Below are 72,089 nucleotides of genomic sequence, written 5' to 3' on the forward strand. Positions count from 1 at the left end.
TATGGTTAGATGTAATAATAAATTTCGATGAGCGTCTACATTAAACAAAAAGTTCCAGATTTGCTGTCAAAGCGTTTGACAATTGGAGATTGAGTGAAGTTGAGCATTTAGCAAGCTCTGGATGCACCAATAAGTCATGAGCTGCCTGCTGTGTGCTAGTGAGATCGAAATACAAAATATTAGGCTGCTGGTAGTTATCAAGAGTAATCCCAGCCCGCAGTGCAACAAACCCAGCCCTAATAGTGTGTTGAAGGAGAGACATTTATGATCGTGTATACTTATTGATATAATTGCTATTGGCAAACCGTTCCGTCTCAAAGTAATCCGTTCCAATCCAAACTTCTGATAACGAAAAAGACTCTTTCGGTTTGTTTCTAGAAATGCTTTATTTGTGTTCATTGCTAGTATAACTTGTCACAAGCAAAAATATCTTCCTGCTGCCAGCATGCGCTGACCAGCTGTTGCAGATTTTTTTCGGTAATTTCTTCTTCATATGAGTAGTTGGCAGGGTTTTCGAGTAAAGTTGATTCATTGGCAGAGAGCCAATGATCGGTCACAATCCTTTTTCTAACATATAGGTTCGCTTCGGGTATTTGCAGCTTGCAATGCTTGGCAGCAGATATGATGAGAAAATCTTCATGAGATTGTCTGTAGAAAAGTCTGAGTGTAACACCGATCAACAAATGCTTGTCACAGGTGAAAAAGTAATTTCCAGAGGGTCCAGAGAACCAAAATTCCCTCGATTCGAGGACAAGTTCTCGTTGCGATGTCAAACCAGCTGCACCTATTGCAGCGGGATTGTTTTCAAAACTAGATCCATGACACTTGAGCCATGAGTCCTTGGCTTCTTTGTTGTTAGAAAATGCTATTCAAATAAAGCTCTTATGCGCAAAGTTACTATTGGCATTTGAGATTTTGGATCCATGAGCGAAGAGGGTACAGTCAGAGAAAATGGAATTTAGGAAGTTGTTTACGAGTAACGGTGAGTCAAACACAGTAGGGTCAGCCTTGTCGTATCTCAGATCAGCTCCATTTGCTTGCGTTACATTGCATCGTGTCAACTTTGCATCGTGTCCATATAGAATTTTTGCAGGTCAACAAAATTATTACGGTCACCGGTGATTTCAAGTTCAAGCATTGTTCCACTATGTGAATAGACAGGTCCAATTGTTTGTTCGAAAGTATTTTCCAAAAAATATCAAAAGGTTTGATTTTTACACAATTTCAGAGAGCTATGGATAGCTTCATTGAGTAACAAAGTAGCGACCATTTTTTATGTTTGAGAAAAAATCTGCTCGACCTCTCGCTGATCCCGTTTTTCTTTGAATAGTTGTTTTTTTCCGAGTACTTACTGACATTCTTTTTCCTAATACACTCATTGACGTCCTTCGATGACGTCTATCATCACCGAGTTGTTTTCTTGCAATTTTTGAGGCAGTGTTTTTCAATGATTGCTTAGAAGACTTCTTTTTCGTAGCGACATAAATCAGTTCTGGCGCTGCACTCATCAGAATTCATCTGCCCAGTTTTTTCGCAGCTGGTAGAACAACCCATCGTGCTTTTTCATAGCGACATAAATCAGTTCTGGCGCTACACTCATCAGAAGTCATCTGCCCAGTTTTTTCGCAGCTGGTAGAACAACCCATCGTGCTTTTTCATAGCGACATAAATCAGTTCTGGCGCTGCACTCATCAAAAGTCATCTGCCCAGTTTTTTCGCAGCTGGTAGAACAACCCATCGTGCTTTTTCGTAGCGACATAAATCAGTTCTGGCGCTGCACTCATCAGAAGTCATCTGCCCAGTTTTTTCGCAGCTGGTAGAACAACCCATCGTGCTTTTTCATAAAGACAGAAATCAGTTCTGGCGCTGCACTCATCAGAAGTTATCTGCCCAGTATTTTCGCAGTTGGTAGAACAACCCATCGTGCAAAGAAATGGAACACATTGAGTCACCACCATAAGTTACCCCGAAATATGATCCTTCTCCTACAGTGTCACCATTGCTTGATGAACCAGATTTTTCAACTTCAACGCACCCCCAAAGCGACACACCTAATCCAATGGAAAACTTGACTCCTTCTTTATACCATGCACCAAAGAAAAAGCGAATGCTAACAAAATAAGAAAAGTCCCAGGAGATCTTAGATCTTACTTAAGTTTTAAACTGAGATTGCCTTTGTTTGATTTTCATTTGGCTTTTCTGTATATAAAGAATTAAACATGGAACGCGCCTTGATATTTATTATCTTACCTTCGGTGTTTTAGTATATAAGCATTTTGTAAATTAAAATTATCTGCCTCCTAATGCTTAATTTATCAAGTTGCTAGGGAAAGGAGAGCATAATAAATCGATTTGTAACCGAATGTTGACCAAGTCTTCAGTCAAAAAACAAAAAAGAACTTGAGGTCCTTTTACTTTCAGACTTCTGTACAAAATCATTTGACTGGTCAGGAGCAGTAATTTGATTTGATGCACGACTATGTTCAGAGCATCCATTGAGGAGATAAAAACATTCCTTTTTAGAAAGCCTCATCCATTACCAATTTTCATACTTTTTAATACGCGGTCTGAATATCGTTTTCCGACCACTCAGATTGCTGCCCTCAGCGAGCTAAGGATTTTTTGAAATGAAAACTTGAAACTGTGAAGCTTGAAAACTTGAAAACTTGAAGCCCGCAGTGCAACAAACCCAGCCCTAATAGTGTATTGAAGAATAGACATTTATGCTCGTGTATACTTATTGATATAATTGCTATTGGCAAACCGTTCCGTCTCAAAGTAATCCGTTCCAATCCAAACTTCTGATAATGAAAAAGACTCTTTCGGTTTGTTTCTAGAAATGCTTTAATTGTGTTCATGGCTAGTATAACTTGTCACAAGCAAAAATATCTTCCTGTTGCCAGCATGCGCTGACCAGCTGTTGCAGATTCTTTTGGTAATTTCTTCTTCATATGAGTAGTTGGCAGGAGTTTCGAGTAAAGTTGATTCATTGGCAGAGAGCCAATGATCGGTCACAATCCTTTTTCTAACATATAGGTTCGCTTCGGGTATTTGCAGCTTGCAATGCTTGGCAGTAGATAAGATGAGAAAATCTTCATGAGATTGTCTGTAGAAAAATCTGAGTGTAACACCGATCAACAAATGCTTGTCACAGATGAAAAAGTAATTTCCAGAGGGTCCATAGAACCAAAATTCCCTCGATTCGAGGACAAGTTCTCGTTGCGATGTCATACCAGCTGCACCTATTGCAGCGGGATTGTTTTCAAAACTAGATCCATGATACTTGAGCCATGAGTCATTGGCTTCTTTGTTGTTAGAAAATGCTATTCAAATAAAGCTCTTATGCGCAAAGTTACTGTGGGATTTGAGATTTTGGATCCATGAGCGAAGAGGGTACAGTCAGAGAAAAGGGAATTTAGGAAGTTGTTTACGAGTAACGGTGAGTCAGACACAGTAAGGTCAGCCTTGTCGTATCTCAGATCAGCTCCATTTGCTTGCGTTACATTGCATCGTGTCAACTTTGCATCGTGTCCATATAGAATTTTTGCAGGTCAACAAAATTGTTACGGTCACCGGTGATTTCAAGTTCAAGCATTGTTCCACTATGTGAATAGACAGGTCCAACTGTTTGTTCGAAAGCATTTTCCAAAAAATATCAAAAGGTTTGATTTTTACACAATTTCAGAGAGCTATGGATAGCTTCATTGAGTAACAAAGTAGCGATCATTTTTTATGTTTGAGAAAAAATCTGCTCGACCTCTCGCTGATCCCGTTTTTCTTTGAATAGTTGTTTTTTTCCGAGTACTTACTGACATTCTTTTTCCTAATACACTCATTGACGTCCTTCGATGACGTCTATCATCACCGAGTTGTTTTCTTGCAATTTTTGAGGCAGTGTTTTTCAATGATTGCTTAGAAGACTTCTTTTTCGTAGCGACATAAATCAGTTCTGGCGCTGCACTCATCAGAAGTCATCTGTCCAGTTTTTTCGCAGCTGGTAGAACAACCCATCGTGCTTTTTCATAGCGACATAAATCAGTTCTGGCGCTGCACTCATCAGAAGTTATCTGCCCAGTTTTTTCGCAGCTGGTAGAACAACCCATCGTGCAAAGAAATGGAACACATTGAGTCACCACCATTAGTTACCCCGAAATATGATCCTTCTCCTACAGTGTCCCCATGGCTTGATGAACCAGATTTTTCAACTTCAACGCACCCCCGAAGCGACACACCTAATCACATGGAAAACTTGACTCCTTCTTTATACCATGCACCAAAGAAAAAGCGAATGCTAACAAAATAAGAAAAATCCCAGGAGTTCTTAGATCTTACTTAAGTTTTAAACTGAGATTGCGTTTGTTTGATATTCATTTGGCTTTTCTGTATATAAAGATTTAAACATGGAACGCGCATTGATATTTATTATCTTACCTTCGGTGTTTTAGTATATAAGCATTTTGTAAATTAAAATTTTCTGCCTCCTAATGCTTAATTTATCAAGTTGCTAGGGAAAGGAGAGCATAATAAATCGATTTGTAACCGAATGTTGACCAAGTCTTCAGTCAAAAAACAAAAAAGAACTTGAGGTCTTTTTACTTTCAGACTTCTGTACAAAATCATTTGACTGGTCAGGAGCAGTAATTTGATTTGATACACGACTATGTTCAGAGCATCCATTGAGGAGATAAAAACATTCCTTTTTTAGAAAGCCTCATCCATTACCAATTTTCATACTTTTTAATACGCGGTCTGAATATCGTTTTCCGACCACTCAGATTGCTGCCCTCAGCGAGCTAAGGATTTTTTGAAATGAAAACTTGAAACTGTATAGCAATGTTATAAAAAAATCAACATTTCAAAACCAAAAAAAAATCTTTTTTATTTGTTAGTTTTTGCGTTTATTATAGAAACGGGTTAGTTTTAGCTAATAACTATTATTTGGATAAACTATTTTACGATGAACTTCACATAAATTTTAATTGTATGAGAAAAAAAAAACAGTTCTTGATTTCACAATATTCATTATATGTCTTATGAAAAGATAGACATTTTTTTGCTAAAATCGGTTTTCCAAGTTCGATTTTTTGTGTTTTAGGCTGGAAAACAACTACAATACAAATTTGGAGCAAAAAACTATTTAAACTTGTTCAAAAAATGTTGACTTAATCGAAATGTTAAGTTTTTAAAGCTTTGGTTACCAAAGGTAATCAATTTATTTTCAAAAATTTTCCTCCCAACAATTTCCTTTTTTTCAACATTTTTAATTGTAAATATTAAGGCCATATTTGAAAAGAACAGATGCTCAAAGTCTGATATTAGAAAGAACTTGTAATCGAACCTCCAACATAAAAATTTCGGCTAAATTTACTTTAATCAAGCATGCTACTGTTCTTTCAGACCAACCTAACGTCGTTGAAATTTTTGCTAATTCCATGAAGGCGCCCCTAAATGCAAACGGTTTATCTGATGACTATTTCTCTAAATGCTCGGTAACATGGAAGCTGTGCTCCAGATTTTTACAGCCCTTGGTAGCGGCTGGGTTCCGCAGCGTTTAAATGAGTTTCACAATAAAAAAAAGTGTTACCAATCAGAGGCTCTCGTGTATAGCTGTACCTGCAAAAAAGCAAATTGACAACCATTGATTAAAATTTTTAATCACAGCGACCACATGTGCTTTTTTGTTATGCTACACTGCCGCCTATCATCTTAGATACAAGACTGATCTAATTGTCGGGAGGTTAGTTGACCCTTCTTTTGGAAAGACTGATCCGCACATCTCTACAAAGCCAGGAACGCATCAGGCATATAATGATTTTTTATGCCTATGATCTTAAAAATGATTCCTCAGTTCGAGCGACCTAATCAACTTCATGTAAACGTTTCCACTATCAAAAAGGAGATTTCATTCCAATGATTGTCTCAAAGATTGAAAATTTATGAAATTTTATCGTGCATCTGCATTCGTCATTTGATCGCGAAATACACTGTTTGAGAAGTTCGAAAGCAAAAATTCCGAATTTTGCAGCAGTTGTGCCGTAACTGTTTTCAAGTTCGTTACATTGAAAGTTATCATAAAACGCACCAAGCGATAATTTAAAGATCAATAACCAGCTCTAGTGATGATGCTGATAGCGGAAAATGGTTGCCTAAAGTACAAACTTAAAAGTTTTCAGGCTCTCTGGTATTTACATATTGTAACTTATTTCACCTCGAATTGTTTCTGAATCCCATTACAACACGTATGATTAACCCACTAATTTTCTCATCATGTGTTCTAGAAAAACATGATCCCTCCGGGGATTCAATGGTTGCTTTTGGTCATGAATCCTTACAACAATTTTTCTTTTGTCTTGATAGCTCTGAAAATTGTTTAGAAAGCTGTATCAAAGAGTTACATCTGTATGTGTGAGATGTTTGCATCTCTAGACGGAAAACGCCACATTATTCGAGAGATCCTTGCCACTCTTTGGGAAAATTTCACAGATGGGCCCACGACAAATGTAATTTAGCGCCAAGAAACAAAAGTTAATTTCCAGTCGTTGGACACGATTTGCAGAATTTTGACATCGGATTTAAAACTCTGAAAAACCACCTTGAAAACGTAAGACAAATTTTTAGGGAACTCATACGCAGAAATGTTTTGTATTCTTATAATTACATGACCGACTGTGGAAAGTTTGACCAAAAAGAGTTACCGCCTTTCGAAAATTGGGTGATTAGTTCAGACGATAAAGTTGCTGATAATGCTGATAATTTGATTAAAGCAAAGGAAATTTTCAAACACTTCTGTCAGAGCTTGCGCGACTATCTTGACTTATATTTGTAATGTGACAAATTGCTCCTGGTCTGTGTCTTGGAGGTTTTCGCTCTATCAGCTATGAAACAAATGAACTTGATTGTGCTCATCATTTCACCGCTTCCAAAATAGCTGGTGACGTAAAGCTGATGTTGAGTTGCTAACGGATCGAAACCATTAAGCTTGAAATAGTGTTGCAAGGTGGAACTGCCTCAATCTTTGACAAAACAGGTAATCGAACGAAACATTTAATAAGAGCAAAGATACTACATATGAGTCAATATTTGATGCCATTAACTCGTGCGGTAGAGTAATGTAAACTAACAAACTGCCTGTACGCCGTTTCAAGACAACCGAGGTTACAGTTGAAAGAAAAAATCATGAAAACGAAGATTTGTAACCGAATGTTGACCAAGTCTTCAGTCAAAAAACAAAAAAGAACTTGAGGTCATTTTACTTTCAGACTTCTGTACAAAATCATTTGACTGGTCAGGAGCAGTAATTTGATTTGATACACGACTATGTTCAGAGCATCCATTGAGGAGATAAAAACATTCCTTTTTTAGAAAGCCTCATCCATTACCAATTTTCATACTTTTTAATACGCGGTCTGAATATCGTTTTCCGACCACTCAGATTGCTGCCCTCAGCGAGCTAAGGATTTTTTGAAATGAAAACTTGAAACTGTATAGCAATGTTATAAAAAAATCAACATTTCAAAACCAAAAAAAAATCTTTTTTATTTGTTAGTTTTTGCGTTAATTATAGAAACGGGTTAGTTTTAGCTAATAACTATTATTTGGATAAACTATTTTACGATGAACTTCACATAAATTTTAATTGTATGAGAAAAAAAACAGTTCTTGATTTCACAATATTCATAATATGTCTTATGAAAAGATAGACATTTTTTTGCTAAAATCGGTTTTCCAAGTTCGATTTTTTGTGTTTTAGGCTGGAAAACAACTACAATACAAATTTGGAGCAAAAAACTATTTAAACCTGTTCAAAAAATGTTGACTTAATCGAAATGTTAAGTTTTTAAAGCTTTGGTTACCAAAGGTAATCAATTTATTTTCAAAAATTTTCCTCCCAACAATTTCTTTTTTTTTTTCAACATTTTTAATTGTAAATATTAAGGCCATATTTGAAAAGAACAGATGCTCAAAGTCTGATATTAGAAAGAACTTGTAATCGAACCTCCAACATAAAAATTTCGGCTAAATTTACTTTAATCAAGCATGCTACTGTTGTTTCAGACCAACCTAACGTCGTTGAAATTTTTGCTAATTCCATGAAGGCGCCCCTAAATGCAAACGGTTTATCTGATGACTATTTCTCTAAATGCTCGGTAACATGGAAGCTGTGCTCCAGATTTTTACAGCCCTTGGTAGCGGCTGGGTTCCGCAGCGTTTAAATGAGTTTCACAATAAAAAAAAAGTGTTACCAATCAGAGGCTCTCGTGTATAGCTCTACCTGCAAAAAAAGCAAATTGGCAATCATTGATTAAAATTTGTAATCACAGCGACCAAGTGTGCTTTTTTGTTATGCTACACTGCCGCCTATCATCTTAGATACAAGACTGATCTAATTGTCGGGAGGTTAGTTGACCCTTCTTTTGGAAAGACTGATCCGCACATCTCTACAAAGCCCGGAACGCATCAGGCATATAATGATTTTTTATGCCTATGATCTTAAAAATGATTCCTCAGTTCGAGCGACCTAATCAACTTCATGTAAACGTTTCCACTATCAAAAAGGAGATTTCATTCCAATGATTGTCTCAAAGATTGAAAATTTATGAAATTTTATCGTGCATCTGCATTCGTCATTTGATCGCGAAATACACTGTTTGAGAAGTTCGAAAGCAAAAATTCCGAAGTTTGCAGCAGTTGTGCCGTAACTGTTTTCAAGTTCGTTACATTGAAAGTTATCATAAAACGCACCAAGCGATAATTTAAAGATCAATAACCAGCTCTAGTGATGATGCTGATAGCGGAAAATGGTTGCCTAAAGTACAAACTTAAAAGTTTTCAGGCTCTCTGGTATTTACATATTGTAACTTATTTCACCTCGAATTGTTTCTGAATCCCATTACAACACGTATGATTAACCCACTAATTTTCTCATCATGTGTTCTAGAAAAACATGATCCCTCCGGGGATTCAATGGTTGCTTTTGGTCATGAATCCTTACAACAATTTTTCTTTTGTCTTGATAGCTCTGAAAATTGTTTAGAAAGCTGTATCAAAGAGTTACATCTGTATGTGTGAGATGTTTGCATCTCTAGACGGAAAACGCCACATTATTCGAGAGATCCTTGCCACTCTTTGGGAAAATTTCACAGATGGGCCCACGACAAATGTAATTTAGCGCCAAGAAACAAAAGTTAATTTCCAGTCGTTGGACACGATTTGCAGAATTTTGACATCGGATTTAAAACTCTGAAAAACCACCTTGAAAACGTAAGACAAATTTTTAGGGAACTCATACGCAGAAATGTTTTGTATTCTTATAATTACATGACCGACTGTGGAAAGTTTGACCAAAAAGAGTTACCGCCTTTCGAAAATTGGGTGATTAGTTCAGACGATAAAGTTGCTGATAATGCTGATAATTTGATTAAAGCAAAGGAAATTTTCAAACACTTCTGTCAGAGCTTGCGCGACTATCTTGACTTATATTTGTAATGTGACAAATTGCTCCTGGACTGTGTCTTGGAGGTTTTCGCTCTATCAGCTATGAAACAAATGAACTTGATTGTGCTCATCATTTCACCGCTTCCAAAATAGCTGGTGACGTTATCAAGCGGATATGTAAAGCTGATGTTGAGTTGCTAACGGATCGAAACCATTAAGCTTGAAATAGTGTTGCAAGGTGGAACTGCCTCAATCTTTGACAAAACAGGTAATCGAACGAAACATTTAATAAGAGCAAAGATACTACATATGAGTCAATATTTGATGCCATTAACTCGTGCGGTAGAGTAATGTAAACTAACAAATTGCCTGTAAGCCATTTCAAGACAACCGAGGTTACAGTTGAAAGAAAAAATCATGAAAACGAAGATGAGGTTTCCATGTCATAGAAGAAATTTTAGCAACCCTTGACGACTCAGACTGGGTTATATAATTGAAATTGATTTAAACTACTCCCAATTATTGCAAGAAAATCACCGAGACTAACAAATGGCAATTACTAAGGAAGTTGTTCAAAAATATAGGTTGAGTAGATTTTTAAAAAAAAATCTCTCAGAGCAAATGAAAAACTTTGAAAACTGTGGACCCGCAAAAGTTAAAATGAAAACATCGTTTTCATATTTTTTTGATAAGACTCACTATTTAATTTTTTATAAACTCCAGAACTTCTACGTGAAGCTTGGCCTTATCGTTACAAACTTGTATCGCATCGTAATGTTCAAACAAGAAATGTGGCTCGAACTGTACTCTAAAAACAAAACAAATAGTGAGCGGCAAAAAATGTTTGAAGAAGCCCTAAAAAAATCAATGATCAATTTAAATTATGGGAAGTTGTGTGAAACAAAACGAAAGAGAATGATTTTACGAGATGCTGGACTGAGATGCTGAAGAAACAACGGAGAATACAAGTCAGCTTTAAATTGAAACCTACAAGCCTTTTAGTGAAGACATTGCTGCATTGACATTGGCGCCAACGAAATCAGGAATTTTAGGAACGTGTATACTAAAGCCAACAAGATTTGAGATGTACAAATTTCACTAGGAGGTTATGAAGCCCAACTTCATCTGACACATCTTGTACTCCGACCCTGGCAGCCTAATGTACGAAAAAAAAATCTCAAAATAAAAACAAAAAAAGTCTAATAAAAAACTGTACGGAAACTTGAAATTTTTGACAACTTCGAAACTACAATCCACTTCCTCTACATTGCAGTTAAAAGAACTCTTCGCATTGAAACCAAAACCATATTCAATACTATCGCAAAGTAAGTACAATTCCTTCAAAATTACCAGCTCAAATGTCCATAAGAATGAGTGAATTAGAAAAGGGCAGTCCACGTCGAGAGAGAAAGTCTGCGGGAAGAAATCAACCGCAACAGACAAGAAATTGGTAGAAGAGGAAAACTTGAAGGAGAGAACGGATGAGTACTTGGCGAAGAACTTGTCGCGAATGACGAGGGAAGCTGAGCATAGAGAGTTACGATTGAGAAACGAAATGGAGAAGTTGAGACTTCAACAAGAGCAGACTCTTGGAAATCTTGACACGAAGATAGATGCGATGATGGAGAGACGAACTCAGGCTATCATGAATAGCTTGGATGGGCTACTAGGTGGCAGGAGTGGATCAAAAAATGGGGAATCGAATTCGATCAGGGAGCCAAGGTTGAACATCAATGAACAACAGAATAGGAGAAGAGACAGTTCATCAGGCTATGACACAGGGAACATGGGGCCCGAACATCAGAGGAAGTTCAACTGGCAATAGACAGACCTCAAATGAACGACCGACGCAAGATACACATGCAAATGGGAGATGTGATTCCAGGAACGGGAGGTACATCCCAAAATCGTCTTGGCTCAGGGGTGCAAGGACACCAAGCAAGGATGCGCTTCGAGAAACGGAGGCAACAAGAAGATGAGACGATATACAAGTTTCCAGACAATTTGGAGATGCTGAGAAGGCGTAGCCAGCCAGATGAGTCGAACAGAAGGATGAACCTGGCAGTATTCATCGATGGCAAAATGAACCTGGCAAAATTCATCGATGGTTTGAAGATCGATGAGCTCCGAACAGTGTTAGCGACACATTATACACCATTCTCAACCAATTCACCAACACCAGAGGAGTTAAGATTCAAGTCAAAAGAATATCTTTTGCTGAAGCCTCCATCGTAATCTGGATTTTACAAGACCAATGATGGCAATTTTAACAACGACCAGCAAACAAAGGAAACAACTGGTACAAATCAAGGGACGATATGGACAAGAGACGCTCTTGTGCAAATTGCAGTTCGACTGACCATCATGTGTCAGCATGACCAACTTACAAACAGGGCGTGAAAGCAAAAGGTTTCAGCCTCGATGATGAAGATGCTTTCGGCCCGAGGTGTTTATTTTGTAACTTGGAGGGTCACTCTAAAGGGATTGTCCACAATTCTGGGATGCTGTAGCAGACATCAAGAATCAAAGGCATGAGGAAGCCTTATCGGCTGTGAAAGCCAGCAAGGCTCGCCTATTGAGTAAAGCGGAGGCGCGCAGAAAAGAAAAACAACAAGAGCTGGTAACGAAGAAGATGCACGCGGTAAGGGAAGAGATATGTGAACCAGAACCGGTGACTGCGGCGGTGACTTCAAGATGCAGCCGCGAAGGATGCTCTACACAGAGTCCAGCAGGAATTGGTAACGGAGGAGATCGAACAAAAAGTGAAACTCGAATTGGAAAATGAGAAACTACAGGAAAAGTTGAACTCCTTCAAGGCATCAGAAGTCAAAAAAACGAAAGCACCAAACAGTTTGAGCATGAAACTAAAAGTGATCGCCGGGCAGACGTTCGGTATGGTGCCACAGGGAAGTAAAATACAATCGATAATCTCGGTTGCGGGACACCAGGCAATCAGAAATCTGAGTTAATTATCAGAATTCACTTTGATTCATTTGAATACATATGCAGATTATTTGAGACAGGTGGAGCCACGCACTGAATCAAGACCTGTGCGAGCGCTACTAACAATGGGTGGCCCTCGAATAAAGAAACTTCACGGGCGCTACGTGAAACCCGAAAAAAAACGCCTTTTGGACAAACTTTTTAGTCATTTTAAGACCTACCGAATCACTACTTGAAAAAATTTTTTTGTGAAATAATTTCATTTTGTACTCAAGGAACGCACATAGCGATAACTGCAGATCTATGTTTTAAATCAACACTAGCGCCAAAATCATGAAATAATAAAAAAAATAAGTAGTATAGATATACGACCTTGAGATCGGGGTGAGGGATGTGGGGGCTGATCCCTACAGGGATCATTGGGTATAGAATATAAATTATTATCCCTATGAAAAAATTTATTCCTGATGATCTCCATATAAAATTTTCATACCTAATGATCCGTTTGTATAACCTAATAGCTAATTTTCTCTATGTAAAACTTTTGATCCCTTTTGATCCCATTGTCTAATTGTATGCTGATTGATCCTTATGTGAAAATTGTGTCGGGCAAAACAAAATAGTTGTAGCGATATTTTCTTTTCGCCACCTATAGCTTGGCAAGCTATGTTGTTTTCCAATCAACTAAAATTATTCAATGCGTTTTGCTGTCCTTTCAATGTTTCTACAAACTCTTTAGTCTGTTGAAAAAAGATATGAAATGAATTGGTTGAATTGTACGCACAATCTTCTAAAACAAGTGTCGTTGAAAGCTAATTAAAAATAAATGTGAGTTAGAAAATGTTTCAAAAGAGAATCAGTAATGTAAATGAAATCGGAAGCCTAATTTCATTGATAAATTGGTTGAAAATTATGTCAAAACATTCATATAGATTTAAATAAAAGTTTAATGAAAAAGCATATTGGTTAGGAAACAATCGATTGTTGTGTATTTTTGAACTGTTTTTGTGTAGAAACATTGTCAAAACTTGTATGGAACCTGTTTCTATAGAACTGAAGACATAATAAAATTTCTTGGGGTACTAGCAAGGAAAAACGCACAGTGCTCGACTCTAAGCCGATTTGTGGCGTTTCGAAACCCGTCCGGAAATTGTACTCAAAGGAGGCATCAATTGCTATTATGGTGATATATCCCCTCATAAATCCTTTTTGGTTTTTTTATCAATTTGATAGGAACCTATTTTCTCGCATTAATGCAATTTGCTGAAGACTTGTTTTAAAATGTCAACTACTAAGAGAATGTAATGTTCAAAATGATATTGAAAAGTGTGCAAAGAAGCCCTTGTTAGTTAATGAGAAAGCATGTGAGTTAGAAAACTTTTCAAAACATGATCAAATATGTAAACAAAATCAGAAGCATTGCCATTGAAGTTTTCATCATAAATCAAATTTGCAATCTAAATACAAAAAGAACCGCACATGGCGTAATTTGAGTCTTGCCTGGGAAAATTTGTCATCAATTCAGTGGCCTGATGAAACTTCTCGTTCATTCGTTTGATTATATTGGTGTACTGTCAAAGTCAAAGAGAAACACCGAGAGGATCAGCAAAGTATAAAACTTTTCTTCTGTTGCAAATCACAATGCAAAATGTCCCCGGAGAAGCTGATTTTGAAGTGTTCACAATCATAGAGATATTTTTTGCTATGTGATGTGCAGAATTGACGGCTGCAAACATTTCAAGAAACTTATATTTCAGATGTTTACACATCTCAATGAGATCCTGCATCTGGATTTCATCCATTTCCTGGCGGTTGAAACTGGAAGGACGTTCGTTGTAGCTTTATGGTTAGATGTAATAATAACGTTCGATGAGGGTCTATCCTGAACAAAAAGTTCCAGGTTTGCTGTCAAAGCGTTTGCCAATTGGAGATCGAGTGAAGTTGAGCATTTAGCAAGTTCTGGATGCAGTAAGAAGTCATGAGCTGCCTGATGTGTGCTAGTCAGATCGAAACACAAAATTTTAGGCTGGTAGTTATCCAGAGTAATCCCAGCCCGCAGTTCAACAGACCCAGCCCTAATAGTGTGTTGAAGAAGAGACCTTTATGATCGTGTATACTAATTGATATAATTGCTAATGGCAAACTGTTCCGTCTCAAAGTAATCTGTTCCAATCCAAACTTCTGATTATGAAAAAGAATCTTTTTTGGTAAGAGAATTTTTTGGTAATTTCTTCTTTATATGAGTAGTTAAGTTGATTCATTGGCAGAGAGCCAATGATCGGTCACAATCCTTTTTCCAACATTTAGGTTCGCTTCGGGTATTTGCAGCTTGCAAAGCTTGGCAGCAGATATAATTAGAAAGTCTTCATGAGAACGTCTGTAGAAAAGTCTGAGTGTAATACCGATCAACAAATGCTTGTCCCAGGTGGAAAAATAACCTCCAGAGGGTCCATAGAACCAAAATTCCCTCGATTCGAGGACAAGTTCTCGTTGCGATGTCAAACCAGCTGCACCTATTGCAGCGGGATTGTTTTCAAAACTAGATCCATGACACTTGAGCCATGAGTCCTTGGCTTCTTTGTTGTTAGAAAATGCTGTTACAATAAAGCTCTTATGCGCAAAATTACTATTGGCGTTTGAGATTTTGGATCAATGAGCGGAGTGGGTACAGTCAGATAAAATGGAATTTAGGAAGTTGTTTACGAGTAACGGTGAGTCAGACATAGTAGGGTCAGTCTTGTCGTATCTCAGATCAGCTCCATTTGATTGCGTTACTTTGCATCGTGTCAACTTTGCATCGTGTCCATATAGAATTTTGTCAACAAAATTGTTATGGTCACCGGTGATTTCAAATTCAAGCAGTGTTCCAATATGTGAATAGACAGGTCCAAATTTTTGTTCGAAAGTATTTTCAAAAATATCAAAAGGTTTGATTTTCACACAATTCCAGAGAGCTATGGATCGCTTCGTTGAGTAACAAAGTAGCGATCATTTTTTATGTTTGAAAAAAAATCTGCTCGACCTCTCGCTGATCCCGTTTTTCTTTGAATAGTTGTTTTTTCCGAGTACTTACTGACTTTCTTTTTCTTAATACACTCATTGACGTCCATCGATGACGTCTATCATCACCGAGTTATTTCTTGCAATTTTTGTGGCAGTGTTTTTTCAATGATTGCTTAGAAGACTTCTTTTTCATAGCGACACAAATCGGTTCAGGCGCTGCACTCATCAGAAGCCATCTGCCCAGTTTTTTTGCAACTGGTAGAACAACCTATCGTGCATTTTCATAGCGACATAAATCAGTTCTGGCGCTGCACTCATCAGAAGTTATCTGCCCAGTTTTTTCGCAGCTGGTAGAACAACCCATCGTGCAAAAGAAATGGAACTCATTGAGTCACCACCATTAGTTACCCCGCAATATGATCCTTCTCCTACAGTGTCACCATGGCTTGATGAACCAGATTGTTCAACTTCAACGCAGCCCCGAAGCCTCACACTTAATCACATGGACAACTTGACTCCTTCTTTATACCATGCACCAAAGAAAAAGCGAATGCTAACAAAATAAGAAAAATCCCAGGAGTTCTTAGATATTACATAAGTTTTAAACTGAGATTGCGTTTGTTTGATTTTCAGTTAGCTTTTTTGTATAAAAAGATTTAAACATGAAACTCGCATTGATATTTATTAGCTTACCTTCGGTGTTTTAGTATAAAAGCATTTTGTAAATTAAAATTATCTGCCTCCTAATGCTTAACTTATCAAGTTGCTAGGGAAAGGAGAGGGAAGGGAAAGTTGCTAAATCGATTTGTAACCGAATGTTGATCAAATCTTCAGTCAAAAAACAAAAAAGAACGCAAACTTTCAATTCTCAGAAACATGAGGTCCTTTTACTTTCAGACTTCTGTACAAAATCATTTGACTGGTCAGAAGCAGTATTTTGATTTGTCGCACGGCTCTGTTCAGACCATCCATTGAAGAGATATATACATTCCTTTTTGAGAAAGCCTCATCCATCACCATTTTTCATACTTTTTAATACGCGGTCTGATTATCATTTTCCGACCACTCAGATTGCTGCTCTCAGTGAGCTAAGCATTTTTTGAAATAAGACCTTGAACCTGTATAGCAATGTAATAAGAAAATCAACAATTCAAGCCCAAAAAAAAATCTTTTTCGTTTGTTAGTTTTTGCGTTAATTATAGAAACGGGTTAGTTTTAGTTAATAATTATTATTTGGATAAAATATTTAACCATGAACTTCACATACATTTTAATTGTATGAGAGAAAAACAGTTCTTTATTTCACAATATTCATATTATGTCTTATGAAAAGATTGACATTTTTTTGCTAAAATCGGTTTTCTAATTACGACGCATTTAAAACTTTTTGAAAAATTTAAGGTAAACCAAGTTCGACTTTTTGTGTTTTAGGCTGGAAAACAACTACAATACGAGTTGGGAGCAAAGAAACTATTTAAACATCTTCGAAAAATGTTGACTTAATCGAAATTTTTAGTTTTTAAAGCTTTGGTTACCAAAGGTAATCAACTTATTTTCAAAAACTTTCCTCCCAATATTTTCCTTTTTTCAACATTTTAATTGTAAATATTAAGGCCATATTTGAAAAGAACAGATACTCAAAGTCTGATATTAGAAAGAACTTGTAATCGAACCTCCAACTTACAAAATTTCGGCTAAATTTACTTTAATCAAGCATGCTACTGTTGTTTCAGACCAACCTAACGTCGATCGCGTTGAAATTTTTGCTAATTCCATGAAGACGCCCCTATATGCAAACGATTTATCTGATGACTATTTCTCGAAGTGCTCGGTATCATGGAAGCTGTGCTCCAGATTTTTACAGCCCATGGTTCCGCAGCGTGTAAATGAGCTTCACAATAAAATCGGAAAAGTGTTACCAATCAGAGGCTCTCGTGTATAGCTGTACCTGCAAAAAAGCAAATTGACAACCATTGATTAAAATTTTTAATCACAGCGACCACATGTGCTTTTTTGTTATGCTACACTGCCGCCTATCATCTTAGATACAAGACTGATCTAATTGTCGGGAGGTTAGTTGACCCTTATTTTGAAAAGACTGATCCGCACACCTCTACAAAGCCCGGAATGCATCAGGCATGTAATGATTTATTGATGCCTATGAGCTTAAACATGATTCCTCAGTTCGAGCGAACTAATCAAGTTCATTTAAACGTTTCCACTATCAAAAAGGAGATATCATTCCAATGATTGTCTCAAAGATTGAAAATTTATTAAATTTTATCGTGCATCTGCATTTGTCATTTGATCCCGAAATACACTGTTTGAGAAGTTCAAAAGCAAAAATTTTGAAGTTTCCAGCAGTTGTGCCGTAACTGTTTTCAAGTTCGTTACATTGAAAATTATCATAAAACGCACCAAGCGATAATTTAAAGATCAATAACCATCTCAAGTGATAATGCTGACAGCCGAAAAGGGTTGCCTAAAGGACAAACTTAAAAGTTTTCAGGCCCTCTGGTATTTACATATTGTAACTTATTTCACCTCGAATCGTTTCTGAATCCCATTACAACACATATAATTAACCCACTAACTTTCTCATCATGTGTTCTAGAAAAACATGATCCCTCCGGGTATTCAATGGTTGCTTTTGATCATGAATCCTTAAAACAATTTTTCTTTTGTCTTGATAGCTCTGAAAAATGTTTAGAAATTTGTATCAAAGAGTTACATCTTTATGTGCAAGATATTTGCATCTATAGACGGAAAACGCCACTTTATTCGAGAGACCATTGTCACTCTTTGGGAAAATTTCACGGATGGGCCCACGACAGATGTAACTTAGCGCCAAGAAATAAAAGTTAAATTCCAGTCGTTGGACGAGATTTGCAGAATTTTGACATCGGATTTAAAACTCTGAAAAACCACCTTGAAAACGTAAGACAACTTTTTAGGGAACTCATACGCAGAAATGTTTTGTATTCTTATAATTACATGACCGACTGTGGAAAGTTTGACCGAAAAGAGTTACCGCCTTTCGAAAATTGGGTGATTAGTTCAGACGATAAAATTGCTGAAAATGCTGATATTTTGATTGAAGCAAAGGAAAATTTCAAACACTTCAATTGTCAGAGCTTGCGCGACTATCTTGCCTTTTATTTGTAATGCGACAAATTGCTCCTGGACTGTGTCTTGGAGGTTTTTCGATCTTTCAGCTATGAAACAAATGACCTTGATTGTGCTCAACTTTTCACCGCTTCCAAAATAGCTGGTGACGTTATCAAGCGGGTATGTAAAGCTGATGTTGAGTTGCTAACGGATCGAAACCATTAAAGTTGAAATAGTGATGCAAGGTGGAACTGCCTCAATCTTTGAAAAACGACAGTTTGCTGCAAAAAAAACAGGTAATCGAACGAAACATTTAATAGGAGCAAAGATACTACATATGAGTCAATAGCTGATGCCATTAACTCATACGGTAGAGTAATGTAAACTAACAAACTGCCTGTACGTCATTTCAAGACAACCGGGGTTACAGTTGAAAGAAAAAATCATGCAAACGAAGATTAGATTTCAATGTCAATAGAAGAAATTTTAGCAACCCTTGACGACTCAGATTAGGTTATATAATTGGAATTGATTTAAACTACTTTCAATTGATGCAACAAAATCACTGAGACTAACCAATGGCAACCACTAAGGAAGTTGTTCAAAAATTTACAGTTCAGAATATAGCTTGTGATGAATACTCAACCGAGGCGATTGTTGAGAGACTTGTTTAATAGTGTCACCAGCTATCAAACTTCAGATTCAGGAAGAGAGAACTGTGAACCTGCAATAGATGAAGTGATAAAAAACTTTTACAAACTTCACATGATAAGACTCATTATGTAAATCATTATAAAATCCTGAAACTCTACCTGAAGCTGGCCATATCGTTACAAAACTGTATCACCTCGTAAAGTTCAAACAAGACGTACATAAATCTAATCACAGAAAAAAGGAAAGAGGCAAAAAAACAATTTTATAGAACCCTGTACAAAATACTGATCAATTCAGTTTATGGGAAAATGTGTGAGTCAAAAAAAGAGAATGAAAATTAAGATTTTACTAGATGCTTAAGAAACATTGCGAAATAAAGAAAGTTTTAAATCGAAACCTAAAATTTTTTTCGATGAAGACATGGCTGCCTTGCAATTAGCGCCAAGGAAAATCTGTTGGGATATACCCACAATTGTAGAAGTGTGTATACTAGAGCTAGCAAATTTTGATACGTACAAATTTCACTACGAGGTTAAGAAGCCCAACTTCATCTGTCACCTCTTGTACTCAGACACTGACAGCCTAATGTACGAAAAAAAACGGGAAAAAAACTCGAACTTAGAACTGTAAAATTTTGGACAACTTCGAAATCTCCAATTATCCCTTGGACTACTTCATCTTCAAGTCAGATAAGAAACTTACAGTTTTTAAGTTTAAAGATGATTTCCCGGGTGATAAAATTACAGAAATCGTTAAACTGAAGCCAAAGCTTTAACCACTTATTTTGCAAAGTAAGTACAATTCCTTCAAAATTACCTGCTCCAAATTGTTCAAAGAGTGCTTTTTTGAAAATTAATAAAAATCGAAAAAAAAAAATTTCTTCAAAAAATTGAGAAGAAATCTTTAAGAAAACGTGAATAAAAAAACTGTCAAAAAAAATGTGATATTGTCAAAAAATTTTTGAAAAAGTAAAATTGGTTGAAAAAAAAATTTAGAAAAAAAGATCTTTTTTAAAAAAACATTGTCTTGAAATAAACTACAAATGAATTTGGAAAAAAAAATTATAAAAAAATTTGATAATTTTTTTGAAAAAAAAAAATTAGCAAAAAATTGTCTTTTTTTAAGAAACGTTTTTTGAAAGACTTCGGTTTTCCAATAAAAAACACTAAATTTTTTTCTCAAAAAAAGAAGCAAGTCAAGTTTGGAAAACAACTACAAGACGAATTTTGGCGGGAAATTTTTTTTTTTATTGTTGAAAAACATTGTTGACTTGATCGAATTTTAAAACTCTAAACATTTGATTTCTAAAGCTAATTAACGTCTCTTCAATAGAAATATTCCTTTTTATATTCTTTTTTCATTATTTCCAATTGTGAAATTGAAACAATTTTGTTATGGTTACGAGACATCTTAGCTTAAAGCTTATTCTGATTCAAATTTAATGCGGAAAAGAGTTCAAATTCAAACGGAGAAGGGAAATTGAATCCAAAAAAGCTCAGTAATTTAAACTTTTTGGTTCTTAGTTGGGATTAAATCCCTTTCCTTCTTCGCCATAAAACAGTTCCAGAGCGAAATGGGTTTCAAGTGTAGTTATTGTCCCAAAGTTTTTACATTAAAACTAAATAGATCTCGTCATGAACGAAATTTTCACGCTGTTGCAAAAGAATCTTGCAACGAAAAAGAATCTCCATTTCACTTGCTAATAATTTGAAGATAGCAGTTTTTTTGCTATCAAAATTGCAGCATTATACTGAATCAGATCATCAAAGTTTTAACAATTTATGTCGGTATTGTCGGCTTGATTTTTGTGAACTTAAAGGTTTCAAGGTCACATGCAATCAGAGCTTGGACTACCTGTTTTTGATCATCAAAGTACATCACTTAGCAACCCCTCTATCTTAACCACACATGCGAGCGATATTGATAACTTTCAAGCTTCAAGTGGTTGTGAAGCTCGATAGCAAAAGTTGTGTCTGCAGTAGTGCCGTAACTGTTTTCAAGTTTATTGCAATGAAATAGATCATAAAACGCCCGAACGATTACTTAATGACCATGAACATGCTGTAGTGATAATTCCGACAGGCTATATTGGTTTCCACAAGTATTTTTTCAAAAATTTTCAAGCTATTTGGAATGCACCTATTATTGCTTTTTCGACTTAAATCGTTACTGAATCCCGTTACAACACGTATGAACAACCCAGAAGTTTTCTCATCTTGCGTTCTAGAAAAACATGAAGCCTCGGGGCGTTTAATAGTTGCTATTGATCATGAGTCCTCAGGACCATTTTTCTCTAGACTTGACATCTCTGAAAATTGTTCAGAAAACTTTATCAGAGAGTTACATCTGTTAGCCCGAGATGTTTACATCTAAAATAGGAAAGTGACACATTCTTTGGGAGAACGTAACCAACTTGCAAAAAAGAATTTTTAACCTGTTGTATCTGTCAAGAAAATTGTATTGAAAGCGAAGAAAAGTACATGGATCATTGTCACTTTTCTTGAAAGTTTCTAGGACGAACCAACGACAAATGTTGTTAATAAAACTATAACACGAATAGATCAAACCACAAAAAAAACATTTATGAGTATCTTTGTTTGTAAATTCTTTTATGAGTTTTCAACCCTAAGTTTCTAACTTCAACACTACAAAAATTAGTTGTCAACTTGCCTGCCAACAAATTTACAATTCTAAACGTAATCTTAATTTCAAAAGGTAATTCAAACTGCTGTACTCTCATACGCAGAAAAGAATTCTATCTTTATAATTACTTGACCGACGGTAAAAATTGACGAAAAAAAGTTTCTGCGTCTCGAAAAATATGTGAATAGTTTAGACGGAGATAAAATAGCTATTAAATCTGATAACTTGATTGAAGCAGAGAGAGATTTCAATCAATTTAATTTTCAGAGCCTGCGAGACCATCTTCACTCCCTTTTTGTCGTGTGAGACAGGGCTAGTAACCTGTGCCTTTGAGGATTTTCACTCTATCAGCTATGAAACATCTGGATTTGATTGTGCTCATCATTATACTGCTTCTAATTTAACTGGTGACGCTTTCAAGTGGGTATGAAAAGCCGATGTTGAGTTGCTAAGTGATCCAGATCATTTAGACATGATTCAAAATATGATGCAAGTTTGAACTGCATCAATCATTGAAAAACAAAATCAGGCACTTTATATGTCTTCATGTTTGATGCCAAAAACTCATACGGCGGAGTAACGCAAACTCACAAACTGCTTGCACGCCATTTCAAGACAATCGAAGTTACAATTGAAAGAAAAATCATGAGAAAAAGAGGTTTCCAGGTGAATAGAAGAAATTTAAGCAACCCCTGACGATTAAGACTAGGTTGGATAGTTGAAATTGATTTAAACTACTTTCAATTGTTGCATTAAAAGCACCAAGACTAACCAATGGCAACCACTAACGAAGTTGTTCAAAAAAAGAGACTCATTATATAAATCATTTCAAACTCCTGAAACTCTACGTAAAGCCTGGCCATATCGTTACAAAACTGTATCACCTCGTAGAGTTCCAACAAGAGTTGTGGATCCAACTGTACATAACTATAACTCTAATCAAAAACAAACGGAAAGCGGCAAAAAAAACCAAATTTGTAGAAGCCCTGTGCAAATTATTGATCAATTCACATTATGGAAATTGTTTGAGTGAAACAGAAAGAGAAAGGATTTTACGAGATGCTGAAGAAACCGTGCGAAATATAAGTTAGTTTTATTTTGAAACGTACTAACTTTTTGCTGAAAAATCTGACAAAAAATTGTTAAAATTTGATTCAAAAAAATCTAATTTTGAAGAAAAAAAAATGTTTTGTCAAAAAATTTCGTTGAAAAAAACTTTATAAACTACAAAGTACAAGTTTTGACTAAAATTACTTTATTGAAGCATGCTTCTGTTGTTTGGGAGCAAATCGTTCAACAACCTGAAAACGAACACGTTGAAATTTTCGCTAATTCAATGATGACGTCCCTATATGCAAACGGTTTTTTTGCAGAATTTTTTCTCGAATGTTTGGAAAAATGGTAGCTGTGTTCCAGATTTTATCAGCTCATGGTAGCGTTTGGGTTCCGCAGCGTGTAATTGAGCTTTATAAAGAAAATCGGAAAAGTGTTACAAATCAGAGGCTCTTTTTTATACATTTTTCTGTGAAAAATCCACAACAAGTGATTGTTATTTGTGATCACAGCGAACAACAATTGCTTTTTGTTATGCCACACTGCCGGTTATCATCTTAGATATAAGCCTGATCTAATATTCGGGAGGTTATTTGACCCTAGTCCTGGAGAGACTGATCAAAACACCTATACAAAGCCTGGAACGCATCAGACATCTGATGATTTCATTATGCTTATGAGTTTAAACTTGATTCCTCAATTCGAGCGGTCTAATAAAGTTCAACTAAAATTGTTTCTTTATTTAATAGGATGTCTCATTCCAAGGATTTTGACAAAGTCTGAAATTTCAGACAATTTTATCATGGATCTGCTTTTGTTATATAACACGGAATGGACCACTTTAGTTGGATAGAATACATGCCCCGATTTGTTTGTGAAGTTCAAAAGCAAGTTTTCCGAAGGTTTCCGCAGTTGTGATGTAACTCTTTTCAACTTCCTTACAATGAAATTGATCATAAAGTGCACGAACGATTATATAAAGACCATGAACCAGCTGTAGTGATAATGCCGACAGCCAAAAAAGATTGCCACAAAAATAAATTTAAGAACTCTCACGCTCTCTGGTTTGCAATCTTGTTATTTATTTCGACTTCAAGTCGTTCCTGAATCCAGTTACAACATGTATGAACAACCCAGAATTTTCCTTATCTTGCAATCTAGAAAAACATGAACCTTCCGTGTATTCAATGGTTGCTATTGATCATAAGTCCTCAGAACCATTTTTTCTTTAGCCTTGATAAAAATTGTTTAAAAAACATTCCCAAAGAGTTATATCTGTTGGCCCGAGATGTCTACATCTATAATCAGAATCTGTCACAATAGTTGGAAGACCGTAGCCAAATGTGTAGAGCAGAAAATTTAACCTATTGGATCTGTCAAGAAAATTTTAGTGAAAGCAAAGAAAAGTGCCTGGATCATTGTCATCCTTCGGGAAATTTTGTAAGATGGACCCACGACAAATCATATTTAGCGCGAAGAAATGTAAGATTCATTGCTGTCGTTGAACACAATTTGCAGAATTATGACATGCATCATATATGTCTAGCTCTCAACGAATGTGACTCACGCAGTACAATACAAGCAATTCCATCCACCGATGATAAATTTATTTCACTAATTATTGGAGTAGTTGTTGAAAACAAAACGGAAAAATATCAAATCACAAAAAAAAACATATATGAGTATTTTCGTTTTATATATTTTTTCAAGTTTCTAAACGCATCAATACAAAAATTACTTGACAACTTGCCTGACAATAAATTTACAATTCTGGAAAACCATTTTCAAAACGTGAGCTAAACTTGTAGAACAAACGCAGAAGAGAAATCTTTTCGCAAAATGACCTGACCGAAGGTCAAAACCCACTGGCACCCAAATCTTCAAATCCCCAAAACCCAGTGGTTCAAAAAGATAGGTTAAGCAGATACCATACAAACCTCTCAGAACAAATGAAAAACTATGGAAACTGTGGACCTGATACAAACTTGTATCGCATCGTGAAGTTCAAACCAGAAATGTGGCTCGAACCATACTCTAAAAACAAAACAAACGGAGAGCGCAAAATATGTTTGAAGAAGCCCTGAAAAATTCAAAGATCAATTTATTTTATGGGAAATTGTGTGAAACAAAAAGAAAGGGAATGATTTTACGAGATGCTGAAGAAACAACGCAAAATATAATTCAGCTTGAAATTGAAACCTACAAAACTTTTAGTGAAGACGTTGCTGCATTGACATGGTCGCAAACGAAATCAGGTGGGGTGTATCCACAATTTTAGGAACGTGTATACTAGAGACAGCAAGGTTTGAGATGTACAAAATTTACTACAAGGTTATGAAGCCCAACTTCATCTGACATATCTTGTACTAAGACACTGACAGCCTAATGTACGAAATAAAAACAAAAAACTCTAGTTTTAAGGAAAAACTGTACGGAAACGTGAAGTTTTTTTACAACTTCGAAACTGCAATTGGATCACTTCCTCTATATTGCAGTTAAAAGAATTCATTGCATTGAAGCCAAAGCCATATTCAACACTATCGCAAAGTAAGTACAATTCCTCAAAAAGTACGGCTCAAAATTGTTCAAAGAGTTCTTTTTATTTTCGAAAATGGAAAGAAAAATCGAAAAACTAAAAAAAAACAAAAGTTTGAATTAAATTTTGAAAGAAAAAGAATTAGTCAAAAAATGTTCGCTGGAAACGTTCTGGTAAGAAAAACGTAAAAAAAAGTCATCAAAAAAACTGAAATAAAAAAAATTGAAAAAAAGATAGTGAAAATAGTTTTCTTCTAATTTTTTTTTTGTTCACAGGCTTTTTGTCTGTCTGAGAGTGGGGTTGGGTTAGGTTAACTGAATGTAACTTTTTTGAATGAGGGGAGGGGATCTTCTGAAGAGGATGCTTTATACTTTTTCATAATTTTTTATGTTCAATTTCGAGTGTAACTTTTTAACGGTTGGGGTAAACTTTTAACCACTAAGGTGTTTCAACGGTTGCTAACTCAAAAAGAGACAACAAAACTATGGCCTCTGGAAACCTTGTACGAGCCAAAAATCTCGCATCATCTTTGAGAGGCATAATCTGAACACTGTTCGAGCAAACAAAATCGCCTTGTCAGCCTATGATGATAAGCGATACACCCTAGCGATGGTATCTTCACATTGCCATACGGTCAATTTAGAAACCTGAAGGCTTCTTTCTTTCCTAATAGCAATCAGGATGATGATGGTGACAATGAAAGGAAGAGGAGTGAAATTAATAGCACAAGTCACCACCAATATGAAGAATTAGACGCTTGATTGAAACTTTTTGAGGAAACAGATGATATAGTCATCTGGGATCAAGAGAACTCGAACAAAGAAGAAATCTTCTCGCAATATACGAATTACAGTTCAGAAGATAGCTTGTGAGGCGATCGTTGAGAGACCTGTTGATCCAAATGCAGTCACTTCTTCTTCGTCTCCTTTTGACGAATGATAACTCGACCGCGGATCAGTTGAAGATTCAGCTTCGCAGTCAAAGAGGCGCAAAACAAACATAAAACTCCAAGGTTATTATACCTACTTTCAACGTTTGTTCACAGTTAGGTAATGGCAGGCTACTTTAAATCAGCTCTTGGTTTCTGTGTTACTCTATTTTTATCTGGAACTGTTTTGAGTTTCCAGTTTGGACTTGACCCCAAACTGTTTTTGGTGCCTTTAACTTGCTTAGGGTTAAAAGTTATTTTGCTAGGAATCCTAGTCTTCTAAAAAATTTAAGTTTTAAATTTTATGATTTAGGTTTTAGGGTCGATATTGAGTATTAGGTTTTTGCAAAGCAAGGTTATTGTGTGGTAACGATATTTTGTGTTTTTGTGTTGTTATGATTAAGTGATGGTTATTTTTTAGTGAACTGGACTACCTCATCTGATCTTTTAGTATTGATATAATCAAAGTTGGACAATCCACAACGGTCCTAAATTTCAAAATACAAAAAAGAAGAAATTTTCAAGTGGCTCTTTTCTTTCAATTTGATTATTTTCTTAAGTGAGGACAAAATGGCTTCTACAATTGTTCTCAAATATGTCTTCGAATGGTTCTAAGCTATGGGTCTAAGTCTTTTAGATCGTGAAGTCTTTTTAATTTAGTTAAGAACGAAAATTCCGGGGCCAGAAAATTAGTTGGGTAGTCATGTGCCCGCTCATCCCGAGAGCCTGGGACGAAAGACAATTAAAGAGAAAGCGTAAATTGAAAGAAAAAGAGTGTATAGAAACGAAAAACCAGAAATAAATCACTTGAAAACAAAAACAAAACCCAAAAATAGTTTAAAAAACCAAAAAAAACCTGTTTTTATTTTATTTTCGTGAGTGATGTGATCTGAATTTCTTATAGAACATGGAGTTACACGCCCGGTGCCCAGAGACTGTTAAAGACTTATAATACACATTTTAGCTACTGTAATACCTGCGCCAGTTGGTCATATTTGAAAGTCATTTTTTATAGCAGTTTGGAGAAAACGTGATTTTGGGGTCAAATGGAATTTTTCAAAAATTCGAATTGAGCCTGTCATGCTCAACTTTCTCGCGAAAACCGAAAACCTCTGAAATACAAGATCAAAACGACCGAATTACAATCGTGGGAAAGTGGTCTATTTAAACAGCGGGAAATTGTTATTCACAATTTCCGACATCTAAAAAACACAAGAGTAGAGCTGTCCTATCTTGATATAGGAAACAGAGCGACTACAAAGAACATCGAAATTCAGCTGGACCAGATTGAACCTTCAGTGGAAAGGTAGACAACCGAAGTCTCCCAATGGTTCAGACCAAAAACTATATTCTCAAGTGAAAACTCATTTCTTTCGATTGGAATTCATTAATTCAGCAAAGTTCTCATTTTTTATCCAATTATATTCATGCTAGAGTCGCTAGTTAATTTAATTACTCCAATTCTCGAGTGTGCCGATATGTGAGTACTCAATTTAGTTTTCCTGTGTGTGTTTTATGGTTGTTATTTTGAGAAAAGGCGAGTTTTAGGTTGATCCATCTGAAATGGATCAAAGTTCCACTGACTAAAAAAAGGTAACTGTACGGATTGTTCCGACCCTGTTTTTAACGGCGTTCGTCTATTTTGGGTATATTAGGTTCTAAGTATTAGAACGTTCTTATTTTGTAGTGTGTGGGGGGGGGGCGGGGGGTTTTTTGATAGTGGCCTTTAAGCTGTAACGGGTTTTAGTCTCAAGTCGCAAGTAAACCGAATTGGCTTCGACCGTTTTGAGGTAGAAAAAAGCAAGAGATAGTGTCACTGACTCTTGAGCCAATAGCTATAGGGACTATTTTTCTTGAGCCTCATATGTAACCGAAGTAGGCGACAATACATAGTGTTTTTATGGCGCTCATGGGTGTTTTTAGGACATTATGACTACGTAGTCGAACCCACTTGACTCAGCTCCGGGCTACATGCCCATTCTAGAGTACTGGTGGTACGGTTCAGCGACATCGCGCAAACCTTCCGGTTGTACCATGATAGTTTTTTAAGAAAACTCGAGAAAACTTCCTGGTACATTCTCCGAACGAGGCTTAGCTAACCGAGTAAGGAGGGGTAACTAGGGGGACAAAAGAAAACGAGCAAAAGACAAAAAGCTAAACAAAAACTAAAAATGAATAGAAAAAGGAACAAAAACCATAAAATGAAAATTGACAGTGAAGTTGACACCAGATTAGTTGAATCAAACCTTTATATTAATTAAATAGTATACCCATACTGTTTTTTAAGACCGATTGTTACGATCAATCTAGCAATCTAATCCAGCAACCTCAATTAGGTGCCCGAGTATGGTGCGTTGTTATGGGTTTTCAGATAGCTTGCAACTTAGCTGGACAACTAGGAAACTTGACTGGAAGAGGTGACCAGCCGAGTGGGAAAGTTGTTCACACGGATTGAGCTGAACTGCTAGAAGACTTGACTGGAAGAGGTGACCAGTCGAGTGGGGAAGTGGTTCTGGTGACAAGTGCAGTGCAAGTCAAGGAGACGACCAGCACGGAACCAGAACAACAAGAGGAGGACGCGCAGAGGTGTTCTCAAGTTGGTCAAAACGGGTATCGTTAATTTCACTTTACATTATATAATATAAGTGTAAAATTGGTTGAGCGGAACCCCACCGGGGGGAACGGAAGTAGACAGTTTTTTGTGACACACCATAAGATCGCTAGCAGGGGGAGGAATATGCGTGGCAATCAGGTACCAGAAGTTTTTTCGAATAAAGGTTGACATCTGTCACCTTTGATATTAAGGTGGGTTGATCTCTCCATTTTTATTATTTTTCCTGTTTAAGTTTTTACGTTTTGGTAAAACCTTTAATCGGTTTTTGAACGAACAGGTGGTCGCAAGACATCTGTCATCAAGTTGGGTTTCAACTTGTATCAAAATATTAAAAGGGAGATAAATACAGGAGGGAAAGAAGTGCATAATCTTTGGCCAGTAAGGTTGGGTTTTGGGGTAGATTTGTTTACAAGAGCTCAAGTGGAGGTACCAGGAACAGTGGTTCAAGAGTCCCGGCAACGAAGAAGAAAATATCCTACTGTCCAGACACTTGATGGCCAAGTCTTGGGACAGTACCGAAGAAGTCTTGGGACAGTACGGTCCTGGGACAGCGGTCTGGGGACAGCGGTCTTGGGACAGTGCAGTCTTGGGACGGTATTGGGATTGTGCAGTCTTGGGACAGTCTTGAGACGGTGCGGTCTTGGGACAGTACAGTCTTGGGACGGTCTTGGGAGGTGCGGTCTTGGGACATTACAGTTTTGAGACAGTGGTCTTGGGACAGTAGTCTTGGGACTGTACGGTCTTGGGACAGTGGTCTTGGGACAGTGGTCTTGGGACAGTACAGTCTTGGGACAGTGGTCTTGGGACAGTACGGTCTTGGGACAGTGTTCTCTGGACAGTGCAGTCTTGGGAGAGTACAGTCATGGGACAGTGGTCTTGGGACAGTACAGTCTTGAGACAGTGGTCTTGGGGCAGTAAACTTGGGACGGTACGGTCTTGGGACAGTACAGTCTTGGGAGAGTGCAGTCCTGGGACAGTACATTCTTGGGACAGTACAGTCTTGGGACAGTATTCTTAGGACAGTACAGTCTTGGGACATTAACAGGATGTACTGGGACAGCACCGAGTAGTCTTGGGACAGAAGAGAAAAGTCTTGGGACAGTAGCAGGAAGTACTGGGACATCACCGAGTAGTCTTGGGACAGTAGAGAAAATTCTTGGGACAGTACATAGAAGAGTTGGGACAGTACCGGTAGATCTTGGGACGGTACAAAATAGTGGTGTGTAGGGTACTAAAGGGTCTTAAGACAGGTCGAAATAACTCATCGCCAAATTAAAAGCGGTAGGATTAGTCGGAACGTTAAATCACGATAGATCCGATTCTGTTAGGATCACGAATTAGTAAATTTCTTATAAATATTCAAAGGGAATAGGAACCTTTTTTGATTATATAACTTTTATCAGAAATTTTATCCTTGGAATAGAATTTTTTAAATAGTAATATTGTAAACATAAGTAACTGTAAATAAAAATCAAGAGACCTATTAGGGTATCGATAGCCGAAAAAAGAGCTACGGAGTCAAACACAAATCATAACTCGTCGCAACGAAAAGTGACAACGGTTGGCCCAAAAACAACAAAGAAGAACTTTTCAGTGAGCATGGTCAACACAAGAAGTTTAAAAGGGAACAAGACAAAAGAGGGCGCTGAGGGGAGACAAACGGAAACTGCCTTAGAGATTGACTAGAAACACCAGATCAGAGTGTTGATGATTTCGCGAAGAAGACAACGGAGTCAATTCCGATGCCGAATGCAGAGGAACAAAATCAAAAGTCGATGGAACTCTCACCGATAGACACTCTGGAGGACACGGCGGGAAACACGCCAGAAACAAAAAAGGACACGTCTCAAGGAAAAAGAACGTATTTCACAGAGAGGATAGCGATGATGGTCGGAAAGAAGTCGAGAGTCGTAGTGGCGGAAAAACCGAAAGCCGAGAAAGGCAAAACGTTTGGAACAGTTTCCACGATAACAACAGAGACCAACCATTACGATGATCAGGTTAAACAGGGGGCAGCAACCAGCAAAAGGGCGACAACTGACCATGAAACAACAACTCCCCTTGAACTGGGCGATTTGATGGCGAAGCTAGATCTGATCGACAAGAAACTAAAGCACAGCGAGGAGGATAAATAGTTGATAAAGAATTAAGATACAACAAACACGAGTACCTGGACAACTACTTCAATCTGGCGAAGGCGACAGAGGAAAAGCTTCAGCAGATGTCAGACAAGGTAGAGGCCACTGACAAAGATCGAGAAAAGAACATCTAAAGAGACAAGCAAGAAATTAAGCAACGATATGATACTGTGAACAGTAAGCTAGGGAATCTAGAGACGAGGATGAACACTATGAGCAGGGACCAGGTGGAGAGTTCGTGTGCCATACAATCCAAACTGGATGCTATCTTGAGAAACTCTATAACAATAGACAATCTGGTGACAAATCGAACACAAGGAAACAGAGTTGATTTCGTGGAACCACAACGGAACAAACGGGAGTCAACACCGTTACCGTTACCCCGGGATGTGGCGAGCACAGCCCCGGGGGGGGGGGGGGGGTGGTCAAGACAATTGGGAAAAGTGGAAACGCAAAAACGAAGAGTGGTCCAGGAGATTCCACGACGAACAATGACGTGGGACCGGCCGCCATAACGTGGGCGAGGACCTGGGAGAAGATGAACGGGACACGGGAGGCCTTCGCCACGAGGATCACAGACTCGAGCGTCAGAGGAGTTGGCAATTCCAGGAAAAATTTCAAGAAGCCGAAAGAATTCAAAGATGATTCAGACGGATGCATTGATACTTGGGTAGAAGTCATGAGATTACATTTGGAACAAGACAACTTGAACGACGAGAGACAAGCCTGCACAGCGATACTTAGCAACTTAGAAGGCACGGCGTTGAAATGAGTAGTTGCAAAGAAGGAAGAGGAACGCGACACAGCGGACAAAGTCTTCGAGTTATTGTTGAGTCGATTCGGGTCAGGCATATGGTGTCACCAAGCGATGATGAGATTTGAAAAGAGAAGGCAAAGGGACGATGAATCAATTGATCGGTTTCTGGTTGATCTTGAAAGCTTGAGACAAAGGAGTGATCCTGAAGAGTCAACAAACAGAAGGAACTTTATCATCGCCTCAAAGTTCATCTTGGGGGAAAAAGTGACGACTTGAGAACAATGTTGGCAACGGACTATACATTGTCGAAAGATATTGCATCGACTCCAGAAGAGATGAGACAGAAGTCAAGAGAGTACATGCTGATGAAACTCAAGAAGTACTCATACTCGGATAACAGGAACAAGCAAGGGGGGAGTCAACCACCCAGGTCGTCATGGTATAAGCCTATGGACAAACGCATGTCATGTGCAAATTGTAGATCAGCGGATCATCATGTTGCGGACTGCACGACGTATAAACAAGGCATGAAGAGTCTGGGGTATGCTCCGGCTGAGGAAGATATGAGCCAGATGGAAGAATACGAGTTCTACAGCAGCCTGATCACCAAGATAGGTGCGAGGTGCTTCTTCTGCAATCAAGAGGGCCACTTTAGGATGGACTGTCCATTATTTAGAGAAGCAAAAAAATTTAAGTCACCCGATACACAAGTTAGCGTTAGCGGCGGAGCAGAACACAAGGAACAGACAATCCGAGTTTGAAACGAGAAACTAAGAGGCGCCGAAGGCGGAATTACCGACGAAAACGGTGAAAGCGGTAACGCAAATCAATAAAGCCATGGAGACCATTACCAAGAAGTCTCCAGAGATAAGTTTTGAGAGAGCAGCTGCAGAGGCTTTTAACAAAGTGAAACAGGGCCTAGCGACGAAGCAGATAGAGCAACGACTGAAATCAGAGGTCGAAAAGCAGAAGTTAAAGGAGACTTTAGATTGGTCAGTGCCAGTGCTAGAAGCCTTAGCGGAGTCGACAGAGAGTGGAAATTGCAACACTCTGAAAATGGTGACGGGACAGCCGTTCGGCATAACAATGATCGGTGCCAGGATAATGTCATAATCACTGTGGGCGGCCATGAGGCAACGGGAGGAACTTGAGCGAACCCAGCGACCAGACAATAGTGCAAATTGATTTGACGACTTCTAGAGCCTTGAGGGCGCTACTCACAAGAGGTGGCAGCAATTCAGTCCGTGTTGAAAATAGATACACAAAAGCTTATGGTACGCATGAGGTGATGTTAAATATAGATGGGATAAACATCTACACCAAAACCATGATAACATGTGATGAGGACCTAGCCGCACAAATCTACGTGGGCAAAGGAGAATTGAGAAAAAAACATCTATAAAGACAAGCAAGAAAATAAGCAACAATATGATACTGTGAACAGTAAGCTAGGGAATCTAGAGACGAGGATGAACACTATGCGCAGGGACTAGGCGGAGAGTTCGCGTGCCATACAGTCCAAACTGGATGCTATCTTGAGAAACTCTATAACGCAAGACAATCTGGTGACAAATCGAACACAAGGAAACAGAGTTGTTTTCGTGGAACCACAACGGAACAAACGGGAGTCAACACCGTTATCGTTACCGTTACACCGGGATGTGGCGATCACAGCCCCCGGGGTGGGGGGATTTGTTTCAAGAAAATTAGGAAAAGTGGAAACGCAAATACGAAGAGTGGTCCAGGAGATTCCACGACGAACAATAACGTGGGACCGGACGCCATAACGTGGGCGATGACCTGGGAGAAGATGAACGGGACACTGGAGGCCTTCGCCACGAGGATCACCGACTCGAACGTCAGAGGTGGTGGCAAATCCAGGAAAACTTTCAAGAAGCCGAAAGAATTCAAAGATGATTCAGACGGATGCATTGATACTTGGGTAGAAGTCATGAGATTACATTTGGAACAAGACAACTTGAACGACGAGAGACAAGCCTGCACAGCGATAATTAGCAACCTAGAAGGCACGGCGTTGAAATGAGTAGTTGCAAATAAGGAAGAGGAACGCGACACAGCGGACAACATCTTCGAGTTATTGTTGAGTCGATTCGGGTCAGGCATGTGGTGTCACCAAGCGATGATGAGTTTTGAAAAGAGAAGGCAAAGGGACGTTGAATCAATTGTTCGGTTCATGGTTGATCTTGAAAGCTTGAGACGAAGGAGTGATCCTGAAGAGTCAACAAACAGGAGGAATTTCATCATCGCCTCAAAACTCATCGTGGGGGAAAAAGTGACGACCTGAGATCAATGTTGGCAACGTAATTTACATTGTCGAAAGATATTGCATCGACTCCAGAAGAGATGAGACAGAATTCAAGAGAGTACATGCTGATGAAACTCAAGAAGTACTCATACTCGGATAACAGAAGCATGCAAGGGGGAGTCAACCACCCATGTCGTCATGGTATAAGCCTAGTGATGATATGGACAAACGCAGGTCATGTGCAAATTGTGGATCGGCGGATCATCATGTGGCGTACTGCACGACGTATGAACAAGGCATGAAGAGTCTGGGGTATGCTCCGGATGAGGAAGATATGAGCCAGATGGAAGAACACGAGTTCTACAGGGCCTGATCATCAAGATAGGTGCGAGATGCTTCTTCTGCAATAAAGAGGGCCACTTTAGGATGGACTGTCCATTATTTAGAGAAGCAAAAAAATTAAAGTCACCCGAAACACAAGTTAGCGTTAGCGGCGGAGCAGAACACAAGGAACAGACAATCCGAGTTTGAAACGAGAAACTAAGAGGCGCCGAAGGCGGAATTACCGACGAAAACGGTGAAAGCGGTAACGCAAATCAATAAAGCCATGGAGACCATTACCAAGAAGTCTCCAGATATAAGTTTTGAGAGAGCAGCTGCAGAGGCTTTTAACAAAGTGAAACAGGGCCTAGCGACGAAGGAGATAGAGCAACGACTGAAATCAGAGGTCGAAAAGCAGAAGTTAAAGGAGACTTTAGATTGGTCAGTGCCAGTGCTAGAAGCCTTAGCGGAGTCGACAGAGAGTGGAAATTGCAACACTCTGAAAATGGTGACGGGACAGCCATTCGGCATAACAATGATCGGTGCCAGGATAATGTCATAATCACTGTGGGCGGCCATGAGGCAACGCGAGGAACTTGAGCGAACCCAGCGACCAGACAATAGTGCAAATTGATTTGATGACTTCTAGAGCCTTGAGGGCGCTACTCACAAGAGGTGGCAGCAATTCAGTCCGTGTTGAAAATAGATACGCAAAAGCTTATGGTACGCATGAGGTGATGTTAAATATAGATGGGATAAACATCTACACTAAAACCATGATAACATGTGATGAGGACCTAGCCGCACAAATCTACGTGGGCAAAGGAGAATTGAGAAAAGAACATCTATAAAGACAAGCAAGAAAATAAGCAACGATATGATACTGTGAACAGTAAGCTAGGGAATCTAGAGACGAGGATGAACACTATGCGCAGGGACTAGGCGGAGAGTTCGCGTGCCATACAGTCCAAACTGGATGCTATCTTGAGAAACTCTATAACGCAAGACAATCTGGTGACAAATCGAACACAAGGAAACAGAGTTGTTTTCGTGGAACCACAACGGAACAAACGGGAGTCAACACCGTTACCGTTACCGTTACACCGGGATGTGGCGATCACAGCCCCGGGGGTGGGGGGATTTGTTTCAAGAAAATTAGGAAAAGTGGAAACGCAAATACGGAGAGTGGTCCAGGAGATTCCACGACGAACAATAACGTGGGACCGGATGTCATAACGTGGGCGATGACCTGGGAGAAGATGAACGGGACACTGGAGGCCTTCGCCACGAGGATCACCGACTCGAACGTCAGAGGTGGTGGCAAACCCAGGAAAACTTTCAAGAAGCCGAAATAATTCAAAGATGATTCAGACGGATGCATTGATACTTGGGTAGAAGTCATGAGATTACATTTGGAACAAGACAACTTGAACGACGAGAGACAAGCCTGCACAGCGATAATTAGCGACTTAGAAGGCACGGCGTTGAAATGAGTAGTTGCAAATAAGGAAGAGGAACGCGACACAGCGGACAACATCTTCGAGTTATTGTTGAGTCGATTCGGGTCAGGCATGTGGTGTCACCAAGCGATGATGAGTTTTGAAAAGAGAAGGCAAAGGGACGTTGAATCAATTGTTCGGTTCATGGTTGATCTTGAAAGCTTGAGACGAAGGAGTGATCCTGAAGAGTCAACAAACAGAAGGAATTTTATCATCGCCTCAAAACTCATCGTGGGGGAAAAAGTGACGACCTGAGATCAATGTTGGCAACGTAATTTACATTGTCGAAAGATATTGCATCGACTCCAGAAGAGATGAGACAGAAGTCAAGAGAGTACATGCTGATGAAACTCAAGAAGTACTCATACTCGGATAACAGAAACATGCAAGGGGGAGTCAACCACCCATGTCGTCATGGTATAAGCCTAGTGATGATATGGACAAACGCAGGTCATGTGCAAATTGTGGATCGGCGGATCATCATGTGGCGTACTGCACGACGTATGAACAAGGCATGAAGAGTCTGGGGTATGCTCCGGATGAGGAAGATATGAGCCAGATAGAAGAACACGAGTTCAACAGGGCCTGATCATCAAGATAGGTGCGAGATGCTTCTTCTGCAATAAAGAGGGCCACTTTAGGATGGACTGTCCATTATTTTGAGAAGCAAAAAAAATAAAGTCACCCGAAACACAAGTTAGAATTAGCGGCTGAGCAGAACACAAGGAACAGACAAGCCGAGTTTGAAACGAGAAACTAAGAGGCGCCGAAGGCGGAATTACCGACGAAAACGGTGAAAGCGGTAACGCAAATCAATAAAGCCATGGAGACCATTACCAATAAGTCTCCAGAGACAAGTTTTGAGAGAGCAGCTGCAGAGGCTTTTAACAAAGTGAAACAGGGCCTAGCGACGAAGGAGATAGAGCAACGACTGAAACAGGAGATCGAAAAGCAGAAGTTAAAGGAGACTTTAAGTTGGTCAGTGCCAGTGCTAGAAGCCTTAGCGGAGTCGACAGAGAGTGGAAAATGCAACGCTCTGAAAATGGTGACGGGACAGCCATTCGGCATAACAATGATCGGTGCCAGGATAATGTCATAATCACTGTGGGCGGCCATGAGGCAACGAGGAATTTGAGCGAACCCAGCGACCAGACATTAGTGCAAATTGATTTGACGACTTCTAGAGCCTTGAGGGCGCTACTCACAAGAGGTGGCAGCAATTCAGTCCGTGTTGAAAATAGATACACAGAAGCTTATGGTCCGCATGAGGTGGTGTTAAATATAGATGGGATAAACATCTACAATAAAACCATGATAACATGTGATGAGGACCTAGCCGCACAAATCTACGTGGGCAAAGAAGAATTGAAAGTAAGATCGATTGGACACTGTGCACTCTTAGAAGGGGATACACTTAGGGACGGAGGCAGACGTATCAGCACACGTGCTCGACATAAATGGCTAAAGACTCAGTTACGCGGGTTCCTTGATACGGGGTATTCTTGAGTGTTAAACCAATCGAGACTTGGGAGCGAGTGGGTTTCGACAAAGATGACTTGATAGACTCAAGAACACGGCTGTCAGCTGCAAACAAAGGGGCGCTGCGGGTATTAGGCAGAACGTCAATAATAGCCCTAAATCTAGGGTAACGCAACCTGTGGATGAGCTTTCTTGGGGTGGAGAACCTAGACGAGTCATACCAGTCCATGTTAGGCAGAGACTTCATCAGGAATTTCGACGTAACGATTGATCAAAACAACGCCATGTTCAGGATTCGGAACCCGGATAGGAAGTACAATCAAACCGGTAAATCTGATAATGGCAAATGAAAATAAAGCACCCATGTTTTTGAGTAGAAGGGTAAGATTGAAGGCGAACGAAGCGGCAATTGTAGGTTTGCGGGTGAAAAGTTATAACGAATTAAGTGATAGCAAGCAAGTATGCATAGTCCCAAATCCAAACAGTCAAAGTGCTGCTGTTTTAGGAAGATCCTTCTCAATCACCAAGAGCGGCCCCTGCGTCAGTGTCTTGTTGAATACTCTTGACATACCCATAAGAATCCAGAGGGGAAGGAAGCTGGGATATGCTTAACCCGTGAAATCTCGATATGAAATGACTGAAAAGTGTAAAAGAGAATGAAATACTTGAATGTCCCAATCATAGGGACCAGATTTGTATCTTGAGATGATTCAAGAAAATAAAAGGTTCATCAGGTCTTGTGAAGTCACTTAAGTCAGAGACAGATGATGGACTCTCGAGTTGTTCAATTTTCCCAGAAAGACTAACTAGAGAAAATGGAAATGGATAAATCAGTTTTTCCTGAAATAGAGCATGTTGCTTGCAACGAGCAACTTAGTGGAAAGAAAAATGGAATGAAATTTAATAACCGCCAAAAAACTGATTTAAAACAACAAAGATTGTTTCAAATGTTTGATTTAATCTACGCGGGATTAATCCCTCTTTTATGTAATGTACTTTTATATCGAATTATCCAAATTTTCAAAACAGCTTGTAAAATTGATCCAAATTAAGAAGCAGCAGTTGGGTGAGCCTTGTGACTCTGGTTTAGACAGATAGAGACTGGATCAAGGCTCATTGCACAAACTCAACGAGTAAAAAAATTGCGAATATTGCGATACAACGTTTTAGAGTTCTTGTATTGTAATGCTAGCATTGAATACTCGCTGCAGGCACACGCCAAAAACCCATTGAAGTTGTATTGACATTTGCAAGACTTTTCTTCTTAAATAAAAGATGTTCAACTTCATTGTCTTGGTATACACAATGAAGCAGGTATAAGCTGTTCCCCTCCCTCTGATGTACAGTCATATCTTCGTTGAATCAAAGTTAAAGTAAAATCTCAGCTACGTCAAGCTGAGTTGGTCCGCTATTGAAAAGTTTTAGGCTTCGGCGAGAAACCATTGATCCGCGTCGACCCAGACACAACGAACCAAGAACTACTAACCATTAACCACTAACCACGAACCACGAACTATGAGTGATACCAACGACCAGTACGATTTACGAAGCTTCGCGAACGAGCAAGGCGATGTACGATCAGTTGCGAACGAGCAACCAGGTCAGAGCAATGCAAACGAGCAGAGCGATCAACCAGCTGTTGTGAGCGCGCAACATGGACAAAACGATCAGTCAGGACGAGCATACCTGAAGCTGGTTCACTCCAGAAGTGGTCACAAGACATGCATTTCTAAGCATAGGCATCGAATAAACACAATCCGATCGTCCAATCCAGTGACTGATCTTGCCGGCTTGCGAATTTCTCTTGCGGTCATAAGAGAGACCCTCACATCGATCAGTGAAAAGGATCGATTGATAGAGGACGTTGTACCAGACGAACGTCTGCAAGCCGAGCTTGAAACGGCTTGTGAGTTCAGAGCGGAGGTACGAGAATTCATTCAGCAGACGAATGATTTCTTGGAAGATCAGCAAGCGTCTTCCAGAGGATCAACAGGAGAAGCGAGCGGGCTTCATACAATGTTCTCACCAAGATCAAGTCAGATCAAGCTGCCTAAGATAGATCTTCCCTCCTTCAGTGGGAAGTATACAGAGTGGACGAGCTTCATCGATCAGTTCGATTCTGCTGTACATGGAAACCCAAACCTCCAAAACGCTGAGAAGTTGAACTACCTCAAGTCTTCACTTCGAGGAGAAGCACACGATCTGATCAAGAATGTAGCAGTAACAGACGTGAACTACGAGCTCGCAAGGAGGACTCTAGTGGACCGATTCGACAACAAGAGGTTCATTGTGAGCATGCATCTCAGTGCTGTGTTAAGCTACCCGACTTTGAAAACCGAAGATGGAACAAGCCTTAGGAAGCTTTTGGAATGTTTGCGCGAAAATGTGGCTGCATTAGAAGTGCAAGGCTGTAATACTCAAGACTGGGATCCAATACTGGTTCATGTGATTGAGCAGAAACTGGATCCAGAAAGCCAAAAGCAATGGCAGCTTCACAACCCAGGAAGAGAGCTCCAGAAACTACACGAGCTTGATGATTTCATTAGTGCGCGAGCGAGGGCACTAGAAGCAGTGAAGTCATCAATCACTTTACAGAAACCAACGACTCGAATTGAAGCACATGCTGATGTCCAAAGTAAAATCGACCGAAGGCAATCGTATGGAGCAACAACTGTGGACGAGCAATGTGTGTTTTGTGGAGCACTTCATACTGTAACTGCATGCAACGAGTTCAAGAAGTTGAAAGTACATACACGGAAAGACGAAGTGACTTCCAAACGACTGTGTTTTAATTGTTTGCGCCCAGGGCATATGGTAACGAAATGCCCAAGCACTCACAATTGTAAGCAGTGTGGTAAAAGACACCATTCTCTTCTTCACGCGGACAGTCAGCACAGGGAACAACTTATTACAACTGAGAGAAAGACTGTGAACGATTGTCATACGAGTGGAAACAACCTGTGTACTGTAATTAGTGCTACGGAACCTGACAAAACGGCCCTACTTGGAACTTGCAGAATACCGCTGTTCAACCATCACAGACAAGAAATCATTTGCCGTGCCTTGATAGACAATGGATAGCAGTTGAACTGCGTCAGTGAAAGCTTCGTACGACGGAATGGATTGCCTCGTAAATCAGTCAACCAAACAGTGAAACCAGTTGGAACTGCCCCCCCATTGGAGACGAGAGGACTGGCTCCGATAACTTTGTCATTGCCCGGAGAAGACACACTACGAGCAGACTTCTTCATCATGCCTCAAGTCACATCAGATCTACCAGGAGACGATGTGGATGTACGCGAACATAACCTTCCATCTCGATATGCGCTGGCGGATCCAGCTTTTGACAAAAGAGGAAGGATTGATCTTCTATGTGGCGTTGAACTGGCAAACGAGCTCACCACTGGTAAACGGATACGAGAAGGATCTCTCACCTTGGATGAATCAATTTTTGGCTGGATTGTGAGTGGATCAGTACAGTTACTAAGCAAGTGCAATGCTGATAGAGTTTTGCAAACAAACTTCGTCCGTCAGGAGTCTGATCTGGACATCAGTCGCTTTTGGACAGTTGAGGACTTACCTTTGAACCGATGCCCTCGATCGAAGGATGAAGAATTTGTTGAGGATCATTTCGACAAAACAACCATAATTAAGCCAGATGGTCGCTACTCTGTTAGTTTGCCTTTCAAGACAACCGTTGGAACCCTCGGCGAATGCAAAGCCAATGCACTCAAACGATTCTTCAGTCTGGAACGCAAGCTTAAGCAGGATGTGGCTTTGTACACTCAGTACCGAGACTTCATCAAAGAGTTCCGAGACATGGGTCACCTAGAAGTCATACCACCAGATGAGCTCGCAATGTCAGAGAAAAGATGCTACTACCTTCCCCACCACTGCGTTCTAAAGGATAGTACAACTACAAAGCTACGAGTTGTCTTTGACGCTAGTGCTCTTACTAGTACCCGAATTTCACTGAACGATGCACTGATGGTTAGCCCTAAGCTTCAAGACGATTTGTTTGATCATCTGCTAAGATTCCGATGCTACCCCATTGGAATCACCGGAGACATTGAAAAGATGTATCGTCAGGTGGCTCTTAACAAGGAGGATAAGGACTTCCACCAAATTCTCTGGAGAGATGTGCCCGACCAACCAATAGATACATACAGGATGACCCGAGTGACATATGGAGTTGCTAGCAGTTGCTATCACTCTGTTCGATCACTCATAGAAGCAGGAAAGCATTCTTGTGTCGAAGAAACAATCAGTTGAGACTTCTACGTCGATGACTGGTTGACTGGCGCAGATGACATACCCTCGGCGAAGAAACTGATCAATGACGTTAGATGTCAGCTAGCAACGAAACAGTTTCCTCTACGAAAATTTGTAAGCAGCTCAAGAGAAGTCATGGAATCCTTGCCCAGTGAGTTGCGCGAAAACGAACACGAGTTCTCAGCAAAAGACTACTCTGTGAAAGCATTAGGAATCAAGTGGCTTCCGACAAACGATGTCTTCGTCTTCAAAGTAGCCCACGATCTGAAGGAGAACATGACAAAACGATCTCTACTCTCAGACATCTCTAAGATCTTTGATCCTCTGGGCTGGCTGACTCCGATGACGCTTCCGTTGAAACTCATCATGCAATCCTCTTGGTCGCGGGGAATCAATTGGGACGACAAACTCCCCGATGATATGATGGAGACGTTTCTAAGGTGGAGGACTAAAGTTCACAATGTGGAGAATTTTGACATACCGAGACATGTTGTGGAGGACAGTTTTGAGCTTCATTTGTTTTGTGACGCATCAGAAACCGCATACTCCAGTTGTATCTACGTCAGGAACACAAAGACGAAGTCAACCAATCTTTTTGTGGCTAAATCAAGAGTGGCACCTTTGAAACCGTTGACGATCCCCAAATTGGAATTGTGTGCAGCTGTGCTAGGATGCAAGTTGCTGGACCATACGAGGAAAGCACTTCAAAAGATAGGACGGAATCCGAAGGAAGTTTTCGGTTGGACAGATGCCACGATTGTACTTTGTTGGATCAACGAGACCCCAAACGTCTGGAACACTTTTGTTCGCAACCGAGTGCATGAAGTACAGGAGGTTTTGAAACCAGTCAACTGGCGACATGTACGAAGTGAGGAAAACCCAGCGAATGCTGCAACTCGTGGACTCGATGCAATGACGCTGAAAAACTCTTCACTGTGGTGGCATGGACCGAGCTGGCTCTCCGAACTTCGGATTCCAGACCAACCAAAGCTAACAAAAGTTGGTTCTGAAAGAAAGAAAAACGCAGTTGCCAACAGCTGCCAATTGGTCAAGCCTTCTTTGGACGCACTATTAGATCTGGAAAAATTCAGCAGTCTAGAGAAGTGCATTCGTGTACTGTGCTATGTTGCCTTTTTTGCACATCGAAACCAGAAGCACCCAGAAGATGGCAGTTACGTTCATCCAACTTCTTTGACGAATAGACGCAACGCCCTTCTGAAGCTAATACGAAACGAACAAACTAAGTTCTTCAGTGATGAACTAAGGGCATTGAATGCTGGCGAATCAGTTGCGAAGAAAAGCCATCTTCTGCGACTATACCCCCTCGTTGATGACGGACTCATCAAGGTGGGCGGGAGACTGAGTCAGAACCAAACTCTCGCAGATGATCAGCGCAACCAAATCGTGATACCCAAGAAAAGTCGACTGGCCAAACTCATCCTGCAGGACATTCATCTGAAGTATATTCATGCTCCCGCAAATACGATCCTTGCTGAACTTCGACGACATTTCTGGATTGTGGACGCGCAATCAGCAATTCGTCACCTCATACGAAACTGTGTGAAGTGCCAACGATTCAACGCACGATCAAATCCACCATTGATGGGAGACCTACCCAAAGAACGAATAACGCCTTCGCCTCCATTCACTCACACTGGCGTGGACTTTGCTGGCCCTTTTGTGACACTGAATGGCAAACAGCTGTCAAAGTCATATTTGGCTTTGTTTGTTTGCTTCACAACAAAGGCCATACATTTGGAGCTAACATCGGGTTTGTCCTCCCAGTCTTGTACTGCTGCCTTGAGACGATTTTGTGCTAGACGTGGTGCTCCAGCAAGGATGTACTCAGACAATGGACTGAACTTTGTTGGAACCAAAAATGAACTAAGGCAACTGCAAATGAACCTAACCAAGAAGTTCGGAACACAATCAATGCCAAGTGCCGCAGATGAGATTGGAATCACTTGGACAATGATTCCACCAGGAGCTCCTCACTTTGGTGGACTTTGGGAATCGGGCGTGAAACTTGCGAAATCACATCTGCGAAGAGTCATGGGGAACACTGTTTTGACATACGAGGAACTTTCTACTCTACTATGCGACATTGAAGCAATCCTCAACTCCCGACCACTCCTCCCGATTTCGACCGACGTTCTGGACCTACGAACCCTAACACCAGCTATGATGGAGACAGGGAAAGAAATGCAGTACCTGCCAATACCAGTGCCCCCACTGACGACAAGTACACTCCAGCCCTTTGAAACTCATCCAGCCAAACGCTGGGCACATATGCAGAAACTCATTGGAGTTTTCTGGAAGCGATGGAGCAAGGAGTACTTGTCTTCTCTGCAGCCACGGAAGAAATGGACTTCAAAACAACGAAATTTTGAAGTTGGTGATGTTGTGCTCCTGATGGACGAAAACCAACCCCCCTTACAATGGCCATTAGCTCGGGTTGTGGAAGTCTACCTTGGGAGAGACAGCCAATGTCGATCAGCTAAGGTCAGAACCGCGAGAGGCTGCTACGTCCGGCCTTGCATAAAACTAAGGAAACTCCCTGTCAGTGTTGAATGAACTTGGCTCATTCAAGGTGGGCGGCAATGTTGCTTGCAACGAGCAACTTAGTGGAAAGAAAAATGGAATGAAATTTAATAACCGCCAAAAAACTGATTTAAAACAACAAAGATTGTTTCAAATGTTTGATTTAATCTACGCGGGGTTAATCCCTCTTTTATGTAATGTACTTTTAAATCGAATTATCCAAATTTTCAAAACAGCTTGTAATATTGATCCACATTAAGAAGCAGCAGTTGGGTGAGCCTTGTGACTCTGGTTTAGACAGATAGAGACTGGATCAAGGCTCATTGCACAAACTCAACGAGTAAAAAAATTGCGAATATTGCGATACAACGTTTTAGAGTTCTTGTATTGTAATGCTAGCATTAAATACTCGCTGCAGGCACACGCCAAAAACCCATTGAAGTTGTATTGACATTTGCAAGACTTTTCTTCTTAAATAAAAGATGTTCAACTTCATTGTCTTGGTATACACAATGAAGCAGGTATAAGCTGTTCCCCTCCCTCTGATCTACAGTCATATCTTCGTTGAATCAAAGTTAAAGTAAAATCTCAGCTACGTCAAGCTGAGTTGGTCCGCTATTGAAAAGTTTTAGGCTTCGGCGAGAAACCAGAGCACTTAAGGGGTAAGGTAACGGATGAACAGCTCGAGGCCATCAAGGACGTTCTAGAGCGGAACGAGGATGTTTTTTCGAGACATAAGGCGGACATTGGATGTTGCAATTTTGTTGAACATGAACTATAGCTTGAGGAGTCTGCGGTACCGCACAGGGAGGGGGCGAGGCGCATGACACCACACAAATCGGATAAGTGTAGGAAAGAGATAGAGACATTACTAGAGTATGATATGATAGAACCATCCAAATCACCATGGGCGTGTGGAGTAGTGATGGCCAAAAAGAAAGACGACCAATTGAGGTTTTGTTGTAACTTTCGGTGTGTGAACTCCATCACGGTGAAGGATGCCTATCCCATACCTCGGGTTGATGAGAACCTCTCGAAGTTAGGTGATGCAAAAGTTTTTACGACTCTTGATTTAGGTTCGGCTTTCTGGCAGGTCCCACTGAGGAAACAGGACAGGGACAAAACAGGGTTCGCCTGCGAGCTAGTGCTGTTTCAATGGAAACGAATGTCGTTTCGTCTTTGCAATGCCACGGCTACATTTCAACGGTTGATGGCACATGCATTGAAAGCCATGACAAAGAAGTACGGCAATTTAGTAAGATGCTACGTGGATGACGTGGCTATAGCGACGCCAACACTGGAAGATCACATCGAGCGACTGGATGAGGTGTTTGCATGCATGAAGAGGTCGGGGCTAAAGTGCATACCATCAAAGTGCGAAATATTCAAGTATTCGATAAAATACTTGAGAAGGATGGTGGACAGGCACGACATCAGACCAGATCCAGATGCAGTAGAAGCGATGCAGTAGAAGCGGTACCTAACCCTAACCCCGACCCTAACCCAAAAAAGTACACCAGTTGATGAGCTTCCTGGGTTTTGCGAACTTTTACAGGGATTTCATCAAGGGCTACGCGGACACGGTAGACCCGATGCAGCAATTAATGAGACACAAAGGCAAGAAGCTCACGTGGAACAATGCAGCTGAAGAATCATTCCAGAGAATAAAGAAAGAGTTGTGCGAGGCACCGGTGCTAGGGATGCCCACGGAAAAAGGGATGTACGTGCTAGACACGGATGCGTCGGTAGTCGCGATTTCTGGCATTCTCCATAAAGAACAGGAATGGAACGGAAAGACAGTCTTAAGACCAATAGCGTACGGGAGCAAAGTCTTGAGAGATACGGAAAAGAAGTTCGCGGCGCCGAAAGCAAAGATGTTCGCGGTGGTTACCTTTGTCGAGAAATATAGAGCATACCTAGGCAGTGAGCCATTCAAGCTGCGAGTCGACAACAGCGCACTCAGCTGGTTGAAGACGTACTCAATGAACCAGAGCTACATTGGAAAGTGGATAGTTCGCCTGGACGGGTACAACATGATAATTGAGCATAGAACAAAGCACAAACATCAAAATGCCGCTAGCTTGAGTAAGAAGACGGAGTTCTAACAGAGACAGGAACAGAGGGAGGCGAATAGGCCAGAAACCAAAGATGGCTTCTCCTTCATGGATAAGGAAACGTATGATAGTCTTCCGCTCACGAGATGGCTCGAAAAGTCAGGCAAACCGATAGAAGATCACCCCGAGTTATTAAAGGAGCCTCCAGTGAAAACAATCTTAAAGAAGACCCGAGGGATGCCGATAGGGATATTACTCAAGTCAAAAATTGTGAGGGAGACGCTCAGGGCAAAAGGCTATGATCTCAACCAGGTATACATAGGAGATGCACAGATAGATGAAGACTTGATGAGATTACTCGAGAAACTGGCTGATGATACACCCGTGGTCGAGGGAAAGGGTAAGGAGGAACCGGAAGTCACGTTACTGCGAAGGAATGAAACAGTTGGTTGCGAAGACTCATTAAAAGAAAGTAATCCTGATGGGAAAGAAATAGTGCAGTCACTGGTTGATAAAACCCCTGATGACACACTTGAGCAGACTCGGGTTAGGAAAAAGAAAGTGGCATTTAAGGAGGAAGCTGAACACCGTGGAATAGGTCAAGAGTCCGGGAAGTGATCCACAGTGGAAGAATATGCTGGAGAAGAAAAATTGACCGGAGAGTGTGAAGGATGGGATGAAGATTCGGAAAAGAGCAGCGATGACCAAGATAGTCTATGCATAATACTGGCGGAAGATAAGATTAGACACCACGACAGGGAGCTAGAGACGGATCCCTCCTCAGGAATGTACAACTTGGATCAGCAAGAAGTGCGAGGAGGTGAAGAACTTGAGAAAATTGCGGTATCGAGGAAGCCGTTTAGGGAATTATCATGCAACTCGAATGTCAGCACAAATCTGGTACCAGAAGACGATAGAAAGTTCATGAAGAGGATAGTGTGCGTAAAGCTGAAAGATGACATCCACAACCCTGGGGAAATGAGTGGTCAGATAATGACACTAAAAGAACATGTCAAAGCGAGATATAGGCCGTCGGATCTAATAAGGGCCCAAAAGAATGACAAGATGACAAGTAACCTCTCCAAATGAATCCGGACGGGGTCCAAAGAGAAGGGGGACCTGGAAAAGACAGCTACAGGATCTTGAGCCAGTTCTACAAAGAAAGAAAATATTTACTCTATCACACAGCTGATCGGGTGGTAGCGTGCAAGAGGAAAGATGAGGAAAAGATAATACACAAGCATAACCTCATCATATTGCCACAGTTGTATCAGACTGAAGTGTTATTCAGGTTGCACGATCAAACAGGGCACCAGGTGATAGACAAGGTGCAACAGAGAACTTTTCACAATTTGATTGGCTAGGATTAAGGAAAGCTTGCGAGAGATGGGTAAATGCATGCCTGGCATGCCTGCAAGTGAAAGACTCAAGGAAGATGAAGTTCCCACTCAAGTCTGTTGAGAGCTCGGAATTCAACGAAATTGTGCAAATAGACCACCAACAAATCTGTATGACAGAGTCGGGATATAACCAGATACTGGTCATTATAGATCACTTCACAAAGCTGGCAGAAGCGGTGCCGTGTCAGACAGCCACGGCAGAGGAGACTTGTGACCACCTGATCACACATTGGATATCGCGGTTTGGTTGTCCCATGACATTTCAGTCGGACAATGGCAAAGCCTTCGTGGGGAGACCTGACGAAAGAATCGATGAAGAGGTCGCACATAGCTCAAGCGCACTCAACGACCTACCATCCCCAGACCAACAGGTTATTGGAGAGGCAGAATAGAACGTTGGTGAACATGCTGAGGGTATACTGCTCAAGGTATATGACAGATTGGGATAAATATCTGCCGCGGGTGGTATGGGCGTACAACAGTACGCAACACCCAACGACTGGAATTATCCCATTCATTATGTTGACGGGCAAGGAAAAAGCAATGCCTCTAACATTCTTTTACCCGGAATACGAGGGGAAAAAGACGTCGCCTCAAGCTTATGTGAAAGAAGCGATCAGGAGACAGCAGGAACTAAACGAGCTCTACAGGAGGAACACTGCGCAAGCACAAATGAGACAGCGCAAGAAATACGATGAAAAGACATTGCAAGCGGAACCATATGCAGTGGGCCAGTACGTATGGGTCTTCCAGAATTTCATACCTCCCAAGAGGACAAAGAAACTACTTAAGAAATGGAGAGGGCCGTTCATGATAACAGAAGTACACCAACAAGGATGGTTCTACCGCTTGAGTACGGGGCGAGTAGCGCATTAAGAAAATCTGAACCCTCATATCTCATCACCAGAAGACTGGTTCGTACCGCAGAACATGGAGGGACACGAGTACCTACTGGTGGAGCCAGCGAGTGAGGTGAAAAGGCACCAGAGAGAAAAACGATGGCAACGATGGTTTGAGTTTGGGCGATAATGAAAAGATAGAAGCGGATTCAGAGGCGGAATCCTTTGTAGAAGAAGACTGGAATGATACGGAGCAGGACGAATTGCCAAAGTGGACGGAACCAGAGCTACCAACACCAGTGTGAGAACTAGGAGTGATATTCGTAGACGGACATGCATGAGGTACAATAGGTACGGGGATGACTTCTTGATTGACAAGATACGGCCTGATGAATTGGGCGACCAGTTACTGAGTGTTAGCGTTTTGGTGGCGGACGATGAAAGGCAAATCATCAACGACAGCGAACACTACCCGAAGGCAGACTTCTCCACACCAGAACAAGAAACATAGGTGGAGCAGAGCGAGATAGAGAGGAGGGATAACACAAACTTGAGAATACTAGAGTGGATGCGTGATGTCAGGAGCAAAGGATATGAAGGGCAAAACATCCAGCAGGTCGACGTGTCAGTAGAACAACACTTGAAAACAGAAGGTCCCCTCTTCGGTTGGACGGCAACCGACAGGTCGCTCGAAATACCACCAGATAATTTAGCCCCAGCATCATCGACGGGACGTCGATAAATATTTTTGTCCGGGGAGTGGGTGTAGGACTTAACCACACCGAAAATTAGATGATAAAGAAGCTCAAGGAAGTGAGGGAAACAAGTGAGCTGGAACTGGATGAGGAGGAGGCTGAGCCTACCATAGGAAGGAACTTCAAGACAAAATTCGAAATTCCGTTTGAATACTCAGAGAAAATCATGACAATCAGACAGGACCAGCGCGATTTGTATAACAGTGGACATGAGTTTCAGATCAAGACTAGAAGCCGACTTCAGCAGGGAGTATCAGAACGCTGCGTTACTATTTAGGCAGAGACCGGGGTTGGAAGGAATGGCTGCTCTTCCCCCCATCAGTCTCACAAGATCCGGGGAAGTACTTGTGCTTTCTGGTAACGAGGGTCAGTGGAAGGAACACGATAGACCCTGAGCATGTGATACTGGCACTAACAAGACTGCGAGACTTCATGATCGAAAGAAGAATAATGGAGGTCCCGATGCCGGTCTATGACCCAAACAGGGGCAAGTTGAGTCCGAGGGAACTACATGCTTTCCTACACGTGGTCTTCGCAGAAACGGAGATAATGGTACACTTACACAAGAAATACTACTTGAGTATCGCTTGAGCTTTATGTGGACAACAGAGGTGTTGAGTTGGGGGTAGATGGGGATCTCGGGTGAAGGTACATGGGGATCTCTGAGCAGGTAGATGGATTTTAACGTAATTGGCATGACAATCATAATTTAAAGAGTGACGGTGCTTAAGCATTAAAGGAATCTGCATGCTCCTAAAAAACTTCAAATTGGAATATTTTAGTAAAACCGATAGAGGGATGACGTTTTAACTACAATAATGGAAGGGTTTAGGTTAGAAATATAACATCTTAGTCTAAAAAATGGATTTTACTTTCAGATTGATTTGTTAAATCGAGTTGACGACCCATACACACTCATTGGAAAGAGAAAATAAGGTCTTGAAAAAGTTCACGATCAGCAACATTTGCAAGAGATAGTTCTCAAGTACTCAATTGGGTACAGTAATATACAAGTTGGTCGGTACGGTATTACACAATTTGGTTGGTACGGTAATACACAAGTTGGTTGGTACGGTAATACACAATTTGGTTAGTGCGCGAGATCATTTAGAAATCGTAAAAAGTAGGCAGATCAATTTTGGAAGTCCATGCCTGCGGCGCTAAAGAGGTCTGCGCTCGATGAATTGTTCCGACGCTTGAGGGACCTGGACTACAACCAAGTGGATGAGAGTTTGGCAGTGATGTTGAACGCCATCCTCCAATTAGAAGAGCAAGGTGAATGCAGGGAGTCTGCGACAGAAGCTGTTTTGATGGTCGGCTACACCACAGAAAACATATCCAATCAAGAGGAGACCAGGTGGCATCCTGGAATGTGGATGGAGGGGTGAGAGGATTCGACGTGGCAAGGAATCCTGGCTTGAGCAATAACACTGAGTAGGGTGCAGGCGAGTTCACATTACCGGCCAGACCGTCGGCAAGATTTGCGGGCCAATCCACAAGCAAGCCACCTTCTATGATGCGAGCACATCAAACGGAGGAGACGTATCCTGACCTCAGTAATCTGAAAAAGGAACTTGAGAGGGCGCAGAGGGAGAAGAATAAAGCGAATCTTGACCGGGATTGGGCGAAACTCGAGATGAATCAACAAATTTGGAGGGAGACCAGGCGATCACTAAGAGGGATCAAGCGCGGTGTGACCTTGGTATATTGAAGGCAGAATACCAGCAAGAACAAAGGGTGCGAAAGAACGCAGCGAATTGCAAGCAGTTGAAGTCGGAACTTGAAACGATCTGCGCCGACAACGAGAGCTCGACAGCCAAAAGGAAAAGGGAACCAACCCACGGAGCGAGTTGCTGCAGGCTCAAGGCCGGAGTCACGTATGGAAGTGTTTGAGGCTCCCAGGTCAAAAGGACGATTCAACTTAGACCGCGCGGCTCAAGAGCAACCAAACGAGGGACTGGAGGTATGGATACCAACCGAATCAGCGTCCTCCCTGCGTGGTTTGGAGACACAACCGATACGCCCATTGATGGACGTGGCACTGACGGGGTTTACCCCGAGCTCAACCCCGAGCAGCAGTCAGGTGAGCGGAAGCCTGTCGCGTCTTAAGGAATTGAATGAGAGACTACAGCTGAGAAATCGTGAGAGTCCAGCTAGAGTGGAAATGGAGCTAACCCCGACTTGGAGGGAGCAATCGGTCAGGAGTGTGGTGATCGCAAGCTTTAAGAAGAATATGGAGGGCAGATACCACAGGCCCAACCGCATGGATTGGAACGCGGCACAACGGGCGAGAAGGGATTTTTTCCATGACGCGGCTTGGGTGGAATACTATACACAGCCACGGATACCGGAGGGTGCGGTTCACCTGATTGTAGGGGACAGCTTGGTACGGAGTCTTGAGATTGGCAGACTGGAGTCTTGAGTTTCTCTGGAGTCGCAAAGCCGCAGATGTTGGCATCACTCGAGAAGCTAGGGATGGCAAGAATGTACACAGTGACTCTAATGATGGGGACCAATGACGTGTTCAGAGGTGAGTCAAGGGAAGTCATGAGGCTACATCATAAAATGAGCTGCATCCTCGAGGAGTTGCGGATTCAGATGGATCCCTCCATACTCACAATATGCACCATCCCTTATAACATGGATGCCGACCAACATGTGATGGAGATGATTTAGAAAATGCGGAACCTGAATGAGATAATCAGGCGAATACATCAAAGGATTGTCCCTCCAGCAGATTGCTGGATGTAGCCGAGCAGATGGAGCGATCCTTCCCAGAGGATGCATCCTCAGACGGAATTATTTCGACAGACCTAATGGTTGAACGATGTTTTCCAGAGGCACATAAGTGCGTTGGAGGCAGACCTGCTTGAGACGGCCCATTTCACATTCGATCCACCCCAGATCACCATTTCTTTGCCACAAGACAACCTGTTCAGTCGCCTGGGATCGAGAGTCGACTCGAGAGACAGCTCGGGGAGCAGCCGGACTAGATTACCGGGTTCCACGCCGATAGAAGCCGAGGAAGCAGAGTCATCAACGCCCCAAAGTTCAGCGGTGTCCTCGGTGGTAGTGTCAGAAAACAAGAGGGTGGAGAGACCGGCAGAGGCAAGCCTAACGCGATATCTGGAGAAGGTAAAGGAATTGGACCTGGATGTTCTGGAGTGTAGACAGGAGTTGGCGGGAGCCCTGGGCTTGGGGTTAGGGTTAGGTTGGTGTTAGGGTTAGGGTTAGGGTTAGGGTTAGGGATAGGGTTAGGGTTAGAGACCTGGGCCTCAAGAACGTGTAACACGAGGATTTGAGCAGACACAAATGCGTGGACTTGTTAAAGCCCCACGAAACGCACTTCTTGAGAATAAGAATGACGGAGACGGCTGATCTGACTGGGATTGGGACTGATCAACTACAGACAGACCTCTCAAGTTGCTGTGGAGTCCGGGAATCATAGTGGAGCCGCCAAGCACCGAACAAGTTTTGCCAGAATCAGGTTGGCAATTCCCGCGCGGTTGAGGCTAGTAGATCAGCTACTGGAACCAAAAGAGATGGAACTACCAGACGCCGCTTACGAGGGCGTGAAATTGGCAGAAGACCCAAGATATGGGAAGTCCTGCGGGAGTCCCCAATTGGCCAATACATTAGTAGTATACGATAGAGCGGATCCAGCAGCCGCAAGGTGATAATCGTGGCGGGATTGGATTTTGAGGGAACGTCTCCCAAATTGTTCTGGTCGGAAACCCTGGTATACTCGCTGCCAGGTGCAGAGTTGAATCAGTTGTTGACCCTGTTGGTAGCGATAAAGTCAGAGATGCCTTGTTAACCAGAGCTACTGCTGTTCGCAGGAATGAACGATCACCTGCATGCGGCTGGACTTCTAGAACAATTGAAAAGTGATAAGCGCCAAAAAAATCTGGGAGGTTATCCAGACGTTGTTTGCCGCGATGAATGAGGTGCAGGAAAATGTCAGTTCTCGATTTGGACCGATTCGAAAGTGGTATTCACGACGTCCCCCGGATATGCGAGCATGTCTACTGCTCTGCAGTTTGTATGAGCCATTTTGGTCCTAATAGCCGAAGGCAACGCATGGCGGATTCTATGAACTAGCAGACATCCTTATTGTATTGGATGAGGTCCTCTTACTAGAGATCTTGAATTTCGCCAGACAACTCAAGTTCAGTCCGACAATAGGGGATGAACACCCAATAATAAGTCACCTGACAGCCAGCCTGTGGTTCCGAGGTATGGACTTGACCATCACGAGCTCCAATAGCAATTCAAGGGGACCAAGCAACGAAAGAAAGACTGTGGCTGCGAATGAAAAACAACTGGAGGCGATGTTATATCGACTAACACAAGAGAGAGGCAGGTGGCCGTTTCTAACACCAAGGCTGCAAAATGCCACGACCAAGACAAGGGAAGCAGATCTGGGGATTTCTTCGGGAACAGTTGGAGGTAGCCGACAGTAGGGAGATGACGGTGGTGAGGTTCGTCACGGCAGCAATCGAGGTCACCATCGAAGGGTTCTGGAGGGAGCACGCAAGAGGTTAGCTGAGGACGATAAATGATCACACGATCCTGAAATTCTTGAGTCCTTGTTGGGAAAAGGAATACTTGGCTGTAGTGTTTTGTGCGAAAGAGACCATTTTCGGGACCTTTGGGCAATAACTATTGAGCATGCCCATAAGCTTTTTGTTGGCCCTGAACTTAGTTTACCCAAGGTACCTGTTTAACATTGGTCCAGCGTACATGTTCAGTCGGGGTGTAGAGACAATCCGGATTGATGGGTATCTGGCACTGGTGCTCCTGACTCTTGGTGAACTGATGTCATTTCATCGGCTCATGAAATATGGTGAGCCCCTGTCGATGGGAAAGACCCACTAAAGTAAAGACACCTACTCGCACAAGTGCGCTTCAGGACTGAAGACGCTGCTGGTGGAGTGTCTTCTGATGCAGAACCGACACAAGACCGGTGAGAAGAAGAACCCAAAGACGAGAGATTAGTGGGAGGAAGTGAATGGTGGCATCCCTCTACTGACTGACCTATGCTTGGCGATGAAATCTGACCCAGTGGGAATGATCAGGGGACTAGAGGAGATCGTAACTTGTATTTACGGACCAGCGGTTACATACGCCTTTCCGGACCTTCTAGTGGCGGCGTACCGCAACTCGGTGGTGCATGTGAGCCTAATCAGTGTGTTGGATGGGACCGCGGTGAACTGATGTCGACTAGAGGTGCTGAGAAAACGAATGAGTAACACAGTGATCTTTGGGAGGGAGAAATATCACGATGAGGTAGTGTTTAACTACCGGGGGCAACTGCAATGCAGGATGGGGGAAAACGTGAAGGCCCAATTGAGACTTATCCCAAGTTCTGGAACCCAAATTCCCTAACGGCGAATGGACAAGAGATCCTGAGAATCCCCTCAAGGAAGAAGAGCTTCGAGTTGGTAAAAAAAGAGCTAGAGGCGACACTAGAGAGGGAAATTTTGCCCGCAACCATTCCTGAGTTTCCAACAGTCAGGAGAATGACTCTGGGGATGAATAACTCCCTGGTGGTCCCATCCCTGTTCGCAAGAGCTGCGGTGGAGAGGCAGCAAGGGGAGTTCACCGACGGCTGGGCCCCCCTGTTCATTGGGTATACAGCAGCGGTCTTCTTCCACACCTGTGATGTAAAAATAAACTCATGGACGACTCAAGCGAACAAGATGAGGGGCTCAATGCCTCCAAAATTCGAGGTGCAGGAGATCTTGAGAAGGCTCGATCAGGCGAACTTGGAGAACATGTTACCGATATGGGATGATGGCAGGATGATCGTACAGGAAGGGCACATCGCGCTAAAGGACGAGAAGAAGTTTGCCACAAAGAAGTACCGGGCGCCTTACGTTTTAGAACAGGTAGAAATGAGACAAGAAGGGAAGGAGCTGGATACGGCAGGCTCATTATATGTGGCACTGACGGAATACAACAAGCAAGACCCAGCGACAACATCACCCCTGTCAGTAGGCACCCCTGAGGATAAGAGAAGCGGCCCTGTAGAAGACCGGCTTATGAAGATACTTGAGAGGAAGCGAGCCGAGTCAGAAGAAGAAAGCATGGATGAGACTCTCAGTGAGACAAGAGGGGAAATAGAGGTGGGGAATACGCCTGAGCCGAAGCCAGCTGAGGAGGATTTCACCGCCCAGGATCTACTGAAAGACCTGAGTGGATACGACTGGGCAGACACTGCCACGCCACCTCTGACCTCATCCCCTCGTAAGAACCTGGAATCACCATTGACGAACGAGACTTCCAATATTGGGATGATACTCTTAAGTACAGAAGAGAGTAAGAAAAACACCTTTGAAGGAAAGAAGAACATGTTTCTAGAGACTCTGGATGAGAAGGCTTGGCGGGAGTTCCTGGGTGAACTCAATCAAGGGACCAAGAGTGAGATCACGTTAGATGACTTCAAGGAAGAACTGTGGGACACGGTGGTCAAGTTCGGGAAACCTGTCTTGATGGGCACTGGGTCGGACGAAAACGCACGAAAAAAGCTGCTGAACAAGATGGTCAAGTTAAGAGAGAGACGCGACCGAAGACCAGAGATGACGAATGTAAAGACAGCTGTACTCTGAAACAAAAAAACTGACAATAATATAGTTGAAGGTGTAAGGGGGATTAGGTTAAAGCTAGTAAAATAATTGAAAGTACTAATATCCTTAAGGCTCGAGCAGGGGGGGGGGGGCAAGAGTTGGAAGGGATGGATGGAGACAAGGAGGTCGAAACAGTGATGATAGCGGCAACGCCCCCAAGTTGAGATGTGAAGTCTCACAAGGGAAAGAGAGAGGTAGAGAGGTTGGGTAGTCCTTCGGCGGACGCAGTCTCAGAGAAAAACCCGAGGGAGATGGCTCCCATGGTTCTGGCGCGGTGGAAGACAGCAGCCTACAAGATTAGCTCCTAGCCAAGGAATTGTTCGAGGTGGAAAAAAAGATGGAGGATTCCACAAGTTTGACAACAGAAGAAGACTTCAGACTCCAGAGGACGAATACGAAGAGTGGTTCGACTAGCGGAGAGACATGGGAAGTGGATGTCGGCAAGGAATGGATCTCACGTGATTATCAGGCAACTGGGAAACAGGTAACTAGTGATCCTCTTGAGAATAACAAAATGCGTAACACCTGCCGGCCGTGGTGCGTGGCTCTGGAGACACTGAAAGAGCTGGAAGACTACCTTAAGAAACTCGATAAAGGAGTGCATCGCAAGCGATGAAATTGGGCTACCCAGCAGAAGATTGAGATCAACAAGTTCGAACTGGGGAGCCAACTGAAACGAACTTGGCAAACTTGTTTTGGGATCATTTTGAAGAAGCGATGAGGACGCCCTCATCTGCGTAGCCATTGATGGCAAATCCTTTTTTTTTAGAACAGCGGGACAGCTGATCTTCGCGATGAGCCTGGTGGGAATAGAACTGGAGACGTTGACCTCGCATGACAAATTGAAACTGGGTGGCAAAAGACTGGAAGTTTATCAGATACTGATGCAACACGTCGCCAGGCATAATTCAGGCTTGAGTCTGGCAAGGAGAAAAGATGCTTCTTGTTTCTTGAGGTGAATAAAGCCGGTCATGGCCGACAGGTATTATCCTAGCTAGTCAACAGAGAGCAATCGGAAGTAAGACAGTGGAAAGGAGGGTCTCAGCGGTCAAGTCATCCTCAACGTGTACAAGAGTACTGGAATAGAGAGGAGGATGGTTCCAGCTAGTCTCCAGAGGGTCACAGAAAGCTCGATGAGATACGGAGGTTTTACAACAAGAAGTTTGAGGAGGGACATGATGTACATCGCAACTTGCACCTTCAGGGGAGTAATCGAAACCCAACAAGAAGAGAGAATATCAGTACGTACCTGGATTGATGGGGATAGCGTACAACCCCTTCTTGGACTCAGAAGCCGGAAGCTCTCACAGAAACCACGAGGTGACGGAGCTTCTAAAGTTTTTTTATAACGGAAAAGATAATAGAGATAGACATAATGGAAGGAGAGAGACCGACCCTGGTCTTGATTCTCGAGAAGACACCAGAGGCGATAAGTGTGCCGCGCTCAAGTAAAAGAGTCGTAGGTGTCTTGATGTGATGTGTGGGAGCGGAGAGCACACTTGTGATGGACGATAATGCGTCACGATGCAGTCCTTTCAAAAAGAAGACCTAGTCACTTGGTTTGAGGACATTACAGAAAGGGAGAAGAGTGAAGTACAGCTAGTGGCTGAGAGTTACGCGAATACCACCGTGAACAAAGCAACAGCTCTTGGATTCTTCTCAAGGATGTGCAGTCTGCAGTCACTAGAGAGGCTACAGTCTGAACACCATTTGGTGACCGCGTTGGGCGTGGAGTCATTGCCTGGGGTATTGCAGGTAACCCAGAAACACATCAGATGCTGGAATGTTGGACTTGAGGCGGAAGTGGGTTTTACATAAGTGAAGCATGTGGTCTGCCATTAAATGCGAAGTCTAGTGGGGTCAGTGAAAGCCAACCTATGCGGCAGCCACTACCCACTGCACATGGCGATGGTGGATGAAACCAGCCAGAGAGTAATAATACAGAAAGCCTTCTCGATGCCCAAGTATGTAAGATTGGCTCGAATGTCGCATCACTCTCACAGGCTATTCAAAAAAATCCGCCGAATGGTGCCTAGAGAGCAGAGAGACGATTTTAGTGAAATCTGGGGGTAAGAACTTCTGGGTTTGGAAAGTGAGAACACGAGTGACCACGAGAGACAAAACGTGATCAAGAAGCCGATGAGTAGAGCTCCAAACCTGGAGGAAAACAATGCGATACATGAGAAAATGATGGAACTGGAGATTCTCCGAGAAGCTTCGGGAGAGCACAATCCTCGGAGCATTGATATCGCGCATGGGGAATGCCCATGCCATTGTCTGGCACAAACGGTTTGGTATACGGATCACGCAAATCTCTACCTGATATGGGATGTGGAAGAAGTTCGGTCGATAGGGTTACCAGGTCACAGGCAAAAGGTGACGCTCTTGGTGGTAAGCACGATGCTGGCTTTACTATGGATCGAGGAAAATGTGACGAAAAATCGGGAGTCGAAGACGCCAACGGCAGAGTTGATATACGCGATAGATTACAGCAGGAGACTTGAGTTGTTTGAGACTTCATGCAAAGTATTCGCCATACCAATGGAAGTCAGGCACGTGTGGAATCGCATAAGGTTATTTCCGTGGTTTCGAGCGACGTTGACATCTTACAGAAAGGGAGAAGAGTGAAGTACAGCTAGTGGCTGAGAGTTACGCGAATACCACCGTGAACAAAGCAACAGCTCTTGGATTCTTCTCAAGGATGTGCAGTCTGCAGTCACTAGAGAGGCTACAGTCTGAACACCATTTGGTGACCGCGTTGGGCGTGGAGTCATTGCCTGGGGTATTGCAGGTAACCCAGAAACACATCAGATGCTGGAATGTTGGACTTGAGGCGGAAGTGGGTTTTACATAAGTGAAGCATGTGGTCTGCCATTAAATGCGAAGTCTAGTGGGGTCAGTGAAAGCCAACCTATGCGGCAGCCACTACCCACTGCACATGGCGATGGTGGATGAAACCAGCCAGAGAGTAATAATACAGAAAGCCTTCTCGATGCCCAAGTATGTAAGATTGGCTCGAATGTCGCATCACTCTCACAGGCTATTCAAAAAAATCCGCCGAATGGTGCCTAGAGAGCAGAGAGACGATTTTAGTGAAATCTGGGGGTAAGAACTTCTGGGTTTGGAAAGTGAGAACACGAGTGACCACGAGAGACAAAACGTGATCAAGAAGCCGATGAGTAGAGCTCCAAACCTGGAGGAAAACAATGCGATACATGAGAAAATGATGGAACTGGAGATTCTCCGAGAAGCTTCGGGAGAGCACAATCCTCGGAGCATTGATATCGCGCATGGGGAATGCCCATGCCATTGTCTGGCACAAACGGTTTGGTATACGGATCACGCAAATCTCTACCTGATATGGGATGTGGAAGAAGTTCGGTCGATAGGGTTACCAGGTCACAGGCAAAAGGTGACGCTCTTGGTGGTAAGCACGATGCTGGCTTTACTATGGATCGAGGAAAATGTGACGAAAAATCGGGAGTCGAAGACGCCAACGGCAGAGTTGATATACGCGATAGATTACAGCAGGAGACTTGAGTTGTTTGAGACTTCATGCAAAGTATTCGCCATACCAATGGAAGTCAGGCACGTGTGGAATCGCATAAGGTTATTTCCGTGGTTTCGAGCGACGTTGACATCTTGGCTGCACATGTTGACGAAAGATCACATAAAGAAATACCAAAGGGAACATCGATAGTTCGTGGCCTTCAAAAGACCTCTGCTGGCCCATCGAAATGCGACCACGACGTGGTGGAAAAGAGTCGGTAGGGTGTCTAGAGATAATACTAAGGCGAGAGAGTCGATATTGGAAGAAGACTGCGAGAAGATTGTGAGCCTGAGTCTGCACAATTCCTTCTGCTTGAACCGGGAGTCTAGAGTGAAGAGGTTGCCCAACCAAGCAAAGAGGTTGCAGGAGCAGAGGGAATGGATGCGGTCTTATGGACAACTGAGGCTTGGGAGGAGATCGTAATTAGCTCCGATGATGAAGAGGCACTGTTGAAACAGATTGCGGTGTCAAATACGTCTGGACCTAGTATCTCGAAGGCAAAGAACACGAGATGAGCAGGTGGCTCAGTGGAAAGTTCTAGAGTCTTGAGTTTTGAAAGGGAAGAAAAGGGGCTTGAATTCGAACTTGCATAAAATCTGGGTTCACGAGAAAGAAATTTTAACGGATGAGAAATTGTTATTAAAATGCTATATATATTATATGAATCAAATTGTTGCATGACATTTTCCTGATAAAATGGGACAAAAGAAATTTTAAATCATTAGCTCGCAAAGCGGGAATCTAAGGTGCATGTATATGCAGATTTTGATTGCTGTTTAGATTTGCTGTGAAAATTTTACATGGTTGTAAATTTTGGGGTGTAGATAAACTTAAGTCTGCTGCAAACTTCTCTAAATGACCACTGGCACTGTATCTTGAGCTACACTCAGAATTCTGGGGATTCACTGGCAGACGGCAACAAGCGATGAGCACATTGATCTTGAGTTCAGGGAGTATGTGCCAGTCGGTCATATTTGGAAGTTTGACCTTGAGCAATGTGGAGATAACATGATTTTGGGGACAAATGAAATTTTTCAAAAAATCGAATTGAGCCTGTCATGCTCAAATTTCTCGCGAAAACCAAAAATCTCAGAAATACGAGATCAGAACGACCGAATTATCGAGTCTCCCAATGGTTCAGACCAAAAACTATATTTTCAAGTGAAAACTCATTTCTTTCGATTGGAATTCAATAATAGCAAACTTCTACAGTTATATCCAATTATATCCATGCTAGAGTCGCTATTTAAATTAATTACTCCAATTCTCGAGTGTGCCGATATGTGAGTACTCAATTTAGTTTTCCTGAGTGAGTTTTATGATTGTTATTTTGAGATAAGTCGAGTTTTAGGTTGATCCATCTGAAATGGATCAAAGTTCCACTGTCTAAAAAAAAGTAACTGTACGGATTGCTCCGACCCTGTTTTTAACGGCGTTCGTGTATTTTGGGTATTTTGAGTTCTAAGTATGAGGACGTTCTTATTTTCTAGTGTGTGAGTGGGGGGGGGGGGGGTATTTCGATAGTGGCTTTTAAGCTGTAACGGGTTTTAGTCTCATTTCGCAAGTGAACCGAGTTGGCTCCGACCATTTTGAGGTAGAAAAATTCAAGAGATAGTGTCCCTGACTCTTGCGCCAATGTTTATAGGGCCTATTTTTCTTAAGCCTCATGTGTGACCGAAGTAGGCGACTGTTACAACCCTGAATGTTTTCAATTAAATCCGTCACTGTTTAGTTTTTCAGAGTATGAATGGTTAGAGTCGAGCAAAGAGTCAATCCGTCTCCAATGGGTTTAGCATATAAATGACACTAAAATGTTTTTAATAGTAATTCCGTAGTCTGAGAATCAGAGACCCAGCCAGGTGATTATTTCAGCATGTAAATGAAAGCTGATCAAAAGTCGTTTGGCTGATGACCTGAAAATGCAAGCTTTTTACTTTGCTCTTAAAGGTCCAAAAACAAAACAGCTGGCTAGACCAAGTTGGTGATTGAAAACTGGCAAAATAAAGATAACTGACATCTGTCAGTCGTCAATATGTTGTTTCTCTACGCTCCGTCACAGTGTAATGTCTAGGCGAATGTTACATTTTTTTGTTTTTATGGCTCTCCTTGTGGACCTGTTAAAGGTAATAGACCATCATGATCAGCAAACTTTTCAGCGACAAATTCTCCGATCCGGGTGTATACCCGAGTTGGAGGCCCTAATGGCCTTCATTGTACGAGGCGGAATTTGCGGACACTCCGCCTGTTAAATTTTAGCACTTGGCTTTTTCATATAGTTAAGACCAGAAATTGCGGGTTCGGAAGGTTAGGTGGGTAGTCATGAGCCCGCGTATCCCGAGGTTCTGGGACCAAAAAATCATAAAAAAGAAATGCTTAAAAAAACAGAAAGAGGGTATAACAGAAAAAAATCCAAAAAAACCACTTGAATTCGAAAAAAAAAATCAAAATGTATAAAAGCCAAAAAAGGCCAAAAACAGAAAGAAAAAACTAAAACGGTTGTTCATAATTTTTTTTGGGAATGAACGTGATCCGAGTTTTCTATAGAGTACAGAAAAAAGATCCCTGATGCCCAGAGACTGTGGTAGACTTTAACTATACGTTTAAATTACTAGTAATTAACTAACATCTAACATGTTGATTAAACATTATATTGTTTAGTTTTTCAGAGCATGAGTGGTTAGAGTAGAGGAAAGTGTCAATCCTTCTCCAATTGATATAGTATATAGCTGTCACATGTTGATTATTTATGGTTTATAATCGTGTTTTCAAAATTAATCATGTAGTCTGAGGATCAAAAACAGGCTCTGTGGTTATTTTTGCACGTAAACGAAAGCTGATCAAAAGTCGTCAAGATCAAAACAACTGGCTATGCCAGGACTGCTAGAATGAGCAGAACTAAGGTAACTGATGTCTCTCAGGCGTCAATAGGTGGTTTTTCTATGCTCCAACACTGTGTAAAATTTGGGCGAATGTTACATAGACGTTTTTATGGCTCCCCTTGTAGACTCGTGATCAGCAAAAGTTTCAGTGTCGAACTCTCCACTCCGGGCGTATGCCCGAAATCGAGGCTCTAATGTCCTGCATTGTCCAAGGCCGACGGTGCGTAGAAGTTGATATTTAGCAGTTTAACTTAGTTGAGATCAAAAATTCCGCGGTTAGAGGGTAAGGAAAATTCATGAACCTTTTTAACCCGATATCCTGAGACCAAAAACAATTAATGAGAAAGCGTAAAACCAAATAAAAAGAGTGTATAACAAAGAAAAAGCCAAAATTAAGTATACTTAAAAACTAAAAAAGTACGAAACCATTTGAAAAAAAGACCAAAAACTGTAGGAAAAACATAAAATGAATGATCATATAAAATTTTCGGACGAGATGTGATCCGAATTTCCTGTTTTTTGCAAAAGGGTTAATTAATATTGATTCTTCTTCGCCTCCTTTTGATGAATGATAACTCGACCGCGGAGCAGTTGAGGATTCAGCACCGCAGTCAAAGAGACGCAAAACAAACAAAAAAACTTTAAGGTTATGTGTTTGAATCAAAATAAATATAATTTTTACTGTTGTACATCAGTTTTCTATATTATACCTACTTTCCAGTCTTGTTCATAGTTAGGTAATGGCAGGCTACTTTAAATCAACTCCTGTGTTCAGTGTTACTCTATTTTAACTGGAACGGTTTTTAGTTTCCATTTTGGAATTGGCCCATAACTGTTTTTGGTGCCTTTAAACGACACTTGTTTTTAAAAAATTGTGAGTATAAATCAACCATTGCATTTCATAACTTTTAACTCAAAACAAGAAATTTTGTAGAAACATTGAAAGAGCCAACTTGAAAAGACCTTCAACAGCGAAGTGCCTTGAATAATTTTAGTTCAATTGGAAAAAAAACAAAGCTATAGGTGGCAAAAAGAAAAAAACATATAGCCAGAACGATTTAGATTTTAACCGAACAATTTTCCCATAAGAATCCTTAAAAATAAAATTTATAATTTTTGATCATTAGGGATCAATATTTTTACATAGGAACCCTTAAAAAATATTTTACATAAGAACCCTTAGGAACAAAAATTTACATAGTGATCATGAGGAATGAGTTTTTACATAGGGACCTTTAGGTATAAACTGTACCCAAGGATCCCTGTAGGGATCACCTTAACCCGATCTCAGTGTCGTAAATCTATACTACTTTATAATCAAGTTTTTGTGAAAACAGAGGCCTAGTATAGGAATGATGATAGCGTTGCCAGCTGTTGCATCACAAAAAGCGTGAAAAGTGGTTTTTGGCATGTAAGGCCACTAAAAAGCAAAATGTGAACCTTAAGAGTTTAGTACCGACACCAACTCGACTCAGGGATTTCCTGGTTGAGAGAAGAGTGATCTGGATATCCCTGCCGGTTTATGATCACAATAGAAGAAAGCTTTTTTTCCAAAGAGCTGCATGCTCTAGTTCATGTAATTTTTTTTCGGAAACAGACATATGAATATCTTGCATTAGAAGTATTACTTGGGCATAAGCTAAATTTATGCTTAGGGTTAAGAGTTCTTTTACTAGGAATCATAGTCTTCTAAAAAATTTAAACTTTAAACTTTGTGATTTAGGTTTTAGGGTCGATATTGAGTTTTTGGTTTTTGCAAAGCAATGATTTGTGTGTGATAACGATATTTTTTGTTTATTGTGTTATTATGATTATGTGATGGTTATTTTTTAGTGAACTGGACAAATTCATCAGATTTTTTTGTATTGATAAAATCAGAGTTGGAAGATCCACATCGGTGCTAAATTTAAAATAACAAAAAAGAAGAAAATTTCAAGTGGCTCTTTTCTTTCAATGCCTTAGCCTAACCCTAAGTATTTGGTTTTTGCAAAGCAATGATTTGTGTGTGATAACGATATTTTGTGTTTTTGTGTTATTATGATTATGTGATGGTTATTTTTAAGTGAACTGGACTAATTCATCAGATTTTTTTGTATTGATAAAATCAGAGTTGGACGATCCACATCGGTGCTAAATTTAAAATAACAAAAAAGAAGAAAATTTCAAGTGGCTCTTTTCTTTCAATTTGTACACTTTCTTAAGTGAGGACAAAATGGCTTCTATAATGTTTCTCAGATATGTCTTAGAAGTGGTTCTAGGTTATGGGTCTAAGTCGTGTAGATCGTGAAGTCTTTTTAACCTAGTTAAGACCGAAAATTCCGGTGTCAGAAATTTAGTTGGGTAGCCATGAGCCCGCTTATCCCGAGGTCATGTAACTAAAGACAATTAAAGAGAAAGCGTAAATTGAAATAAAAAGAGTATGTGAAAACAAAAAAAAACCAGAAGTAAATCAATTGAAAACAAAAACAAAACACAAAACTAGTTTAAAAAAAATCAAAAAAAGACCAAAAACACTGAGAAAAACATAAAATGCCTGTTTATATTTTATTTTTATAAGAGATGTGATCTGAATTTCTTAAAGAACTCGGAATTTCACGCCCGGTGCCCAGAGACTGTGAGAGACTTTAAATACACATTTTAGCTACTGTAAAACCCCGAACGTTTTTAATTAAATCCGATACTGTTTAGTTTTTCAGAGTATGAATGGTTAGAGTCGAGGAAAGATTCAATCCGTCTCCACGGCGTTTAGCATATAAATGTCAATAAAACATTTTGAATAATGTATTGCCGTGTTTTTAATTGTAATTCCGTAGTCTGAGAATCAGAGATCCGGCTATGTGGTTATTTCAGCATGTAAATGAAAGCTGATCAAAAGTCGTTTGGCTGATGACCTGAAAACGCAAACTTTTACTTTGCTCTTAAAGGTCCAAAAACAAAACAACTGGCTAGACCAAGTTGGTGATTAAAAACTAATAAAATTAAGATAAACGACGTCTTTCATTCCTCAATATCTTGTTTCTCTACGCTTCGTCACAGTGTAATGTCTAGGCGAATGTTACATTTTTTTGTTTTATGGCTCTCCTTGTGGACCTAATAAAGGTATTAGACCATCAAGATCAGCAAACTTTTCAGCGACAAATCCTCCGATCCGGGTGTATGCCCGAGTTAGAGGCCCTAATATCCTTCCTTGTACTAGGCGGAATATGCGGATACTCCGCCTCCTAAATTTAAGCATTTAGCTTTTTCACCTACTTAAGACCAGAAATTGCGGGGTCGCAGGGTTAAGTGGGTAGTCATGAGCCCGCGTATCCCGAGAATCTGGGACCAAAAGAAATGACAAAACCAAACAGAAAGAGTGTATAACAAAGAAAAAACCAAAAATAAACCCACTTGAAAACGAAAAAAAAAACCAAAATGTATAAAACCCAAAAAAGACCAAACTAGTAAGAAAAATTTAAAACGGTTCTTTGTACTTTTTTAGGAATGGACGTGATTCGAGTTTTCTAGAGAGTACAGAAAAAGATCCCCGATGCCTGTGATAGACTTTGATAGACTTAAAATATACAATTTAGCCACTGTTATGCCTCTAACATGTTTAATTAAATATAAGGTTGTTTAGTTTTTCAGAGCATGAGTGGTTAGAGTAGAGGAAAGTGTTAAATCTGTCTCCAAATAATATAGAATATAGCTGTCACTAGAAACATGATTAATTAAAATTTATATTCGTGTTTTCAAAAGTAATCACGTTGTCTGAGGATCAAAGACAGGCTATTTGGGATCAAATACATGCTATTTGGGATCAAAGACAGGCTATATATAAATATATATGGTTTCTGATCGAAATGTCGATTGTATTGATTGTTCGTAAGATACCCTCCATCGTGTGTTGTTTGAGTATTTAGGCATGTTAATCATATTTTTGCCAGTGGCCGGAGGGTAGACTGGTGCAAAAGGGTAAATTAATATCGATTCACGTTTTTGAATTGTTATTACTCTTGTTATATTTTACCTATCTTCCATTTAGACACGGAAATTATTCTAAAGTTTTTCCGGAAATAAGCGATTTTGACAATAACTGTTTACCCTAAAATTTCGGATATTAGAGTTTTTCCAATCAAAACAAAATTTTTGCGCAGTGAGCTACTACGTAGCTCAAACCCCCTAACAGAAGAAATTGCGCGAGAAATCTCTGCAGAAGATGGCGAAAATAAATTTTTTTCGTCAAATAAGTTTCGAGGAATGAAACTTTGAGTTCTTAGAGATAAAGCGATAAAACTTTTCGCGCTGAAAGCTTGCCAGCATAGTGAGTTCGATTACGATAACAGTTTTTAGGTAATCTTTCAAGTAGCTCCGTGGACAGAGATGGAAACTCAAAGATCGGGAAAAGAAACCATTGGATAGTTTTTGGTCACATTTTTTGTTTCTAAACCAATCTTGGTATCTTTTCCGCAATTTTCCAGCCATGTACAGGAATACTGCGTTCGTTTCAAGTTTTTTATGCACTGTCAGCAAGAATTGCCCAAAAGGTCTCTGAGCACCTATATAGGCAGTGAAAAAAGACCAATTTAGCTAAAGCGTTTTTTTTTATTCTCAAAGACTAACAAACCGATCGGAACAATTTTTGTACCAAAACTTAATGTTTTTGATATTTTTTTCCAACCACGACCCTTTATAGAATGATACTATCAGAAAAGATTTTTTTTTATTTATCAGTTTGGTGGGTTCAAATTTTGAGGAACCCACCGAGCGAAATATACCTTTATAAAACTCCTTTTCTATCACAGGAGGTAGGTTGAGTGGCTCGAATAACCTTCTCCTACGAAAGTTAGACCGCAATCGGATACTTTACCGAGGCAAAGAGTCTTGGTTTTGCGAGTTTTGTTGAACCATCCGGAATCCGTTGAGTCCCTTAATAAACCTTTTTTGTGAAAAATTTATTGTGGAACTCTCCGACATAGTTCAAATAAGCCTCCATGTTGAACTGAGCCTATTGTGAATCAATTTGATAAAAGCCGGACAACCCTTCGAGCTACATTCTGAGCTACCTTTGAGTTTTAAATTCGGAAATCACAGCAAACCTCGGATGCAACCATCCGGAGTGTACTAATCCCCTTAACAATCCAAGGATCCCTCCCAGGCAAATTAGATGTATTAAGCACTTCTTTAAAAATGAATTAGAAGCTCAAACAACAAAAGAGTGTGTGTATTAGGAGTGATTAGACAAATTGATCCTGCCTGCTATTTTACAAACAATTTTTTTCTTTTTAAACAAGGCAGTTTTTTGATAAATCTACGGCAATTAAAGGATGATGTCACCCATAGAGTGTATTTTTCTTTAAAGTTATTTGTGTTTTAGGTGTTGGTTACTATACCATGCGGATTTTCGCAAAACTATTGTAAGCTAAGTGCACAAGTGGAGTTATTAATGATTCAACATTAGGCAGCCCCAGTGTTAAACCTTAGCTAAGTCATTTTGTAGATCTCTAAGTGACTAAATGTGTTTTCTCACCTTGAAAGAAAGAAATTCAAAAGTCTTAATTTTCTTTGTTTTGTGAACCTTGTGCACTGTCATTCAACGTTTTTCTTAAAATATAACCTCACTTGCACATAATGTTGAGAGAGGAGACCCCTTAGAGAAAGTGGCTAAAATTACCCGGCTTAGGCCGGGGAGCACGCGAAGGTTTAGGTTGCGGCGTAGCCAATCTTCGTTTAGTAGCATCTCCGAAGTTTTTGCTATTCAATCAATGAGTGAAAGTCCTAAAGATATTTTATTTAGCGTAATGAAACTAAGAGGCGAGAAGATTCTAGATGGTGATGAATGATGAAACGCTGAGGCCGGAACGGCAAAACAACACCTCATGATATCTTCGAGGTAGGAGAACACGTGAATTCGACCCGACGCCTCCATCATGATGACCTAGAATGATCTGGCTTCGACTCTGATGGGGGTTGGAAGAACGCCAGGAGACCTCGGAGCGTTGCGAGACTGATGCAGGAGAGGGACTATTGTTGAAAAGCTGCATCTAGGTCGAAGATCAAGAGCGATAGTCAGAAAATGAAACAACACTGTCTAGTAAGCAGAGTAAGAACGCCATGAAACGAGCATAAGTCCCAGGGAAGAAAAATCGATTTCGGAAGCAGAAAAGGTTTTTAAAAGGTTGTTTAATGAATACATGACATCGCTCCAAGCTTTTGCGATATCTCCTGTCTTTAACCATCAGTGACTAATGCACTCGGATAAGGAATTCACTCCTAGCCCGAAACAACAGAAGAGCTTAAAGCGATGTCCAATTCACCATCAAGACCGCAAAATGATATGCGATATTGAGCGAATGTTGAACGATCATGATAATACCGATGCTCAAACGATAGCAAGTTTGAAGAAAACATGGGACGCTAATGCTGACAGTATGATGAGAAAACTTGAGAACCTCTTGAGCAGCAGCAACCAAGATATTCGCTCCAACTCAAGGGTGATATGCCGAAAGACCTCGGGCGGATTCAGAGCCCTCATATATACCTCTGCTCCCCGTGATTGAGAACAAGTTTTGAGTCTAACCAATTAGAGTAATAAGGCAGCCCCATCGATCGCGTGTTGGGCGGATCCAACACACGAGGGTCGGAAGCCCCATTGAGGGCTCGTTCGCCCGCAGTGCCTCAGGTACGTTCGGTTCGGTGACCGTTTTACTATAATGTACGCACGAAAGTTTGAGCAATTAAACATGTCTCCTGAGACTTTTATCACTAAGCTTTTGAAGAGAAAAGGAAAATGTCATGGATGACTCAAGAAACCGATGGGACATAAGATGAGAAAAAGAAAAAATCACTGTTGACTCAAGAAACCGATGAGGCATAATGTGATTTTGAAAAAAAAAGAATATGCGCCAAAGAGACTTTGAGTATTTTGACAATTTTTTGGATGACTTTGAGCTGCCTACAAAGCGAAGTAACCATGATGAGAGATTCTGAGAAAGGAAGTCAGGCATGGTCTCGAAGTTCATGGACCGAGTAAAGAGTGATGAACTGAAAACATTGCTGGCCACTCATTTTATCTTGTCAGCAGACTCCGTACCAATACCTGCTCATAAAACCGAGGGCCTAGATTTGCTACTTCAATTACGGTAGATACAAAAGTATGAAAACCGGCAGAAGTTCCGATTGATATATACCTTCTGATGACGTGGACAAAAGGAGGTTATGCGCAAAATGTGGTTAGCTGGACAACACGTCTCAGCTTGCTCCACTTATAAGCAAAGCATGAAAGCGATTGTTTACTTCATTGACGGCGTGGACGCAGTTGATGAGCACCACGAAGAATATGTGAGAGGGCTTATAATGAAATATGGACAAAAAGTTTCATTCATAATTTGAGAGGGCAATTCAAATCTTACTGATCTCACTTTTGGAATCTATTAGGAAACGCAGATTTCCCCGTCATGACGAGGCGCTTTCAGGAGTAAAGGCCATTAAAGCTCGCCTAATGAACGAAGCTGAAGTTTTAGAGGAACTTTCACGATTTAGAAGATGAGGAATGTTACCGGATCATGCAATGGCCTTAGGCCTAGAGTCGGTCCAGCTAAGACGGATTATTGCATAGTGGCATAAACCGCTGTACAGAAGATTCAACAAGAATTAGCTGCAAAAGAAGTTGAACAATGGGTGAGGTCTGAGCTGGAGAAAAAAATCGCGCGAGAAACTGGATACCTTCCAGAAGACAATGGAAGCAGTTAAAGGCCATCTCGATGAAGGCATTTGGAATGACGACAGTGAATGCCAGATAATGTCTATTATATCGCTTACGGAACATCAGGTGGTAAAGGATTTGAATGAACCGTCTGAAATTAACCTGGTTCACCTGGATATCTATGCAGCTAATTGAAGGAAAAATCCTAAAATGAAATCCAGGGCTGTGAGAATGTCCAATTTAGGATATAGAGGTCTATGGCCCATACACGATTCTGATTAATGTGAATGGCTGAAATGTCTATACGAAGGCTCATGTGACAGTTCCAAATGACCAAATAGGACGGATCTACCTTGACAAAAGGAGCTCAACGTGATGCTTGATCAGAATGCATTTCACATAGGCAACGAAGCTGATCCAGCAGCAGACGTACTGAACGTGCAGAACAGGCAACTATCCGAGAAACGGACCGCTAGAAAATGGAGCAAGGATCAGTGTCATGCTCATTTGCAAATGAATCATTAGGGTGCTTAGGGTTAATGCTAAGGTTAGGGTTAGAGTTATGACTAGATGGTTAGGGCTATGATTAGGATTAGATGGTTAGGGTTAGGGTTAGGTTTAGGGAAATGGTTAGGCTTAGGGATCTTAAAGACACTGGTGATTCAAACTTACCTAACCCTATGTGAAGACTGAACGAACTTGCCTATAAACACAGTGCCCAAAAAACCTACCATGATGGAACAAAAGCACCAAGAAGTGATCAGAAATTGTGTAATCAATCAGTTTATATGTATGTTTCGTATGTAGGCATGTATGTGTTGATTTTTATCTTCAAGAACATATGTATTTTTACAAGGTAATCTATACTTATCTTGATAAAAAGTGATATCAGTGTTTTTGAATTCTGTAGTGAGAAGTAATTGATAACAAAAATATAATATGAGGACCGATGTGCTTCTTCAAGAAACACGTCGGCCCTCATGTTATATTTTTTTATCAACCTTTTCTCACTATAGAATTGAAAAACATTGATCCCACTTTTTATCAAGATTTTTACAGATTCCTTTGGAAAAACACATATGTACTTGAAGATAAAAATGAACAAATACATGCCTACATACGAAACATACAAATAAACATAAATACATACAATGACTTTTACGTAAATGTAGACATACTTGTTTACTTGCATACATACGTATGTATATATATATATATATATATACATACATTCATGCATAAAAAAACAAATGCAAAGAACATGTGCTTTTTTAACTGACAGAATAAAAACAAATTCGAAAAAAGAACATTATCAACAAATCTCTAACAAAAAATAGCGATTAATTTTTTGGTTTAAGAAACCCAGCATGAGGAAACAAAGAGCACAGAATTGATCAAAATTTGTGCAATCGATCAGTATTGCTTCTATTGGAAACACATCTGGCCTGACGCTAGTGTTGGTATCAATTATGCTCCACTACATAAATCATAAATTGCCGGCACAATTTTTTTCCAACGACTAAAAAGGATTCCTTTGGAAAGACGATCATCTTCAAGGTAGCACGACCAAACGCTCTCCATCTTTTTGGTGGTCTCATTCAAGACCTACCTTTGATGTAGCGTTTTTTCACACCTAATTATCATGCAAAAACTATGCAGTTGAGTGTGTACGTTATTGAGTGCGACATTAGGCATTTTTTGATATGAATAACAAGCTTATCATAAAAAAACTCGCTTCCATCTTTAAGTATCGTTAATTATTCACTTGGAATAGCAAAAATGTGCAATACATTCCGGCAAACTGTTTTTCAAAACAATTTTAGTAATTTTCTTTATTTCAGTTTTTCTTTAATTTAGAGTAATCGATTTAACTTCGTGGGATAAAATTGATTTCACGATCAACTTCAAAGATACTGGAAGAAAAACTTACTTTCATAGTCACTTGAACTTAGCAAGCAACATATCAAAGAGGACTTCACCAACAACAAGTTAAGAAAGTCATTTTCTACTGTTCCAATTTTTAGTAGGCATAAAATGGATTCCTTTGGAAACAAGATCATCTTCAAGGTATCACGACCGAACGCTCTTCATCTTTTTGGTGGTCTCATT

The 72,089-nt window shown here is 40.8% G+C and overlaps 2 protein-coding genes across 2 annotated transcripts; both read left to right on the forward strand.

Annotated features, from left to right (window-relative positions):
* The first annotated feature begins 40,629 nt into the window (after nucleotides 1-40,629).
* Nucleotides 40,630-41,649, forward strand: LOC134855901 (uncharacterized). Its single transcript, XM_063872288.1, has one exon. The coding sequence runs from the start codon at nucleotides 40,630-40,632 to the stop codon at nucleotides 41,647-41,649; it is 1,020 nt and encodes a 339-aa protein (XP_063728358.1).
* Nucleotides 41,650-41,784: 135 nt separating this feature from the next.
* Nucleotides 41,785-45,661, forward strand: LOC134855902 (uncharacterized). The gene is made up of 2 exons (XM_063872289.1): nucleotides 41,785-44,151; nucleotides 44,972-45,661. The coding sequence occupies exons 1-2, from the start codon at nucleotides 41,785-41,787 to the stop codon at nucleotides 45,659-45,661; spliced, it is 3,057 nt and encodes a 1,018-aa protein (XP_063728359.1).
* Nucleotides 45,662-72,089: the final 26,428 nt, after the last annotated feature.

The sequence above is a fragment of the Symsagittifera roscoffensis genome, unplaced genomic scaffold (assembly GCF_963678635.1).
Source record: "Symsagittifera roscoffensis unplaced genomic scaffold, txSymRosc1.1 SCAFFOLD_113, whole genome shotgun sequence".
NCBI classification, from domain to species: domain Eukaryota; kingdom Metazoa; phylum Xenacoelomorpha; order Acoela; family Convolutidae; genus Symsagittifera; species Symsagittifera roscoffensis.

Bases quoted from the DNA above. Each gene is read 5' to 3' on its own strand.
- LOC134855901 (XM_063872288.1), top strand. From the start codon at position 40,630: ATGCCTCAAGTCACATCAGATCTACCAGGAGACGATGTGGATGTACGC.
- LOC134855902 (XM_063872289.1), top strand. From the start codon at position 41,785: ATGGAATCCTTGCCCAGTGAGTTGCGCGAAAACGAACACGAGTTCTCA. The intron at 44,152-44,971 runs GTCAGAACCGCG...CATGAACTATAG, and splicing joins GCCAATGTCGATCAGCTAAG to CTTGAGGAGTCTGCGGTACC.